This window comes from Muscardinus avellanarius (genome assembly GCF_963383645.1).
Source record: "Muscardinus avellanarius genome assembly, chromosome: 15".
In the NCBI taxonomy this organism is placed as follows: domain Eukaryota; kingdom Metazoa; phylum Chordata; class Mammalia; order Rodentia; family Gliridae; genus Muscardinus; species Muscardinus avellanarius.
Window position 1 is genome coordinate 40275247 of NC_137801.1, and position 72089 is coordinate 40347335.

A 72089-nucleotide genomic window follows, 5' to 3' on the forward strand; every position below is an offset into this window, starting at 1 on the left:
CAACTGGGAATGATTTCCAAGTCAAATAATTCTCACTAGGCAAGAAGAATGGTGTCCTGGGCCATTAGGAGTTTGAGGTCTGTGTCTACTTTACAGTGGGGTCATTTAACAATGCCACAGGGGACAATACTCAAAGATGATGAGCAGCCCCTTCACATTTTCCATTCAGATGCCCTTTCCAAATGGTTGATTTTCACAGGGCCCAAAGCACCTGTGCCAAAGGGCAGTTCTTATCCTCCAGGCACATATATGAAGGATAAGCAGATAAATAGTTTTCCAGCTCCTGCCTCTTTAATGAGAAGGGGTAAGAAAAGGCCTGGCTCTGGCTGGCAGAATCAAGAGCTTGCCTGCTGGCCTTGCACACCATCTTCTGGACAAAGGTGGTACTACTGCCAAGGAGAGGAGGTCTGTAGGGTCCAGGTTTCTAGAGCAAACCAGGAAAGCAACCAGCAGAGGGCCAAAAACAAACAAACAAACAAACAAAATTTTTTTTTGAATGCCAAGAAACCAATAATGAGTTTTGTTTTCTACAGCAAAGATGCACTTGATAATGTACTACTTTGTATGGTTTTTAAAAATAATCTCCAGTGTACCTTGCCTCACTGATCACTTAAAGCATGCAATGAGCACCTATCATGTGTCAGATGCCATACTAAGTGCAAGGGTAGACATGAATCAGACAGTCTCTGTCTAAGAAAGTGGAGTTCGGAAGGTGAGAAGAATATGTACCCACAGCAACATTTGAAGTGATCCATTCAAGAGATCAATCACATGCTTACAGGCCCAGAAGAGGAAGTCTGCTTAGGGCACAAAAGGAAAGTGGCCCAAGAAAACAGAGATGGCCACGCGGAAGGTGGTAGGAGCAAAAAGTGAGGCCAGGCAAGGTTTGATTAAGTCTCGTTGAAAGGAAAATTTCCACAACTTCTTTCAGACCCACAGAGTCAGCTGCACTGTTAAAATTCTGGTCCCCAAGAGCCTTGGAGGGTCTATACAGCAGGGAGAGAGAGGTGAGTGTTATGGGATATTTCTCAAGACTACTCATGGGGTCTGTAGGTACTGGTGAAGTCAACATGTGTAGTACAGTGCCAAGGCCAAGAGGAAGCAAAAACAACCAGGGTTTAACATAAAACAAACCTGGCTTTGGATCTTAACATTGCTAAACAGCTGCGTGACATGGGAAAATCACTTAAACCTCTCTAACCCATGTCCCTTCACAAATATACAGGGTGATCATGCAATTTCCCCAAAGAAAATGAACTGAGGCCATGCCTATAGACCCCTGGCTCAAGGCTTGACACACACACGGGTGTCCTCATAGATGCTTGGCGTGGTGCCAAGGTCTTAGTATGGATGTCCACCCTTTTTTTTATTATTTTGAAACATGGTCTTGCTAAGTTTCCAAGGAGCTTACTAAGTTGCTGGGACTAGCCAGAGTTAAAAACAGATTTTAAGGAAGCCACAAAAAAAATTCATGAAACCAAAAGTAGCTTGGAAAAACAATTTACTTCTGCACATAAGGGTGCATGCACATTGGGTGGACCACTCTGCCTTTATCTCAAGACCACTACACCTTTCTCCACTGGTTGGAATATGGCTTTCACAATCTAATCTGATTGGCTGGTTTCCCTGGGCATACATTTTTGCATTTGTTTTTATTGCTTTTATTGGATATTTTTATTTTACTTTTTATTTTTATGTGGATTCATATTGAAAATGGCATACATTCACACAGTGCTTGGTGCCCTCCCCCCTATTTCCCCTTTCCCCCCTCCCAACAATGAGTGTCCAGGTTGACCGTGCTACATTCATACTTTTACACTTATTCAAATGTAGCTCCTCCATTAGTCAATCTCAGCCTTCTTCCTTTCCTACCCTTCCTTTCTAGCTTTGCTGAGGTTTCCCTTCCATTATCTGGATTCCCTCTCGTATTGCCAATACTTCCTGATTTGGGCATATTAGAGAAAACTATGTCCCTTCTCTTTCTTTGCTTGGCTGACCTCACTTAACATAATGTTCTCCAGGTTTTTCCATCTTCTTGCAAATGACATGATTTTGTCCTTCTTTATTGCTGAGTAGAATTCCATTGTACATATTTCCCATAATTTTGCAATTCATTCATCTGTTGATGAAGACCTAGGTTGGTTTCATATTTTGACTATTACAAATTATGCTGCTATGAACATGGGTATGTATATGTTACTATAGTTCTCTGATTTCAGCCCCTCAGGAAAGATACCCAGGAGTGGTATAGCCAAATCATGGTGGATCCATTTCCAGTTTTCTAAGGAATCTCCACTCTGATCTCCATAGAAGCTGAACTAGTTTGCACTCCCACCAACACTGTAAAAGAGTTCCTCTTTCCCCACATCCTCAGCAGCATTTATTGTTATTTGACTTCTTTATGCTTGCCACTCTGATTGGGGTTAGATGGAATCTCAGCATAGTTTAGATTTGCATCTCCCTGATGGCTAATGATGTTGAACATTTCATGTATCTATTGGCCATTTGTATCTCTTCTTTTGTGAAGTGTCTATTCAATGCAGTTGCCCATTTCTTGATTGGGTTATTTATTTTTGCTACTGTAGAGTCTTTTGAGCTCTTTGTATATTCTGAATATTAGCCCTCTATCAGAGTGGTGGCTTGCAAAGATCTCCCATTCTGTAGGCTTTCTCTTTAGGTTTTTGATGACTTCATTTGATGAGCAGAAACTTTTTAGTTTGATGCCATCTCACTTGTTAATTCTTGCTTTCATTTCCTGCACTTTGGAGTTCTTGTTGAGAAAGTTACTGCCTGTGCCTATACATGTTGGAGTGTTGAGCCTATGCCCTCCTCTAATAACTTTACAGTCTTTGGTTGAATTTCCAAGTCTTTGATCCATCTCAAGTTGATTCCTGTGCATGATGAGAGGTAAGGATTTAGTTCCATCTTTCTACAAATGGATAACCAACACTCAGCACTATTTGTTCAAAAGGCTGTCTTTTCTCCAGCATATGAGTTTGGCCCCTATGTCAAAAATCAATTAACTATAGGTTTATGGGTTTATGTATCTTCTATTCTGTTCTACTGGTCTGTATGCCTGTTGTTGTGCCAATACGATGCTGTTTTTACTACTATTGCTCTGTAGTATAATTTGAAGTCAGGGATTGTGATACCGCTCGCATGGTTCTTATTGGGAGGATTGCTTTGGTTTTTCTGGATGTTTTCTTTCTCCATATAAAATTCATGACTGATTTTTCTAGGTCTATAAAGAATGTTGTTGGTGTTTGGAAATCACTTTTGGCAGAATGGCCATTTTGATGATATTTATTCTGCCTATTGATAAGCAAGGGAGATCTTTCCATCTTCCAAGGTCTTCTTCAATTTCTTTCTTTAATGTCTTATAGTTTTCATTGTAGAGGTCTTTTACATCTTTGGTTAGGTTTATTCTTAGGTATTTTATTGGTTTTGAGGTTATAGTGAATGGAATTGTTTTCTTTATTTCTTTCACTGTGGATTCATTATTGATATATAGAAAAGTAACTTGATTTTGCATCCTGCAACTTTGCTGAATTGGTTAATGAACTCCAGTAGTCTTTTGGTTGAATTCTTTGGGTCTTCTAGATAAAGGATCATGTCATCTGTAAACAAGGATAGTTTTAATTTCTCTCTTCTTATTTGAGTTCCTTTGATATCCTTCTCTTGTCTTTCCCCTGTGGCAAGAGTCTTGAGGATTATATAGAAAAGGAGTGGTGATAGTGGGCATCTTTGTCTTGTTCCTAATTTTAGAAGAAATTCTTGCAGTTTTTTCCTATTCAATATGATGTTGGCCTTGGGTTTATTGTATATTGCCTTAATTATGTTGAAATATGTTCTTTCTATTCCAATTTTTTGCAGTGGTTTCTTTGTTTTTGTTTTTGTGTGTGTGTGTGTGTGTGTGTGTGGTACTGGGGTTCCTGGAAGCCCTTCTACCTCCAGGCTACACTCCCAGACCTATTTTTACATTTTTATTTGGAAACAGGGTCTCCTAAGCCAGCGCACGCGGCTGGCTTCAAACCTTCGCGATCCTCCTGTCTCTGCCTCCCAAGCGCGGGGATTACAAGCGTGCGCCACCACGCCCGGCATTTTGCAGTGTTTTTAACATGAGTAGGTGTTGGATTTTGTCAAAAGCTTTTTCAGTATCTATTGATATGATCATGTGGTTTTCGTTCTCAGTTCTGTTTACGTAAATAACATTATTGATTTGCATATGTTGAACCAGCCTTGCTTTTGGGGGATGAAACCAACTTGGTATGGTTTACGATTCTCTTGATATGGTTTTGAATGCATATAGTATTTTTTTTTTTTAGAATTTTTGCATCTATGTTCATGAAGGATATTGGTCTGTAATTTTCTTTTCTTGAGGTATCTTTATTTGGTTTTAGTATTAATGTGATACTGGCCATGTAGAAGGAATTTGGGAGAAATCATCTCTTTCAATTTCCCAGAACAAGTTATGAAGTGTTGAGATTAGTTCTTCACTGAAGTTTTTGTAGAATTCAGCTGGAAACCCATCAGAGCCTGGCTGTTCTCTGATGGTAGAATTTCTATTGCTGTTTCTGTTTCTTTGCTTGATATTGGTTGGTTTAGGCTTGCTATGTCCTCTTGGTTCAATTTAGGTAGGTTATATGTGCTTAGAAACCTATCAAATTCTTCCATGTTTTCCAGTCTATTAGAGTATAAATTTTCAAAATCGTTTCTGGTAATCCTTTGAATTTCCCCATTGTCTGTGGTTATGTCTCCTTTTTCATTTCTGATTTTAAAGATTTGAGTTGATTCTTTCTTTTGTTTAGCTTGGCCAGGGGTTTGTCAATCTTATTAATCTTTTCAAAGAACCAGCTTTTTGTTTGGTTGATTCTTTGAGTTGTTTTTTATTCTCTATTTTATTTATTTCTTCTCTGATTTTAATTATTTCCTGCCTTCTGCTGGCTCTGGGATTAGACTGTTGCATTTTTTCTAGGTCCTTAAGATGTGTCATTAGGTTCTTCTCTGTTCTTATGTGGGCACTCAATGCTATAAACTTGCCTCTTAACACTGCCTTCAAAGTGTCCCATAGATTTTGGTAAGTTGTGTCTCTATTTTTATTTAATTCTAGAAATTTCTTTATTTCTCCCTTTATTTCTGATCTTACCCACTCATCATTCAATAGTGTATTATTCAATCTCCATGTATTTAGATAGTTTTTTTTGTTCTTCCTGTTGAGTTCCACTTTCATTCCATTGTGGTCTGAAAAGATGCAGGGTATTACATCTTTTGAATATGCTGGTGCTTGCTTTTTGGCCCAGGAATGTGATCTATTTTGGAGAAGGTTCCATGGGCTGTTGAGAAGAATATGTATTCTGCTGTTCCTGGTTGAAATATTCTGTATATGTTTATTAGGTCCATTTGGTTTATACCTTTCTGTAGTTCTGAAGAGTCTTTACTCATCTTTTGCCTTGAAGATAGATCTAGTGCCATAGAGGTGTGTTTATTGTATTTGGATCTATTTGAGATCTGATGTCCTAAAGGGTAAATTTTTAAAATGTGGGTACCCCCACATTTGGGGCATAGACATTTATTATCATTATATATTCTTGGTGAATTGTACCTTTTAATAAAAAGAAGTGCCCTACTTTGTCTCTTCTGATGTGTTTTAGCTTAAAGTCTGTTTTGTTGGATATCAGCATTGCTACCTCTGCCTGATTTTGGTCTCCATTAGCATGATATATCTTTTTCCATCCTTTCACTTTCAGTCTATGAATGTCTTTGACTGTAAGGTGAATTTCTTGTAAGCAGCATATATTTGGATTATGTTTTTTAATCCACATTGCCAGTCTATGTCTTTTAATTGGTGAGTCCTTTGATGTTCAGAGTTATTGAAATATAATATTTGTTTCCTGTCATTTGTGTTCTACCTTCTGTTTGGTATAATGTTATTTCTTCTTTAGTTAGTTGCCCTGCTGATCAATTCATCTCTTCTCTGGTTTTGAAATTTGCTTCTTTTTTCTTCTTTATGGTTTATTTAAGTATTTTCTCTAGTGTTAGCTTTGTATTCATGAATTTTTTTGAGATTCTGCTTATCTTGAAATATTTTTGTTTCTCCATCAATTTTAAATAATAACCTTGCTGGATATAGCAGTTTTGGTTGAAAGTTGTTTTCTTTCAGGGTCTGGATTACATCATACCAGTCTCTCCTGGCATTCATGACTTGGGTTCTAAAGTCTGGGTGATTTTTATTGTTTTGCCCCTATATGTCACCTATTCTTTTGTTCTCACTGCTTTAAGATTCTTTTCTTGGCTTCTGTGTTGGTCATTTTGATTATTACATGGCATGGGGAGGTCCTTCTTTGATCTTGCCTTAACGGTGTTCTGTATGTCTCCTGAATGTGTATGTCTAAGTCTCTTTCCATGTTTGGAAAATTCTCTGAAATTATTTATCTGAAGAGATTATAAATATCCTTGGTCTGTACCTCTATCCCTTCTTCAATGCCTTTTATCCATGATTTATGACATTTTATGTTGTCCCACAGTTGTTGGATGTTTAGGTTTTGTTGCTGTAATGATTTTTGTATGCTGTTGACTGTGCTTTTTGTTTTTTAATGAACTGTCTTCTAACAGTGATATTCTATTTTCCATTTCATCTAATCTTCCAGAATTTCTTTCTATTGCTGTCTTCATTTGTTGACTCTTTAACTTCCAGACCTCTTTCTGATTCTTTCTTAATGTCTCCCTTTCCTCTTTCATTTTTTGTACACTTGTTGTCAGGTGTTTTATCATACTGAAGATCAGGACTTGGAATTCTCCTCTTTGGATTTCTTGTAGGTCAGTATTCATGATTTTCCTTAGTTCCCCACTGTTCCTGGTTCTCATATTTTCAGGGTTTTCAGGCTTGTTTTTCTGATGTCTTAGCATCTTCTCTTTTGTATGTGATTTTGTGGGTATTCTGTCTGATCCAATCTTAGTAGTAGAAATTTAGAGGTGTCAGTAGGTAAGCAGTGCTATTTTCAGTGATGAAGGTTGGGTAAGGGGGGAGGAGCTGGGGTAATGGATATAGGAGTCAGGTAAAGTAGGGGATAGGATTAGGTTGAGTAAGAATTTAAGTATAATAAGGTAGTATCTGGTTGAGAATGAGAGAAGGTTAGATACTAGGACTCTTCTAGTTAGTAGAATATTTAAGTATTGAGCTATGAAATAGCTTGAATATAAAACAAGGAGATACAGTAAGGAAAAAAGTTTTGAGAGAAGAGAGTACATAGGCTAGCCTGAGGAATTTTGTAAAAGGAATTGGGGGAAGGAGCAAATAAACACAAATAAAGTAACAAAAGAAGTTACAAAATAACAATTATAAATCACCATTTTGAATCCCCTGGGCAGATTTTACAAAAGGAGAAACATGAAACCAGAACATCTGGGAGTGGAACATACAACACCTGTGCAAAAGTTACAAAGTGAACAAAACGGAAGCCTGCCAGTTTCTATGTGATCTCATAACTTCTGCAGAAAAGATGGTATTTCTCTCTTACATCTTAAACTTGAGATCCTCCTGTATCAGACTCCCAAGTACTGGGATTGCAGGCATGTGCCACCATGGCTGGCTCTCCATAAAAATTTTAGTGTTTAACTCTTCCCAGGGTATCCCCACACTGCTTAGGCATCTTCCAAACAGAAGTTTCCTGGTACTGCCTGTGACACAGTGATGTTAAAGCATCACTGTTTATCTGAAATTCACATTTAGCTGATTTTCCTATTTTTACCTACTTGATCTAGCAACCCTACTTCCAATTCCATGCTGAGGCTATGACCTAGTATTATTAAAAGAGCTAGTGGACGTGAATGGGACTGCTGCAGGGGGGCCTTGAAGCTGTAGGGAGTACATGCCAAAGCCAGGGCTTCCCCACAGTTTCTGTAAGTCAAAACTTTGTTTTGATCCACCTTTTAATAATGACCCCAGCATGCAGAAAAAGCTACTTCCTCATGAACTCTGTGGGAGCCCAGTTTCATGGGAGGGAGATATGGAGTACACTAGGAAAAATGTATCTAGAGTCAAAGAACTTGGGGAGATCTGCATTAAACAAAAGCCCCATTTCTTCACTACTAAACTTCTCTGACCCTTCAAGATGCTGATGTGAACTGTGAATTTCTACATAAGAATATAGTATAGGGTACTTCCCAAACTTACCCAGCCAGGGAAATTTGATCTTCATGGAACATCCCTTGGGACTGGTTTCCTGAGAAATACTCTCTGAGGAGCACATCTGAAAACAAAGCATGTCAAAACTCCTATAAACTGTAGGCAAGGCCCAGTGCTATAAATGTGAGCCATTTTTTATTCTGCTGGTAACCAAGGTAGCCTTGTAGCCAATGGGCAGACAATGTAGCTACAACTGGTGTTTGGGTTTCTGAGTTCTACGTGAAGTGCTTGGATGGACAGCACTTCCAAGCACTGCATCTCGTGGCCCCATGAAGGGTTCTGGGATGCCTTCCTCTAACTCCCAGTCATCATCTCTCCCAATGTCCAACTTCTGAATCTAAAATTCCATCATTTGGGAGAGGCTTTAATACTAGTTCAAATACAGATATGCCTGGGGAGGGTGGCACCTGGAGCCCTTCTCAGTGGTCGCCAGGACTGAGTGTGGTTCATAGATAGGACCCTTCTCAAGGCACAACTCCAGTGCCAGTTTCATTTTCCTGAGCAAGGACATGGTTGAGGATCAGAGCAGGGTTTGGGTAGGACAAGCTTAGGCAAAAACACTTGCTGGGGCTGCAGAGAAAAACCTATAAATTAGGTGCTTTCAGTATTTTCCAAGTTCAGGCATTACATGGAATCTTATAAAAAAAATTTACCAGGCTTGGGGTGACAGCCCCTCACATGAATCTAGAGCCACTTCATCCTTTTCCCCAGATTCAGCTCACCTCTGGGGCTCCAATGCATCCAGGGGCTTCTAAGACACCTAGGATCACCTAGAACTTAAGGTCACATCCCTGGGCCAGGCCTGCTCTAATCTACTAGTAACAGCACTGCTCACTATTTCAGTTCTAAGACCTTAAAACTTTTATCTCCTCCCCTTATTTCTTAAGCCTAACACTTGACTCCCTGCCTCCTGCTCCATTTTTTCCTTATCATGCCACTTCAAGTCCCCCAGCTCTTAGCCCTGCTCCAAATTCCAGGACAAGCCCAGGTATATACTGTCGTATGCTGTCTCATGCTCCTATAGGCTGGCAGAGGCCATGCTCTGTCCGCTGCTGGGATGGCTGCTGCCTTCCTCCTGCTGATGTCTCTAATTTCTGATGCCCCCATGATTCTGTCCGCCATCAGTTTCACTGCACTGTTCCCAGATGTTCCTGTTTATGACACATTCCTTTCCTCCCCAGAACACAGATCTCCACGAAGCCAGTGCCTCAGATTTGAATTTCCATGAGGCAGTCTCTGGAAGTGGAAACTCTCCCAGGGAACTGAGGGGTCAGCTTTTCTGGGATTACCTGATAATTCTGCAAATGGCCAGGACGAGGGATCCCTGGAAAAACTGAGCTGGAAGCCTTCCAACGAGGACAAACAGGAACCACAAGAGGGCGGCGTTGGCCAACACTTGCTTTCTCCTGTTCACCCTCCTGTTGAAGCCAAGCACCAGAAGAATGAGTGCAGGTGGAAAATTGGAGTTTTGTTTTTTTTTTTTTTTTTTTTTTTCCTTAATAGGAATATGTTTGTGCTAACTTATATGAAACAAAAAAGTATCAGATGAAACACTCAAAGAGGCTTTTTGAGAAAGACTCTAGTGTATAATAGGGGGGACCCCTCATCATCTCACTCTGCTGAGCTGGTTGGAGCACCTGAAGGCAAAAAAGAAGATTCTAAAAGGTCAGATAAGTGCTAAAGTCAGATGCACAACTACACTCTAGCCCATGAGTCATGAAGCCTCTGGTTCTTCTCAAGGTGTCCAGACACAAAAGAGGAAAAGGTGCAGCTCTCGTACTCTCTACTCCACCTGCCTATGTCACACTCACCAGCCAAGAGGGAGCCAGCAGCCCAGCCAGCACCACTGGCTAAACTGCCCCTCCAACCACTCTAATTTTGTCTCTCTACCTGGATGTGGGTGAGTTGATAGTAAGTGAATTCCCACCAAGATAGTTATAAATCCAAGCCTTATAAATTTAATTTCATTTTAAAATCTTGAGCAGCAAGCTCAGCCCTTGGCCAGACTGTAGTACAGTGGAAGACAGAAAACAAGCAGGGTCACTTTAGTGGAAAGCACCCAGAGAAATGGGAAGCTGTTTCACAGGTGGTAGAGACTGGAAGCTAAAGGAAACTCTTGCTGGTGGAGATGAGGGGGCAGATTTTCTAGGCTGCAGAAGCAGCCAGTGAAGAGGCAGGGAGGCAGACCAGCACGGTGTGCTTTTAGGGAGCACTAGGAAGCACTCCTTCTCTCTAATGCTATTGTATACTCCACAAAGGTAAGAACTGCATATAATGAGCCTTGGTATTTTTCTGCACAGGGTCATGAACCTGAAAGAAGCTTAGAAAATATTGGTTTGCACTTGTAGAAAAATTGAACTAAATCCTTACCTCTCGCCCCACATGGGAATCAACTCAAGATGGATCAAAGACTTGGAAATTAGCATAGGTTCAACACTCCAACATATAGGCACAGGTAGAAACTTCCTCAGCAAGACCCCCAAACCTCAGGAAATTAAAACAAGAATTAATAAGTGGGATGGCATCATACTAAAAAGTTTTTGCTTATCAAAGAAAATCATCAGGAGTCTAAAGAGAAAGCCTACAGAATGGGAGAACTTTACCAACTATCCTCCAACAGAAGTCTAATATCTAGAATATACAAAGAATTTAAAATTTTTCTACTAGAAAAGACAAATAACTCAATTAAGAAATGGGCAACTGAATTGAATAGACATTTTACAAAAGAGGAGATACAAATTTTTGGCCAATAGATACATGAAAAAATGTTCACCATCATTAGTCATCAGGGAGACACAAATCAAAACTACACTGAGATTCCATCCAAACCCAATCAGAATGGCAATTAGAATGGCAATCAGAAAGAAGTCAAATAACAGTAAATGTTGGTGAGGCTGTGGGGAAATGGGCACTCTTCTACATTGTTGGTGAGATTGCAACCACTATCGAGATCAATGTGGAGAGAAAACTGGGAATAAATCCACCATATGATTCAGGCATACCACTACTGGGTATTTTTCCAAAGAGGTTGAAACCAAAGAACTACAGTAATATATGCATACCCATGATTATGCAGCACAATTCACAATAGCCAAACTATTAAATCAATCCAGGTGTCCATCAACAGACTAATGAATTATAAACTTATGGAAAATACACACAATGAAATTCTACTCAACAATAAAGAAAAATAAAATTACATCATTTGCAAGAAAAATGGAAGGACCTGGAGAACATTATATTAAGTGAGATTAGCCAATCACAGAGAATGAAGGGTCATATGTTTTCTTTAATATGTGCAGGATAGGGAGTAATTGGAATACAAGAGAGACTCCAGATGATGAGAAGAAACCTCAGGAGAGCCAGGGAGGAGATGTAAGGGTAAGGATGGAGGAAGACTTGGGTTCATTAATAGAAATACTACCATAGACTATGTGTGTACATGTGAATATATACCAATGTCAGTCTGGTTACTCTGTATTAGGAGGGAGGGAATTCGGGAGAGGGGCCAACATGATTTACATTATGTTGTGAGACTATAATGCACAAATAAAAGCACAAAACACATAATGTACTTAAACATATTGAAGGCAACCACTAAGCCAAGCAAGGGAAGGAGGGACAGGGAGGGAGTGGGGTGGGAATTGGGTAGTGGTTAAACCAGTGATGTGTACATGTATGTACACACAAGTTTTTTACCCCAATATGATGTATGAATATAATGCACCAATAAAAATTTAAAAAAAAGAAAATATTGTTTTGAGGTGACTTCTCAAAAGTCAGGACAATGACATGATGTATTAGACGGAAACTGACTTGCTAATATGCGCATGTAGTGCTACTATTCATTTAATATTGCTTGGCTGCAAATGCACCCTTCACTACCCTGCTTGTGATTCTGAAGTGGAACCCTGTAAATATTTCTCTTGCCTGCTGACATGTTTTGTCAGTAGAGGGAAATGGAGGGGACACCATAAGACTAAGGGCTACTCTTCTTGGTTCTGGGTATAGTATTTTTTCTTACTCTTGAAATGCTAGGATTCTTGCCCACATACAGAGTACCTAGTGGCCCTTTACTAATTCCTCACCTCCAGAGAGTTTCAGTAGCGCCTCGTGGGCAGCTCCTCAACAAGTTTCTCAGCGAGGTTCTCAAGTTCAATACCCCCAGGCAACTTTCTAGTGAGTTCTGTTAATCCCCCCACTCCGGCAGGCCTGCCAGCCCTGAGCTGCTTGACCTGGACCTCTGTAAATCTTTACACTTACCACATCCTCCCCACTAAGGTCTGAATTTCAGTATCAGAGAGTGTATCTCACAACCTTATTCTTCTCTAATTTTCAGAGTCTCTTCACTCCATTTCAGTCAGCATTTTCACTGCTGTAACCAAAAATACCTGATGACTACAACTCAAAGGAAGATTTACTTGCTCATAGTTCTGGACTTTTCAGAGGTTTTAGTCCACGTTAGGCTGGGTCATATCTGAGGAGCTCAGGGCTTGGCAGCAGGAAGCAGAGAGAACAGGAGTGAAGGGTTGCTGCTCTCACAACATGGTGGCCAGAAGCTAAAAGCAAGGGGAGGGACATGTGTATTCCTGAAGGCCACACTCCCAACAGCCACACCCTACCTACCACCCAATAAATCTTTTAATCCATCAATGGATTTATCGCTTGATCAGATTAGGACCCTCATGTTTCAATTATATTACCTCTGAATATCAATACATGAACTCTTCCAGGGGGCATTCTATATTTAAACCACGATACCCCTTAGGTAGCCAACCTCTTGTTATTGATAGTTATGTATATTCTACCTTTCCTGTTAGAATTGTGTGTTTCTATCTTTTGTGTGGACTCCAAAGAATACAACACTCTTATACATGTATTTCTGTAAACTCTCTGGAAGGACACCCAGAAGGCAGCTCCTTGCTCCTTCCTCTGTCTGATTTTTCCTAACACATCCTTGGATCAACTTGTGTTACCTTCTTCTCTTGAATAACCCCTTATCAGCAGACTTCAGTCAGGAAAAGAGCAATACTAAGTATTTCAAAAAGAAAGAGATTTACTACAAGGACTTTAATGCTTAAATTCTGGCTTTAGTCCTTGAATGCTGGTTTCTCTCCAGCTGTGTAACTGTGGAGAGGTAATTTAGCCTCTCTATAAGTCAATTTCTATTACAACAGAGGTAATGATAATACCTAACTTAGAGATTGCTCTGAGAATTAAGTAGAATAGTCAATGAAAATTCACAATGCCTGGTAGATGTTTTGTGTCCAATAACTGTAAGCTATCATTGTTGTTACTATTATAATATTCTAAACACTCTAGCACACCTGAGTAGAAAGTCTCAAAGACACATGGAGTTTATAGCTGCAGGTACCAGGAAAGGAAGAGGAAATTTCAGCAGTGATACATTTATCTCCATTTGAATACAGACTACTTTGGGTGGGAGAAGGAAAAAAGGGATGGGGCAGATGATGTACAGGTTTGATATGACAAGGCAGTTCAAAGACTGCCTGACTTCAACTTGAATAGGTTGTATATCCAAAACTTCCTTCACTTGTGTCCTCCAGACACTTCTCAGAATTTTAACTGGAAGCATAATATATGAACACAGATTTGACTTTTTTCAATCAGAAGTAAAAACTAGTAAAGAATTAAGAATAAGTCCCCTCCCACCCCAAGTCCCAAATCCCTCAGTCTTCATCTTAGAGATAGTCATCATGAACCATTTCTTGAATGTCTTTCCAGATATGTTATAGATATATGTGGGTATATTTTCATATGTTGATACATATGGGAGCATTATTTTTACTTTTAAATAATAATAATATATCTTCAAGAAAAGATACTTGCACTGTTGCTGCTACTTATTCTTTTCCTTTTCTTTAGTCTCATTCTTTTCAACACCCACTTAGTATTCTTAACAAAGCTACAGTACCAATTATTTATCCAGCTTTCTTTTGTCCCTTCTGGTAGAATTTAAGTTGCTTTCTCTCTCTTGCTATTATAAGTAATGCTGTAATAAACCTCTATGCACATATCACCTTTTTAATGAGTCAGAAAATCATCTCACCTCTTAAAAGCTGGAGCCCCCAAGACCATCTTTATGGTGCATATTAAAAGATAGGGGCAGGAGATAGGAAGCCTCCATTCCAGTTCTGGCTCCACTGATTGACATCCTTTGCACCCAGACATGATTCTCCTCATGTCTCTGTGTGACTCAAGTTCCCTACTTATTAGGAAGCAGTTCTTGTGCCTGCTTTAAATTACCTTACAAGGGCATTCTGAGAATCAAATGAGATCATGTACATGAAGCCCTTATGAGTGCTGTGCTAATACATGAGTCTTTCATCTGGTTATTTGCCAAACCTGTAATTGAAGTCAAGTCTTCAACATGGTGTTGACTATATCCCATTACCCCCTCTAAGGGAAACTAATCTGCCCGCAACTCCTGCAGATGGATGACCTGAGGCTACTATGCTGTACACTGTACCATATAACCCACCTTCTCATCCTCCCACCTTTCACCAGAGGGAACTGGGCTAACACCTTCTCTAGGGTGCCCAGCAACTAGAACAACTCTGGACTTAACAGATAAGCCCATTGATTCCAATTCTTGCTTTTGAAAACATTGGCTAGGGAATCATGAGTGATTCAGGACAAATCCAGCCTAAAGGTACACAGAAAGGTAATAGTATCAGAACACAAAGGACCCTGAGCTAGAAGCCAAAGTTACAAATGAGCTGAAATTGTGAGAAAGCAGAAATCCTGCACACACTGAAGATATGCAATGGGGAAAAAACATGAGGAAGTTCTTAGTGAGGGGTGAGGACAGACACAGAAGCAGAAATCCTAAAATCAATCGAGTCATAGTACTCACAAAGCTCCTGAAGAGGTGTGCAGCCCCGGCTGCCAGTGTCTGGAGCTGCCCTGGACCTAGCACAGTCCCTCTGAGGCCAAGTCATCCCAAATTCCTGCTGCCAGGCTCCCATATGGCCCTGTCCATTCCTTGTTCCCACATGTGGCTTTACTACAAGTCCTCTTCTCTGAGCTAGTGGAGGAGACAAAGGCTATTTTCAGGCTACTATGAGTCTCAAACCAACCCAAGTCTCAGGACACCTATCTCCCCACCTTCTCAGGGAACTGGGATGAATGCATCTTGGTAGAGGGAAAATGAGAATCACAGACTGTTTTTCCTAAAGAATTAATACTGCTTCATGGAGGTCAGACTCCAAGGAAAAGGGCAGGGTAGAGAAAGGCAGAGAGCAGGAATGGAGAAGTGAATGAACAATGATTATCAACTAAAACTTTGCCCACACTGATCCTTTCCTCCCACTCAACTCCCACCCACCCTTCATGTCATCTTTTCCACCAAACCTAATCACATCATCACTGACCTCTTGACTCCTTTGGTACACTGCCTTAATGGCCCCTGAGGTATCTGAACCCCTGCCTTCTCTCCTATATCTTTGCAGTTCCCCCAACTAAAGGGGCAGAGTACATTTCCCCATCCTTTGGTTTTTGCAAATAGTTTAAGACGGAAATGATGGTGTACCAGTTCCATTGCCATAGAGAGAGCACACCCAGGCTAGCCCACTGGTCCCAAGAAGAGACACGTGGAAGAAGGCTGCCTCAGGCAAGCCTCCATCTGAGTCCTATCTAGATCAGCCAACCTGTAGATACCTATGCTGAGTCAATGTTTACTTTTGTATGTCATTGAGATGTTAAGATTATTTGCTATCCAGCTGATATAACTGCCCTTAGTGTTTACTGTACGTTTCAGTACTTTCTTGTTTTTTTATAATTTATTTGATCATATATAATTGTTTCTTTGATAGGTGTCTCCTAATTAAGACCACCAGATTTAGTAAGTGAAAAAACAGCATGTCCAGTTAAATTTGAATTTCAGATAATCAATGAATAATAATGTATTGAAAGTATCCTGTGCAATTTTTAGAACACACTTATACTAAAACTTATTTACCTAAAGTTCACATTTAACTGGGACCCTATGTGTAGTTATCTGGTGATCTGACTTCCAGTGCATGAGGCAGAATAAGTGTCTTACACAATAACTGTGAGATAATTCACACAGTCACCACTATAAGGAGAGAAAGAGGAAAGCCATGGTTCGGGTAAAGTTTTTCAAAATAGAAGAAAAGTAAATCGAGTTTTCTCATCTTTTCATGACAAGCCCACTTCTCATAAAAATAATAGCCAGGTGTGGTAGGGCACACCTGTAATCCCAGTACTTGGGAGGCTGACACAGGAGAATTTCAGACTAAAGGACAGACTCAGTAATTTAGCAAAAACCTCAGCAACTTAGTGAGACCCTGTTTCAAATTAAAAATAAATTAAGGGGCTGAGGGTGTTTCTCAGAGGTAGAATGTCCCTGGGTTTAATCCCAAGTATCAAATAACAACAACAACAACAACAACAACAATAATAATAATAATAACAACAACAACAACAACAGTTATTATTTGCTTAGTCCTTTTCCAGGGAGAGAGCTCTACCTGGAAAGCCACACCATCATATTTTCACATCAGCGCTGCCATTCATATTGGATTAGAAGCCACCTTAATGACCTCATTTTTTGTGTGTGTGGTACTGGGGTTCCTGGAAGCCCTTCTACCTCCAGGCTACACTCCCAGACCTATTTTATATTTTTGAAACAGGGTCTCTTACACCAGCATGGCTGGCTTCGAACCTGCGTGATCCTCCTGTCTCTGCCTCCCAAGCACGGGAATTACAAGTGTGCACCACCACGCCCGGCTAATGACCTCATTTTAACATAATTTCCATAAAGATCTATCTCTAAAGGACATGGCTAAGTCATTATTCTTTTCCCAAATAGGGCACTGAACATCAGACAGATAAAGTTATTTTCCCTTGGTCACACAATGAGATAGACGCAAAGCCAGAATTCATGTGCAGTGCTTTCTCTTTCCATAAAGCAACCTCACTTCCAACTACCAAAAAAATGTTTTGTTGTGGTTTTCACAAAGCTGAAGGTGACAAAGCACATTTCCCAGCCTCCAGTCTTTCTGCCACTCCCCCTCAATTTGATCTACCCGTAGGGACGTATGAAGAACACAGGTTGTATCAGTTTCCTGGTGTTGCTATAATAAAGTGAGCGGACTGAGCTCCTCAAACAATAGACACTTATATTCTCACAGTTCTGGAGGCTTGACATCAAGATCAAAGTGTCAGCAGAGCTGCTTCCTATGAAGGGTTGTGAGAAAAGGATCTTCTTCAGGCCAGAAAAGGTTAATTTTATGTGTCATCTTGACTGGGCCATGGGATGCCCACTTATCTGGTTAAACATTATTTCTGGGTATATCTTTGGGGGTGTTTTGAGAAGAGATTCACATTTGAATTAGAGGACTGGTAGTAAAGTTTAGAAAGCTGTCTCTGCCTGACTACAAGATCTGATTCTTGGCTCTTCTGCCCTGGGACTGGGACTTCTACATGGGCACTCCAGGTTTTAGGCCCTGGGACTAGAATTCATACCACCAGTTTTCACAGATCTCTAGCTTACAGACAGGAGCTTGTGGAACTTCTCAGCCCCCATAATTCTTGTAATAAATTTCATCTTGTATATGTCCTACTGATTCTGTTTCTCTGGAGAACCCTAACACAACTCTCTTCTTGACTCCACACCATCTTTCCTCCATATATGTCAGTGACATTTCTTTTTCTTATAAGGACTTCATTCATATTAAATTAAAAGCCACCCTGGTGGCCTCATTTTAATGTAATAACTTCTATAAAGATTCCACTTGCAAATAAAGTCACATTATAAGGGACTGGGGGCGGGGAGTTAAAATTTCAACATAGGAATGGAGGGAGAATTCAGCCCATAATAGAGTTTGTGGAGCTAACCATAACTCATCCCAATATAATCTGCATTTTTTAAAAGATCCAAAGAGAATGAATTTCATATGGTAGGATTCTGGATTTCAAGTGCTAGAATTCTAGTTTTCAAAGCACTCCATAGGAGTGAGAGAGACTCATTCTGCAGTTCTTAATAATGGTATCTTAATGGTGTTGCATCTTTTAGCAAAGGAGCCTTAGCAACTGGTAGAATGTGGTTAATTATGAGGACAGGGGATTGTGATGGTGGCCAGCTGTGGAATCTGGTGAGGGCAAATGTTATTGCCTCAAAAGATGTCCTCTGGCCTCAGCTGGAAGCCCTGTGGCTTTCCAGATGGCCACAGAGGACATGGAGGCAATGGAAGCCCGGGGAGCAGGAGAAAGTTGCCCTACCTTTTCCAAGTTGGTGCCTGGTGACTCCACACCTGAAGGGAAGTCAAGGGCTTTGTTGGTAAGAAGGATGCCCCATCTCACTGTCTCAGCCATCTTGTCTGAGTAAGAAAGAGCGCTCTAGGGACATGTGGTAAGAGTCAAGTGCTATGAGGTTCACAGAGCTACCAAAATGAGAAGTGATCCCCATTCCCTTTGTGTGACCCTGCAAGAATGTTAAGTCACTTGAAGATGGCTTTGGTCTCATCTCTCTACCTCACATGTGAGGTGCTTTCCTCCCTCCATGAATAGCACTCCCCTCTCTCTCTCTCTTTTTTTTTTTTTTTTTTTTTTTTTTTTTGGTCCTGGAGATTGAACCCAGGTGGCATTCTACCTCTGAACTATGCATCCAGTCCTATTTTATTTTTTATTTTGAAATAAGATCTCACTGGGTTGCTGAGGGTCTTACTAAGTTGCTGAGGCTGGACTCAAACCTGCAATCCTCTTGTCTCAGCTTCCCAAGTACTGAGATGACAGGCATGTGCTACCACACCTGGCTCCCACATCCCTCTTGTTGGTCCTTCTATTTTTGGTTCTCAAAACACCAATCCTAGGTTTATTCCTCCCTCTTAAAGGTCCTGGGGTGCCTTTAAGTTGGGTGGAGTGGGGGTAGTGAGGAAGTTTACTTCTCTGGTGACTTGAAAATCACTAGGAAGACAGACATCTGCCAGGACTCTAATGCCTGGACTTGCCATCTTCACCAGTCCTTTGTTTGTTTTTTCCTTCAAAGCCCTCCTCCTTCTAACTCTGCCTAAAAGCACTCCTAATTAGAACTCAGCCTGGATCTTTATAACCTAGGACACTCTTTCCCGTTCCCCAGTCCTTGGGCTTGAAGCTGGGGGCAGGGGCTGGGAGTGGAAGCAGCCCTATACTCACTCTCCACTGCCCACCTCCATTCCCCCTTTCTCTGCCCTAGGAGGCAGAGGCCCCAAAGCCAGATTCCTCCTACAACTACCTGGAAGAAATGGAAACTGGTGACGACAGAGGCTGCCCAGGACCCCCTAAGCTGCTGTCCCCGAAGGCTGGACCTGCCACAAAGGGCCAGGCAGGCGATGGCCCTTGCCCTGAACCTGCAGAGCCTCCCCTCACTCCAGGGACTGAGCACAATGCAATGGAGCTGGAAAAGGTGCGCATGGAGTTCGAGCTTACCCGGCTCAAGTACCTGCATGAGGAGAATGAGCGGCAGCGGCAGCATGAAGAGGTGATGGAGCAGCTACAGCAGCAGGCGGCACCGCGCCCGGTAGGTGGCAGGCTTGGCACTGGGCCAGGGGTCCACAGAGGCTGTCCTGAGGGCCAGAGCAGGGGCAGTAGGGAGCCCATCTCACCTGCTTGGAGGCTGGCTGGTGCCCAGCCCTGCAGACCCTGAATCTGAAGGCAGTGGGAGCATCCCTGCACACCTCCAGCCCGGGCTGCCTTGGGTCACTTCCTAAGATGGGCTGAGACCTCTCCACAACTTGGGACCACTCTTAGCTTCCATGTTAGTCTAAGGAGAACTGAGTCTAGGAGGAACCTCAGAACTCTGTCATCTACCGAGCAGCCCTTTTGAGAACTCTAGGGAAAAGTCTTCAACATCCCCCTATGACTGGACTTCCACCACACTTTGCCTTGTATCTCACAACATGTGATTCCCATATTCTTTCTGCAGTCTGACCCCCATACGTCTATAAAGATATTACCTCCCCAATCAGGCTACACTTGTTGGTGAATCACACTGCCTCCTAGGCAACTGAAAAAGCCATCTTTTCACAAGATATGTATGCTCAACCCTTATCTGTCCTGAATCTGAATAAGAATGCCTTCTTGAGATGAAACAGTTCATGAAGTGCTCAGCACAGCATCCAGGCCATCAGAGCACTCAATAATGAAAGATGTTAATGTTTAGAGCAGTGCTTCCTGGCCTTTAAAGTTAATTCTGCACTAAACTTCTGGCTCTAGTATGTATATACTGCTGAGCCTTGGGCAACTTCTGATCCTCTTTGAACCTTGGCTTGCTCATCCCTAAGATAGAACCTATCTCCTAGGACTGTTGTGAGCATTAAGGAGAGAATGCATATGAGCTGCTTTGTAAGGAGCCCAGCACATTAGGTGAGCACTCAATAATCATTAGCCATTACCATTTTTATGTACTCATGCAACTCACTTCTTGACCCAATGCAGCAACTTGCATTCATTACTTTTTTATTTTATTGGGATGTATTAGCCATGCTTCCCAGCTCTGAGTCATCCTCAGTTCTTAGAAACTTGCTTCCTGTCTTTCTCCAAGTCATTGCTATAATTGTATGACCTAAAGTAAACACCACTAAAAGATCTCACTCCAGATTAGCAACATTTCACTAATCAACACCCTGGAGTTAATTTATCCAACTAATATTTCATCAGTTTGCCCAAAAAAATGTTACTGAGACATCCTGTCAAGTGGTTTCCTAAAATTAAGATATGATATTACCTATAGCATGTCTACAATTGACTGCTCCATTAAAAAAAAAAAAAGAAAATAGGCCTGGTTTTACATGATTTGTTCACAATGAACATACGCTGGCTTCTTAACTGTTATCTTTTGGCTCACAAAATAGCTGCATAATTATATATTAAATAATGTCACTAGGCCAAATCAAGTTTATTGAACTGGAACCTCGATTCTCCATCTTTTTCTCTCTCTTTCTGAACTTCTAAAAAATTTTTGCCTGTCTCTAGGATTCTGGCATATTAACTGATATTTTTTCATTCTTGCAATTTCCATTCCCAAATTTGTAGGTTTGCTCAGTATCTTGGGATGAAATTTGTCACAAAGTTGAGCCTGAAATTACTTAAGGCAGGCATAGTACTATACTATGCCTTTGGTCTGTGTCTTCTTCTAATCATATTTGTCCTCCCCCCAATTTTTTTGTTTATTTTTTATATGTATAGTGCTGGGGATTGACTCCAGAGACTCTCTACTGAGCTGCTTCTCCAACCCTTTTTATTTTGAGACAAAGTCTCACTAAATTGTACAGGCTTGCCTCAAACCTGGAATACTCCTGTCTCAGCCTCCCAAGTACTGAAAATTATAAGTGTGTGCCACTGAACACAGATATTTCCCTCTTTTTAATTTGAAAAATCTTTCTCCTTACTGGATGAGATTGAAACCCTTGGTATATAGTCCTATCTACCCTCTGTTTTCTGTTCTAAAGATAGACCATTAAAAATGTTTTGAAAAGTCTAAAGGGTTTCAGAAATACATGTTTTATTATCAGAATCATAATTGTCCCCATCTCCAGCATTTCAAACTGAAAATTCCTGTAGACTGTTAGAAGGCAGCAGAGGAGACCAAGGGTCTGGATTCATGGTCTACCTAGCGTTGAGTTTCTTTCTCTGATTCCAACCTTCCTTGCTATTCATTAGAGACATCATCACTGCAGCCATTTCCTACCCATCTTAGTCTTATTTAGTTGCCCTCACGTGTTATGTAGCTATTTCAACAATGGCATGTCCGTATACCTTCAGCTTTCAACAGTAGTTTACAAAAATGTTTTACTTGAGCTGGGCGTGGTGGCACATGCTTGTAATCCCAATACTTGGGAGGCTGAAACAGGAGGATTGCGGTTTGCGGCCAGCCTCAACTACTTAGTTAGGCCTCCATAACTTAGTGAGACTCTGTTTCAAAATATTCAAGTGTGTTTCTTGCTAGTTTAGGGCATCTCACTCCCTACCATCTGGCTGCTTTAAAAAAAAAATAGTTTACAGTAAAACCATGGCTAATGCCTTCCTAACTACAGATCAAAATAGGTATATCAGAATTCACTTAAATATTGATATGTTCTACAGTTAAAATGAGATCTATCACATCCCAATTATATAGATTCCAGGTCATTCAAGCTACCTCCCCCAAGCCCAGTTTTCTGTGGGTTTGGGGAGACCTGCTCACTATCTTTCAGCACCTACCTCCAGGAGAGACCAAACCCTGACTGAAGAACCATGGATATTATGACTCATACAATATGTTCTAGGAACTAGGGATTCAACAGAAACAATCATGTGTACCCAAAGGACATGAATCTCATCATGCCACTGTCCAGAAATCTAAGTTTAGTATCAAGTGTCCAGAGAACACTTGCAAAACTCAGAGTCCAGATTTGGGGCTTTGGAGTCAGATAAAAATGGTTCACATGTAATTCCAGTGGCAGTGTGGAATGTGAAGAGAAAGGGTGGTGCTGGCCTGGTGCCCCAGGCAGGAAGCACAATATAGAAATTAACATGCTAGGGACCTCCCTAAGTATTGTTTCATTTATCTTCCCCCTCTTCCTCCTTGTGATTGTGGGAAGAAAGCACTACTATCCTTTCCTTAAGTGAGGCTGATAACCTGCCTGAAGGCACACTCAGGAAGGGAAAGAGTGGGGTTGAATCCAGATCTGCCCAGTGCCACCTCCACTGTATTCTTTCCCCCACAGTTCTCAGGCGGCCTCCAGGACCTCCTGCTTCCTCAGAACCAGTTTGCCATGTTCCTGTACTGCTTCATCTTTATACACATAATCTACGTCACCAAGGAGATGGTCTTCTTTCTCTTCTCCAAGCACTATTTGTTCTGCATCGCCGCCATTTTGTTGTGTTTGATTAAAACTTTATGGTCCTACTTCCAAGTGCCTTTTCTCTCTCCATTACTGAGAACCCTCTCGTGCTAGAGTGCTGTTCTTATAAGGCTCCGCCATCAGCCACAGACAAGTGACATGAAGAAACACACATTCAGACCCTTGTATCAAGCCTGCATTCTCTGTGGACGACGATGTTTTATTCCAACAAGAGGAAGTCAGGAGGTATATGTAGGGAGTAAGGGTTTAGAAAGCCTTCACATAATCATAGGATCACACCATGACTAAGCTAATTGGATCTGACCACATTTGTGCACATTCATAATTTCCTAAGTGTGGAGAGCCTGTAGAAGGCTTAGGACCCCCGAAAAATAGCCAAACCTCAATCTCCAGAGTCACAAATGTTACCTTACATGGTAAAAGAGACTTTGGGGTGTGATTAAAGAAGGGCCTTGAGATGAAGAGATGATGTGGGTGGGGCCCCTGATGATACAGGTGGGCTCCTGATGATGCGGGTGGGCTCTTGATGATGCAGGTGGGCTCCTAATGATGCGGGTACACTCCTGATGATGCAGGTGGGCCCCTGATGATGCGGGTGTGCTCCTGATAATGCAGGTGGGCCCCTGATGATGTGGGCGCACTCCTGATGATGCAGTTGGGCCCCTGATGATGCAGGTGTGCTCCTGATAATGCAGGTGGGCCCCTGATGATGTGGGTGCACTCCTGATTATGTGGATGGGCTCCTGATGATGCAGGTGGGTTCCTTGATGTGGGTGCACTCCTGATAATGCAGGTGGGCTCCTGATGATATGCAGGTGAGCTTCTGATGATATGAGTGGGAAGAAGGTAATAACAAGTGTCCTTAAAAAGTGAGGCAGGAAGCCGGGCGTGGTGGTGTACACTTGTAATCCCCGCGCTTGGGAGGCAGAGACAGGAGGATCGCGCAGGTTCGAAGCCAGCCACACGCGCTGGCTTAGGAGACCCTGTTTCCAAATAAAAAGATGTAAAAATAGGTCTGGGAGTGTAGCCCGGAGGTAGAAGGGCTTCCAGGAACCCCAGTATCACCAAAAAAAAAAAGGGAGGCAGGAAGCCGGGCATGGTGGCACACGCTTGTAATCCCTGCGCTTGGGAGGCGGAGACAGGAGGATCACACAGGTTCGAAGCCAGTCCCACTAGCTTAAGAGACCCTGTTTCCAAATTAAAAAGTCTAAAAATAGGTCTGGGGTGTAGCCTGAAGGTAGAAGGATTTCCAGGAACCCCAGTGCCACCAAAAAAAAAAAAAAAAAAAGTGAGGCAGGAAGGTGACAAAGGGGAAGTGACCTTGAAAGCAGAAGTTAGAGTGGCCTGAGGTCACAATCAAGGGATGTGTGCAGCGTCTAGAAGCTAGAAAAGGTAAATATATGGATTCTTTCCTCCAGAATGAACCAGCCCTACTAGCCCATTTAAGACTTCTGACCTCCAGAGAATAAATTTCTATTGCTCCAAGCCACCAGGTTTGTGGTAATTTGTTCCAGCACCAGTTAGAAACTCATACAGGTTCCCAATTCTCTCCAGCTTTGCAAAGGTGTCAGAATATCATGAATAGGCCATTAGCAAGGATATTATGAGTGGCCATCTAGCACTGTACCTGAGCAGAATAGCACACAGCCAGCCATGCAAGCTCAGAGCTATTCTCTAGACAACATATGATTTTTAAAAAGGAGTGATGCTGCTGGGCATGGTGGCACATGCTTGTAATTTCAATACTTGGGAGGCTGAGACAGGAAGATCACATGTTCAAGGACAGCCTCAGCAAGTAGTAAGACTCTCACCAACTAGTGAGACCCTGTTTCAAAATAAAAAATAAAATAGGGTTGGGGTATAGGTCAGAAGTAGAATGCCCCTGGGTTCAATCCCCAGTACCACACACAGAAAAAAAGAGTGATGCTGAGGCAGCATGGTGGTGCACACCTATAATCTCAGTTCTTGGAAGGCTGAGACAGGAGGAGCACAGGTTTGAGACCAGCCCCAGAAACTTAGTGAGACCCTCAGCAACTTAGCAAAACCCTGCTTCAAAATAAAAAACAGAAAAAGCTCAAAGGTAGAAGGCCCCTGAGTTCAATCCCCAGTACCAAAAAAGGAGCAATATTGACATTTAGGGAGCTCAGACTGGGCTTCTCAGAAGCTGGGGGAAGGAGCATCCCTAGCTCTAAGCAGCAATGCATTCCCTTGATAAGGCCGGACACAAAAGAGGGATACAATCCTAGGGGCACAACAAAGGAGGAATTAAGCACCTGATTGGGCCCTGAGAAAGACCCACAAAAATACAGAAAAGCCGACCCAGAAACAAATTGGCCGATTTCCAAACACACAGATGCAAAGCAAATACATAGTTGTTCACAATGAAGATATGCTCACAACCCCTAAGTAAACGCACAGCAACAACAGAAAAGAGTGAGCACTAGAGGCCTCTGAGCTGCCCAGTGTATCTACAACCAACAGAGCAGTTCAACCCTGGCAGCTCCACCCCTTTCTGCGCACTCTCCCCTGTTGACTGTCAGCCGCTCTGGTCCCACCAGCCCAGCAGCAGAGATGGCTGGCTAAGGCCTAGGACTTTACATGGTCACACTGCTGCATCCTGACCGAGGCTGGGCACAGCTGCACATTCAGGGAAGTCTAACTATATTTATTCCACCCCCTTCCCAGGCACAGGGTTCTACCTTAAGAGGAAGTAAAGAATAAGTTTCTGTCTAGTTGAACTGAGTGATGCTCGGTGAGACCATCTGCAGAAAAGAAGGCTCCTTTGAGGCTTCGCTGTTGGTACACATTCACACCAGTTAAGTCCACTTTTCATTTTCCACCCAGTTCCATGCATCCACCCCCATTTATAGCTGTGTGTGACAGGTACTTAACTCAGAAGTGGTAAAACTGTGGTTTCTTATCAAACTTTCAATGATAGCACTTTTTGTTATGGATCACTTCTCACAATCACCTTAATAGATCCTCATTTCTGGCATGGGAATGAGGTAAGAGAAAAAGAAAGAAATCAAGTCAGCAAAAAGCATAGGGCCTTATAGCTTGGTTATAGTAGACAGAAGTGATAGCTAATATAAAAAAAGAGTGCTATAAGGCCATTTAAGCAGTCTCCATGTCGCTGGGTAAAACTGAACTTAAGTACTTTCATTTTCTTTAAAAGTTTTCCGAGAAAGATTTAGTGAATCCCCAGAGTAGTTGAGTTAGCATGGCATCTCACACCCTCCCCCGGGCCCTCCTATTATGTCTGAAGACTAAAGACAGTAGTCTAAGATCTTCCCTCTAGGAAAATGAAAACAACTCTTGGCCACTCCTCAAACTTAGTCTAGGTCTTCTACTTGATATGCAAAGCAGAAAACCAGAAAGAGAGAAGTCCACAAAAGATGGGTAAAAGGCTCATCCAGTTGCCTACCAACCAGGCACAATTCAACATGCAAGTATCTCTGGCATGCCCCTACTGGCCAGGCACTCACTCTGTGCTTATGGAGGCCATCTCTGCCAAAATCCTGAGAGAGAGAGAGAAACATATATTATCACCATTTCACAGATGAAGATACTGAGGTTCAGAGAGTCTGACTCCAAAGCACATATTCTTTCCAAGTTCCCAAGCACCTGCCTTGGAGGAACTCACAACCTTGCTGGGGAGGTAAGCTTAACACATGAAGATGTGAAAGAGCTGTATGCACACAGACATTGGTTATTAAGGAGGTCAAAGTAGGATTTTCTTGGAGGCCAAGCTTCCTATAGGAGCAGCCCATAAGAGCAGGTAAACCTAGAATAAAGAAACGAGGACAGATGACTCAGGATGGGAGTGTGTAGTCTCCATTCAGAAGAAAAGTGTCATCCTTGCTCCAGTGAACAAGGTAAGGAATATAAGCCTGGAAGGTTGGTTTGGAACTGGTTTTACAGAGTTTTAAATATTGCTCTGAGAGCCGGGCATGGTGGCGCACGCTTGTAAACCCCGCATTTGGGAGACTGAGACAGGAGGATCGCGTAGGTTCGAAGCCAGCCTCAGCTGGCTTAAGAGACCCTGTTTCCAAATAAAATATAAAATAGGTCTGAGAGTGTAGCCCAGAGGTAGAAGGCCCTTGGGTTCCATTCCCAGTACCACCAAAAAATAATAATAAAATAAATATTGTTCTGAGGAATATGAACTTAAACCCTATGAAATATGGAATCACTGAAGAGAGTGGACTAGTGACCAAAAGGGAGAGATTCCTCAATAATTTCTGGGGATTTTTTTTTATGGTGGTGGTACTGGGGGTGGAACCTAGAAGCTTTTCTACTTCCAGGCTATACTCCTGGACCTATTTTATACTTTATTTGAAAACAGAGTCTCACTAAGTTGCTGAAAACCTCATTAAATAGCTGAGCTGAACCTATGTGATCCTCCTGTCTCAGTCTGCTAAGCACTGGGATTACAAGTGTGCGCCACCATGCCCATCTTGAGGATGTTTCTGCCTTGACTTTTCTGTCCTGTTTTTAGTCTAGAAACATTATTTTTGAGGTCTTAAGTTTGAGGATTGCATTCAGCTGTAAACAAAACTCAGTCACAGTGGATTAACCAACTAGAAGCTTATCTTTCTAACATACCAAGAAGCTCCAGGTGTTCAGTGAGTTTGCCAGCTGGTGAAACTGTTTTTGGAAGTGACAGAGGACTCAGGCTGCTCCTTGCTCCATTGGGAGCACAGGGCTTCTTTCCCCTTCCTATGGTGGCCAGCCTTGTTATTACAAGATGGCTACCATATAGCTCCAGATACCAAACTATACTTCTAGGTCAGAACTGAGTGGAGGAAAAAGGCATAGAGAGAAAAAGAGGGCAAGTCTTGCCTGGTCCCCAGATGGAATCTCATAGGCTATAGGTTGCAACCCCAAAACTCAGAGACTGCTGGCATCCAAGCAGAGCAGGGGGAGCAGCCTGGGTTCCAAAGGCCACTTTCCTGCCATGTCTGCTGCTGATTCCAGTTTAGCAGATGATGCAAGCAAGTTGATTAAGCTTCCTAGGTATCCTTCATTTGGGTGACCTGTAAATTATCTAGACTCTCAGTGCATAAATAAATACATAAATAAGGGCCAAAGCCTAGTGTTTGATTTAATGGGCATGAGATGGTGTGCAGAGGTGACTTTCTGGCCTTAAAAATGCCCTATTCAGTTCTCATGTGCAGGGTTGAGAAAGCACAGACCTTGCTGCTCAGCATGGGGTCCATGGACCAGCAGATTCAGCTGGGCCTGGAAAGCCTGTCAGGAATGCAGCATCCCCAAACCTCCCACTGAAGCAGATGCATTTTGACAATATTTCTGGCAGTTTCTAGGCATGTTCCAGCCCAGGAAGCATGCTCCAGGAGAGGAGACTCAATCCTGCCAACCCTGGGGACACGGGGGACAAGAGGGGAGGAAAAGGAGAGGGAGGGAAAATAACTGAGTGTGGCACTGTGGAGGTGCTGCAAGGGTCTCCATCAACATCTGCACAGGCAGGCATGGGGGTGGGGTGGCCGAAGCCTGCTGTGTGACGTCAGGAAGCTGAAGCTGGAAGCCCTGGTCCCTCTGCGCTCCTTCACCAGTCCTTGCTCAGGCCTTTTGAGGAACCAGAGGGTTTCGAATGGCACCCCAGGAATCCCCCTGAAGTTCTGAAATCTCCCCCAGGCCTGTGTTTGCCTCTCTTTCCTTTTTTGATCTGGCTCCCATGTGGGGCTTTTGGGAGATCTTGCTAATATACATTCATTCATTATTTAAAGGCCGACACTGTGTCTTCAGGAAGGTTAAGCATGATTAAAAGATGGGATTTTTCCACAGGCACAGTAGAAAACCTAGGATTCCTACATTTTTAAGCTGTTTTGGCTAAGCCTTGTTGCATAATTTAAAGTCTATGACTTATGTAGATTTAATTAGCCAAAGGAACAGCAGCTGTAGGTTCATTAGTCGGTATTTATTAAGCACTCTCAGAGGCTTTGTGGGCTCTAGAGCCAAGTGGAGGACGGGCTTTGGACACGCAGGCTCACACTGAAGTAGAGGGGACTACAGATGAAGTCAGGAGGAAGGCATTTTTGTTCCTCAAAGAGAGAAAGGGTGACATCAAAAAGCTTAGACAGGAGGATCAGTTAGAGACCAGCCTCAGCAACTTAGCCAAACTTGTTTAAAAATAAAAAATAAGAAAGGACTGGGGATGAAGCTTGGAGATAGAATGCTCTGGGTTCAATCCCCAGTACAAAACAAAAACTTGGATTCACTGGGCAAATCCCCACAAAACACCCTCAGTGGGAGATGTCAGCCCATCACAGAGTCATAAGTGACAATCAGTGTGATAATGAGGCCAAGGCTCAGAGGAAAGACAGCTACACAGAGGAGAGGTAGTGGCAGAAAAGGAGCAAGAAAGAAAAGTGGCTGGCCACTGGATTTCAAGAACTGGAAGAGGTGGGGAGGACAGAATGCAAAATTTGTGGGGCTTTGGTACAAAAAGGACCACATAAGGCCTTGTTAAAAAACTAAGAATGAGGCTAATACAGGCAGATTACAGGTTTGAGACCAGTGCACAGTAATTTAGCAAGATCCTGTTTCAAAATTAAGAACAGAAAGGGCTGGGGTGGAGCTCAGAGATAGAAATCTTGGTTCAATCTACACACCTATTAAAAATTATTAGAAAGTCCCAGGGTGTACTAGTATTTGGGAGGCTAAGACAAGAGGATTGAAGGTTCAAGGCCAGCCTCAGCAACTTTGTGAGACCCCATTTCAAAATATATAAAAAGGGCTGGTATAGAGCTTGGATGTAGAATGCCCCTGGATTTAAATCCCTGGGACAAAAAAAAAAAAAAAATTACCAGACCATGACAGCAGCACTGTGCCTAAGTGCCCAAGCAGAGGACCCTCCCTGCCCAGGGGCACACCCATGCTGCCTACCCTAGAAGAGGTAAAGGATTCCCTGGGGTCAGGGCTCTCCAATCCCACCCTGAGGGAGACTGTCCCTGGCTCCCACTCCATCAATAGAGGGGAGGGAGCAGGTTCTGAGCATTTGAGGGGGGCGGGGACTAGTGGTGTGGGCCTAGGGGTGGAGGATGTCAAGTCTGGCGGTCTGGGGTATGGACAAAGACACCAGCCACCCTTTACCTTTTGTACACCTTCCAGCTCTGGAAGCCAGAGTCTGGCTGGGCAGGCAGCACCCCTCAGCAAGCAGGTCGCACTAAGGGCTCCCAGTGGCTCATCACAGGACTAACTGAAGCCTGGAATTCTCCCTCTCGGTGGCATCTCCCTCCCTCCTGGCTTCCTCCCCTTCCCCCATTCAGCTGATCACTTTTCTCTGGGCTAGAAAATCCAAAAATAGAAAAAAAAAATCTGCACTCTTTACCCCTTAAGCCTCTAGTATCAAATGACACAGTCACTCTGACTCAAACTTTTCACCAAAGGGGCCTTTGTAAGATCCTGGGCAAAAAGCAAGCCTTGGAAGGCAGCCACCAAGAAGCTCAAAGAAAGTGCTGAGCCAGGGGACCCCGTGTGACGAGGTGGCTGGGCGTGGGGTCTCAGGAGGCCCCCTCAGCCTACTCCAAGCACCGCACTGACGTCCAGCCCTGGAGATGCCCAGGGCAGCGCAGAGCTTGGCTGTGAGGACCAAGCCCCTACTGAGGGCCAGCAAGTCCACAGGGATACTGCCTGTGCAGAAGTACATCAAAGGATAAAGGAAAGAATGAGAAAGCAGTGGCCATCGGAGAACAGCCCTGTGAACTCAAGTATTTTTTGTGCAGGCATCTTGAAAAGGGAGAAGAGCACTCACCTCTACCAAACACCTGCAGTGTGTTGTGCCACCTGTTTCATCCACAGTCACCCAGGAAGCAGCACAGTGCCCAGCCCTGGTGTATTGGTCTGCTCCAGGTGCAATAATAAACACTATAGACTGGGTGGCTTAAATGACAGACATTGATTTCCATGCAGTTCCGGAGGCTGGAAGCCCAGGATCAAGGTACCCACAGACATGGTTTCTCCTGAGGTCTCCCTCCTTGGCTTGCAGATATCTGCCTTCTCCTGTGTTTTTGTCATGGCTCTCTTCAGTGTGCACACACCCCGTGTCTCTGGGTGCGTCCAAATTTTTTCTTCTAAGAGAACACCAAACAGCCTGTTTGAGACCCCATTTTAATCACTTCTTTAAAGGTCCTACCTCCAAATAACATCACATTCTGAAGTAGTGGAGATTAGAGATTTAGCATATAAATTTGGGCAGGGGACATAATTCAGCCCAGAACACCCACATTGCAGATTAGAAAGCAGCCTTATAGAGTCCGGAATTGCCCGAGTTTACCAAGGCAGAAGGAGAAAGAGACAAAGTGCGGATGGAATCTGCTGTCCTGTTTATTTGGGTTGTGGGTGAAGAGTCAAAGCTGTTTGGATCACATGTGAAGAGAATTGTTGGTGTACCTACCTCAGGTGGTGTGTGGTTCCCACAAGGCGTCTGTACGTATATACCTAAGGGTAGCAGCTTCAAAGTTGTTCTGCTTGTAAACAGATTCTCTCATTTCCCCTCAACAAAGGCTGGAGAGGAACATGTCTTTGACAGGGAACAAAAGGTAAGTCCTCACTCAGGGGCACATGGGTTCTACACACTGCCACCATCTGAGTGGAAGGAGAGCCGTGCCTAAAGGCCTGTATGGCGTCCTCTGATCCACACCCACATCCCCTGCAAGGCCCTCCAGTCTGGACAGTGAGTCTGCAACTGTTGGCCCGAGGTTCTGTCTTTTCTCTGTCTTTTCTTTTTCCAGGATGCTATGGCCCATTTATAGAAGCAGGCATATGACACAAGAAGGAGAAGGTGGTTGGAGTAAGAGAGAAATCTCAACACTCGATCTTACTGACTCTCCCTTCTGGCAATTTCTAATCCTCACACAATGCTCTTGCTATAAGCTGTCCTGAATTGGTTCCTAGAAAATGATGGGATTTGGCTGGAAGATTCTGGAAGCACTGTAGGTGGCAGCAAGTTCATCCATCCTCAGGCTAACTTCAGAGGAAGTTCAGAAGACTGTCACTAAGCAAACCACATACACTACAGAACAATCCTGATATCAAGACTCAACAGTTAGGGCAAGGGTCATTTGTTGCCAGGAGGGCCCATATGGGTCAGGTTATTAAAGGTAGCTGACTAGGTATAGCTGGCAGGAAATGAAGAGCCAGTAAAACAGGTACCCCTCCTTACCCCGCCACTCGCCTTCACCATGTGGAGATGCAGGCCCCATGTCCGAGGCAAGGGAGGTCAGAAATCCAGACTTTCATGTGCTGCCTCCTGGCTTTTCAGTGTTGGTTCAATTTTCTTTAGCCACTCTATGGACCTAAGAAAAGTCAGTGGGGCTACCAGCTCACAATTCCTAACCTTGAGATGTTATTCCATTTATAATAGAGTCTCTGTTTTGCTCAGAAATATGCCCAGGGGTTTCTTTAAACAGAAAACACTTCTAGTACAAAGTAGGTTCACTAACAGTGTTAAAACATAGAAGCAATCAGAAGGAATGTTTCTTCCCTTCCCAAATTGCCTCACCTTGAGGTGTTCTAAGAGACAAGCTTCTTAATGCATTTTAAATCAGGTTAGAGTGGCAAAAATCTAATTTTCATGCAACTTCTTGAAGGGAGATGAGAATTTATCTAAAGCCTAGATCAAGATTAAGGAAGGCTCAAAGCAGAGGCACAGACACAGGGAAACAAGATAGGACAGAGTGTTCGGGGTAGAGAACAAAAGGAGGGAAGCTGGGTACCTGATATTTGCAATATGGGAAAGGCAACTGCTCTGTGAAGTTGATCAAAGACCGGTGAAGTCTGGAGACCAGAAGGAGCCAGAGATGGGAAGAGGAGGAAAGAGCATCATCAGTTGCCATGGTAACAAAGGACCAAGAAAGGAAAAGAAAGAAAAAAAAAGGGAGAATCTTAGGGAAGAGCTGTATTTTGTTGCTACCTACAGTAAGTTCTATCTTCTCTCTTTAGGTACCCTCTTCCAGGATTTTGTATCCCCTCTGGTACCTCCCTCACCTGACTCTGCTCATTCATAACATGAAGTAATTACTATGAATTAAGAACATTGGTTCTTAAACACAGATGGGATGAATGATATCTACTTAGTGAGCCAAAAGGTTTCCTGGATTCGAAACATTTTCTGTACTGTCCTGCCATAAAGACTATGGTTTCACCATTAAGGCAGTATTTATGGACCAAGTCTTCATTCATGTTCAATTATAAATTCTCATTAGGAACTAGTATCTTGGCCATCAATTTTTACACTCTCATAAGGAGCTTATTATCACACGTAGAGGACATCTCAGCTTCAGCCTGGAAACATCCATGCTAGAGCTCAGGCACATGTGAATATGTGGGAGAAATTGTTGAAGCAGACCTCTGCTGGGCCAGTTCTTAGTATGGTCCCAGTGATATCTGCTGTAGTGTCCAACATTTGTTTCTGCTTGATTTTCTTTGGGGAAGCTCCCTCTTCTTCAATTTTAGTCCATGAGATTCAGGTGAGCTGACTTCTAGTCAAGGGATGAGTCCAGGAATCAGACCAGGCCAATCAGACTATTCCATCTTCTGGCCAAAATGATTTGTTCTAGTGTAAACATATGACCTAAGCCTGTCTGAGGAGTCTCAAACCTAAAATTTCTGCTGGGATTCTTAAGAAAGATGAATTCACTGGGCATGGTGGTGCACGCTTGTAATCCCCACACTTGGGAGGCAGAAACAGGAGGATCGCGCAGGTTCGATGCCAGCCACGCTGGCTTTAAGAGACCCTGTTTCCAAATAAAAATATAAAATAGGTCTGGGAGTGTAGCCGTAAGGTAGAAGGGCTTCCAGGAACCCCAGTACCACCAAAAAAAAAAAAAAAGAGAGAGAGAGAGAGACCCTGATTCCAATTAAAAAATATAAAATGGGTCTGGGAGTGTAGCCCGGAGGTAGAAGGGTTTCCAGGAACCCTGGTACCATCTGAAAACATAAAAAGAAAGAAAGAAAGAAAGAAAGAAAGAAAGAAAGAAAGAAAGAAAGAAAGAAAGAAAAGAAAGATGAATTCTCTTTCATTAGATACTATGCTGGTAGAATATATGTCCAGAGCTACTGGTGGCCATCCTGTTCTACTTGAGTAAAGCCTACTTGAGAGTAAAGCCAATATAGAGAAAAACGAAGCCAAGAAATGGAAAGAGAGACAGGGAGAGAGGGGAGGAGTGCAAGAAAGAGAGTCCTTGATGGCATAATTTGAGCCACTGGATCCACCTGAAATAAGAGACGACCCTCAACTTTTTGGCTTCCACTTTTCTGAACTTTGAATTGGGTTTCTGTTGTCTGCAACCAAGAGCTCTGAGTCATGCCAGGGATTTACCATTATATGAATTAACGCCTTGGCTCTGTGACAGCTCAGTGAGTAGAAATCATGTCATTTATTCCCAGCCTGTTCGGTGGAGAAAAGTGTGGAGCTGGATCTAAACAAGGGAGTTAGAGAGAGAGAGAGAGAGAGAGAGAGAGAGAGAGAGAGAGAGAGAGAGAAATGGGGAGAAGCAGAACTACTAGGGACAATGGGAGAACACATACTGTCTGCAGGGAAGGGAGCTGCTGCTTTGTTTCCTGAGAGAAAACAGCCCTGCTGCAGCTCCATGAGGAGTGGGGCACTCAGAATGATGATGGAAACAGAAATGTGACAGTGCCTGGCTAGAGGGGAACTCCACCACCAGTGCATGTCTGTGTACTGCCAACACACAGTGCGCTGCAACCACAAGAGGTCCAGAAAAGGTCTGGAGCACCATCTGGTACTTACTCACCTCCAATCTAGAAGACAAAAGCTGGACAATCATGCTTAGCAAACGAACCAAAATCAGACAAAGGGGCACTACAAAGGAGAGGATTCAAGACCAGATTTGTGATCCAAGAGATTGAAATAAGGATTATCCTGGTCCAGAACCATCATTGCCTTGTAAGGTATCAATAAATTGATGTTGCATTTAATAGTGTTAAGGTTTTTCTTAACTTGGGAGGGGGCACTTAACTTGGGAGGGGCACTTATCCAGAAGTGACACATTTCATTAAATAGTGGATAAGTATCCCATTTCAGCTGTTAAAACATCAAGTGCTAGCTGGGTGTGGTGGCCCACGCTTGTAATCCCTACACTTGGGAGGCAGAGACAGGAGGAAGGCGCAAGTTCGAAGCCAGACTTGCTGCTTAAGAGACCCTGTTTCCAAATAAAAAATAAAAAAATATATAAAAGGTCTGGGAGTGTAGCCCCGGGGGTTCCATCCCCAGCACCACCAAAACAAAACAAAATAAAACAAACAAACAAAAAAAACCCACACATACATCAAGTGCTAGATGAATTTGGAGCACTAGAGAGGTGAAAGAATTCAGGGACTATGTTGGGCTCCTATGTCCCCTACAGTTGCTTTCCAAGACTGGTTTACTAAGATGGTGAGCACTCAAGAATTTGGATACTGGAAAAACAAAAGAAGCCTCTAGCAATAGAATTCCCTATCTCTGGTCTTTCTAGTAGAGGGTTATCAGGGGCATGTCCATCCCAAATCCAGTTTGATGAATCAGATGGTATTTCAGGGATTGTTCTAGGAAAGAACCAAAGTTAGGAAAGTTTGGGAGCTGTTAAGACACTGCACTGAAGGGAGAGGTATAGCAGCCATGTTAAGGGGTAAGGATAAATACAGACAGGACCCACAAAAGTAAAAAAAATCTACCCATTGGTGAGGATTCTTCAAAGTTCCTGTGGGGGTAAAAGTGTTGTTGTTTCAGGAATCCTCAAAAGCAAACAAGAATTGAAATTTCCTGTGTACTAAGGTGTGAAAGAACATGTCTTTGAGGCCAAAGACAAAAAAAACAGTGAATGTCACCAGGGATTTTTGAACCACAGGATATAGGGGCACAACCATCTCATTGATGTAGGCCTTTGGTCGTCATGAAGGATGAAGTTATAAGGGATGTTGCAAGGAATCAGCAGCTGCTGGTTTAAAAGACTCCTAATGATGGGAGCAAGCCCTGCTCAGACTTGTGGCTGAAAAGTGTATTGTTTCTGTTGAGGGAAACAGGTTGGGTCCTTGAAATGAATGACCACCAGCTGGGCAATAAGGACTTGACCTATCTTATCGTCAGTGCCCCAGATGGCTGTGTTGATTTCTATGAATTGCAGGCAACATGCTATCTTTGGATTAAAAAGTATTTTTGTTCCAAGTTGGGAAACAAGATTCCTCCCCAAACAATGGACTAGGGCACTCAGGCATAACTGAAAATGAATGCAAATAGAAGATGTCCCCCAGAATAACTAAGTATAAATAATTGGACCAGAGATGACCTGATATTCCAATAACAGTAGTTGGCCTTTTAGTCCTAGGGCTGTTGGTAGTTCCAGTGACTAGTAAAAAGTTGATAACCCTACCTTCACTCCCAGGGTTTTCCACGGCTCCTCTCTGGTGACATCAGTAAGTATAGGAGTCTTGGGAGCCGCCAGGACCCATCAATTGGCATGTCCTTGCTGGTTGATTTGTGTGGAAGGCACTGACTCCTGGCTTCTAGGGCCCCAAGGGTAGTATCTCTTTCAGAGGTCTCCACTACAGATGGGATAGAGTCTGGGAGACAGACCCCTTCCCTTTGGGCACTCCTTTTCTCCAGTGTCCCAGCTGGCTGCACTGGTGGCAGTTACTGGTTCTTTGCGTCCCTGAGGATGGGCCTCTCAGTGCTGGGATTAAAGCATTGATTTGTTTCAACTTGGTTCCCTCCTAAGGGTCCCTTCCTGGTCTTGGTTATAAAACACCAAATATCTAGTTTTAAGAGGTCATCTAAGGTGTTGGTCCCTGGTCCAAGACCACTTTTTTGAAGTTTTCACCTGATGTTGGGGCCGCCTGCATTATGAACTTATCCTTTAAGAGGATCTGCCCTTCAGTGGCATCTGGGTCCACTGGGCTGAACTCTGCCATGGCTTCCCTCAGGCATTCTAGAAATGTCATGGGATTCTCCTGCGGTCCTCGGTCAATGATGGGAAGTTTGGTGCAGTTTAAAGGTTTAGGCTTACCTGCTTGAAGTCTTTCTACCACACAGGCACAGAAGTATGCCTGTGATCCTTTACCATCCCCAGAATTATAGTACCACTTAGGGTCCTAAGAACAATGGCCTGATGGCCCGATGGCCTATGGGGTGTCTAGAAGAATAAGTTACATAAATGTTGTCTTCATAAATATGGTATTGTCTAAGACAGTCCATTTTTCTGTAGAAGACAAGGTCTACTCTAAGATTAACATGACATCCCTCCAAGTTAAATTTTAAAAACTGATCTAATTTTAAGAATCCATCTATGTATTTACCGGGGTCATCTGAGAAGTTCCGGAAGCCTGTTTTATTTTCCTGATGTCCTTGAGGGAAAGGGGACCAAACTCTGAAGCTGATTCCTGTAGAGTCAAAAATGTAGAGGGAACAGAGGCCTGAGGGGAGGAGAACTTAACACATGCAGAAAATGTGCCCAGGGTGCTTGAGAGACAGTAAACAAGTCGAGGTGAAGAGGAGGAAGACTGGAGGTGATGAACCAGGGTCCTGGAATGGTGTGGGTCTACCTGCCCAAGGAAGTGCACAGCCTGTTCTGACTTTCTTACAAAGGATGTGATTCTCAGAAAGTACAAAGAGCACCTCACTAAACATTTACAAAGGATACTGAGATGTTCAATATTGGGTTTAACTCCCTCCTGGGGCCAGATTTCTCCATCCTCTAGCTTGCACGCAGGCCCAGCTGTTGTACAGAGGAAGGTGAGGCATCTCTCTAAGGTTGGAGGGCAGATGTTTCTCAGTTGTGACGGATGCATCCCAGGCGACTAAAAGCCCTAAGATGTCCCTGCCCTTGGCACCCAAACCAAGCAGGAGGATGGTAACAGGGGACCTCTAAATGGCAGGACTTAGCTGGCACCTTTATGCTCAAAATATTGCCTCTCACATTCTACCTTGGAATCTCTTCATTTGACAATGAAAGCAAAAAATGATGGAAGATATCTGATATTGCCCTGTCCAGTGGTAATCAGTGTTTATTAATAAAAAGTAAGCCTGCTTCAAACCACATATACATTTATCTGCTAAGATAGATAAGGCTTTGGGAGAAGTATTGGATTTGAAAGATACATCTTCATATTAATGTTGATAGGGGAGGGAGGGCCTCCTGGCATATACATAATACATCCAAATTTGGAGAACTGACAACAATGAAAAACCCTGGAGAAAAAGCCTGGTCTATGAAAAGAGAAGGAGGGAGGCCTTGTGTACCCTCATAGGAAACAAAAAGGTAGACATACAGTAATAAACCCATTTGGGACTTCTTATCTCTGCTTTGCCTCTACTTTCAGGAGGTTAGTTTATATATCCTAGCAACTCCTCTGATTGGTCTTTAGATACAGGCCCTGATTGGTCAATTTCTTTTTTTTTTTCTTTCTTTTTTTTTTTTTTGGTGGTACCGGGGTTCCTGGAAGCCCTTCTTCCTCCGGGCTACACTCCCAGACCTATTTTATATTTTTGAAACAGGGTCTCTTACACCAGCATGGCTGGCTTCGAACCTGCGCGATCCTCCTGTCTCCGCCTCCCAAGCGCGGGGATTACAAGCGTGCGCCACCACGCCCGGCCTGATTGGTCAATTTCAATCTTCTTTGGAATTCCTGATCAGTCTTGAAGTTCAGAAGAAGATGCCAGTCCCAGCCCTTACTCTATCGTGTCCCTAAGGCTCTGTCCTCCAGAGCCAAAGGAAAGAAGACACAAACGCCGAGTCTGATGATGATGCTTCCTCTTTAATGCTTCCCACTCAATACGCACAGCAGGCAAATATATATCAGTCTCATAACCCCTCCCTCATCACTCCACCAACCCCAAGCTTCCCGCAACTAGGGCATGCGCATTTCTAACCCTCTCATAGGCGGGCTGGTGGTAGCACAAGGCGCTGCGTCACTGATCATCCATAGGGCGCCTGATAGGGCTCACTGCGCAGGCTCAGGGCACCGCCAGCCTCGTGAGCCTTGTGACTTGGCTGCAAGCCTAGGTGCCATCTTGAGTCCACGCTGGCAACAAGCCTGGGTGCCATCTCGGTCCAGCCGAGTAGGCCCCGACATCTCCCCTTTTTGTTTTATTAAAAATAAGGCTCGGGATCGTGCCTGTCTTAGGTTGTCATTCTTACCCGTCTTTGGGAGAACAATAGCATGATTGCTTCCCTGTCTTAGGTTGATATGATCCCGGGGACGATCTTACCCGTCTTTGACTACCGATCCAGCATATCGAGCCAAACCTGAGGAGATGAGCCAACATCAAGGGCTGTCATAGCTTGTACCAATATGCGCTGTTGTTGCAGTGCGCGTTGTCGAGTTCGCCTGATATATCCAACCAGGAAACAGCATGCTACCACCAGCAAAAATGCCCAGAATGCCATGCCACCCCAATCTTTTAAGAAACCCAATGTTCCATGTATCAAGTCCATCCATTGTTGTACTGTGGCGACTTCTACGCGGGTAGAATTAATTGCAACGATAGATGCTCGAAGCTCAATCATGGCGTGTTCAAATTCATGGCTCCAAGTTCCTAGAAGCATCTTGCTTAATTGACGAGACAAATTGCCTGCATGGGAGAAATTTTGATACTGCACATACGTTATACATAATCCAGATAATTTATGAATACATGGTACCATGGCCATTTGCCCCAGAATGTCAACCTGTTCTTGTAACAGGTCTACTCTTTGATTTACCATTAATATGCCAGCTTTAAGTTGCCTATTTATTTGAGCTTGCTGAGCCATGGCAGTAGCCACATGTGAGGATAGAGCATTCATAGTGGCTGCGGTATTTATAGATGTCGTCAAAGCGGCAGCAGCTGTAACTGCCGCGACCACAGAGGCCACAATTACAGCAATAAGAGCAGAAATTCCAAAGTCTCTCTTTTCTTGTTTCAACAAAACTGGAAGGGAATTTACATTCACTCATATTGGCCAAGGAACTGCTATAGGCAGTCGCATTGCTACTGCCCAAGGGTGCATAGAAGCATTCCAGCAGAAAGTTAGAAAACAGGTATCAATAAAACAACCTAGACTATCATTAACCAAAGAACTATTAGAAACAAGCCAAAAAAATGGAGTAGTTACACAAACAGGAGTGGGCCCAAATGGGAATTGTGGTCCCATTGAATAATTTACCTTGACACTAGCCTCAAAAGTATCGGAAAAATTTTGAGAATAGCTGCAATTTTTTACAGTTCCCCCTGAAATCATAGAAAAATGGTGGCAATGGTGGACACAGGTAAAGGAAGAGGGAAAGCAGAAATAATTCCCCAAAGATCTTTTTCACCCATTCCAATGTGAAACATTACCAACAGAGTTAGCAATATCCATTTGTTGCTTGGCATCTTCCATTGGCTCCTGTACATGGCGCACCAATCTTTCAGGAACCCAAATCAGCGAGTTTTGTCCTGTGGGAAAACACACACCGACCCTCGACCCCACGTTAGCACTGGATCCGGACCATTCCATGCTCCTGTAAGAATATCTTTCCACATTGCTTGCCCTGCATAGCGTTCATGAGGCCTATAATGTCTTTCCGCTGCCGTTCGTCCATTGGCATCCAACGTTAAAAAATTTAGAATAAATAATATAAGATTTAGTTTATCTTTTGGTGTGCTCCATTGAGCCCCTATTCCCCCTTTTTGTTTTAGTAAAGCAGACTTAATAGTGGCATGGGCTCATTCTACTATGCCTTGGCCCTGTGGATTATATGGTAATCCATGATTTAAGTGTATAGCCATTTGGGCACAAAAATGAGAAAATCTCAGAAACATAAGCAAGTCCATTATCAGTTTTAATTTGGTGAGGGATGCCCCAGGCAGCAAAAGCCTGCAAACAATGGGAAATTACATGTTGGGCCTTTTCTCCAGTATGAGCAGAGGCAAAGATAACTCCAGAACATGTATCCATGGAAACATGTACATATTTAAGAGAGCCAAATTCAAGAACATGCGTGACATCCATTTGCCATAGGTGAAGAGGTCGCAGACCTCGAGGATTTACTCCTGTAGTAGGCTGTGGCAATAATGTCAAACAATTTTTGCATTGCAATACAATGCGTCGAGCTTGTTCTTTAGTGATTTTAAATTTTAGTCTCAGCGTTTGGGAATTTACATGAAATTTATTGTGAAATTCTTGAGCCTGTAACACTTTGTCCTCATTTGAAAAAATAAGTACAGTTCGAGTATGAAAATCTGCAATAGCATTGCCTTCAGCAAGCGGTCCAGGGAGTCCTGAATGAGCTCGTATGTGAGTTGCATAGAAGGAACATTTTCGGTTCCAAATATATTGTTGTAACTTAGCCAATAATAAAAGAATAGTAAATTGTCCCTTAATATGTCCTACACATTCAAGGCTATTAAGTGCCTGTACTACATATAAGCTATCTGAAATTAAATTGAATGGAGTGGAATCATAGAGCATAAATACTTGAATCACTGTCAAAATCTCTACTGCCTGTGCTGATGAATGGGGAAAAAGAAAAGTTTGTGGATCTGAGCCCTCTTTGAATATCACTCCCATACCTCCTTTGGATCCATCTGTAAAAATATTTGGTGTTCCAGCAATCGGTGCAGATCGAGTGATTTTAGGAAAAATAATAGGATGAGCCAAAACAAACCTGAGCCATGGATGTTGTGGATAATGATTATCAAATTGTCCTGTGGCCATTACATGGACAATGGCCCAGTCAGAATTGGTGGCAGCTAGAGTGGCAAGCTGTTCTTTAGTATATGGAGTGATGATAAGATCAGGCTGCATCCCAAATGCAGTCAGAGTTGCCTTTAGTGCCTTAATAATTATTTGTGCAACACAGGCTGGATACCATGGCAACACTTTTTTGGGAGAATGAGGGAGGTGTACCCACATTATGGGACCCTCTTGCCACAACGCTCCAGTGGGTGTGAGATCTGTGGTAAGAATACATAAGAGCAGTTTTTTCTGATAATCTATACGATCCACTTGTGCTTCAGATCATCTTTCCTCTACAAGTTGAATACATGTTCGCGCCTCAGGTGTTAAAGATCACAAAGAAAGTAAATCTGAATCCCCTTTTAGCAAATCAAACAAAGGTTTTAGGTCAGCATTACTAAGTCTGCAATATGGTCAAATCCAATTTATATCCCCTAAAAGTTTTTGAAAATCATTTAAAGTTTGTAAATTGTCCACCCTCAAGCTAACCTTAAGAGGACGAATAATAGTATCTTCTAATTTGGTGCCAAGGTATTGTTTAACATTTCCCTGTTGTATTTTTTCTGGAGCTATAATTAAGTTCCATTGTTTAAGACATAGTATAGTTTTTATAAGCATTTCATCCAAAATTTCTGGGGTTTTAGCACATAATAAAATATCATCCATATAATGACAAATCATGGAAGAGGCAAATTCTCTCCTAATAGATTGTAGAGCTTTATCTACATATATTTGGCACAACATGGGACTATTAGCCATACCCTGTGGTAGCACTGTCCATTCATATCTTTGATCCACCTGCTGATGGTTAATGGATGGTATTGTAAAAGCAAATCGAGGGGTATCTGCAGGATGCAGTGAGATAGAGAAGAAACAGTCTTTGATGTCCAACACAACAGTGGGCCAATTGGCAGGGAGGGCTGATATGACTGGTAGCCCCAATTGCACTGGTCCCATGATCTCCATACTATTATTTACTGCTCGGAGATCATGTAACAATCTCCATTTACCTGATTTCTTTTTTATAACAAAAATAGGGGTATTCAATGGAGATGTGGAGGACTGTAAATGTCCTGCCGATAATTGCTCCTGTACCAGCTCGTGGGCTGCTGTAACTTTTTCTTTAGGAAGGAGCCACTGAGAGACCCACACTGGCACATCTGTTTTCCATTTAATCTTTAATTGTTCAGTGGCCCCATAGAAAAACCCAGTCCTCTTTTATCTTTAAGATTGTTTCTTCCCATCATGGGAACAGGGGACTTTCCACCTTGTTCAAATCAGCCAAGCCCACCTGTCCCTGAATAGCCTGCATCATGCATAAGTTGTTTACTTTGAGGGCTATATACAGATTCAGTAGTCAATTTTACTCCCATTTTTTGTAACACATCCTGACCCCACAAGGATACAGGAAGCTCCAGAACAAAAGGTTGGAATGTCCCTGAATGACCTTCTTGATCTGTCCAATTAAGGTGAACAGCACTGCAGCTTGGACTATTTGCATATCCTAACCCCTTAAGTAATTGATCTGTCTGTTGTAATCCCCAATCTTTTGCCCATTCAGATAATCTAATGATACTACGGTCTGCACCTGAGTCCAAGAGACCCCAAAAAGAGACTCCCTGTATAGTGAGTTGACACATGGGACGTGACCCCATATCCATAGTGAGCCATGCTCCAGGAGGACCTGTAGAACCAAAGCCCTTATCTTTTCTTGCCTGTCTTTGACTAGGAAAAAGAGAATGTTTACTAGGCAACAGAATTATCTGAGCAATGCGGTCCCCATCATTTATAACAGAAATCCCACGAGGGGAAGAAACTAATATTTTCACATTGCCTGTATAGTCCTGGTCAATAACTCCTGGATGCACCACTAGACCCGATAAGGTAGTGGAACTTCGGCCTAGAAGCAGTCCTACAGTATTAGAAGGAAGGGGTCCATGAAAATCTGAATCTACTTTTTGAACTCCCATTTCAGGGGTTAATATGAGTCGGGCAGTGGCACAGACATCCAATCCTGCACTCCCTGGGGGTGCTCTCCGTATGGTGGGAGAGGCTGCTGAAATCGAAGCACCTGCCTCATCTGTGGTCCTGCATTCCCTGTCTCCTGTTGAATTGCCCCATACATTTGAGGGCCCTGAGGCACAGAGCCCCTCTGCCCGTTTTTTGGCCTAGCACTTGATTGCAGTGGGGGAAGAGGCTTTCCATCTACATCCCATCGAGATCTGCACTCTACAGCCCAATGATTACCTTTTCTACACCGAGGACACAGATTGGGAATCCTCTGGGCTGGTCTAGAAGATGCTCCAGAATTAGTCTGTATACAATCTCTTTTAAAGTGTCCTGGTTGACCACATCGGAAACAATTCCCTGAACTGCCTCTCTGCTTTTGATTGTAAGGCTTGCCCTGCAACCCAGCAACAATGGCAGCAGCTATGGCTTGTCCTTGTATGACAGAGTCAGTTATGTCTCTGCATACCTTGAGCCATATTTCTAGGCCCTTATTTTTATAGGGACATATTGCATCCCGACAAGGCTTATTGGCTTGCTCATAAGCTAGCTGTTTAATCAATGGCATGGCAGCATCCACATCAGGGAAAACCCGAGAAGCTGTTTCCACAAGCCGTGATAAAAAATCAGCAAAAGGCTCATTGGGTCCTTGAGTAACTTTTGACAAACTGGCTCCTAAATTACCTGTCCCTGATAACATCTTCCATGCCCTTAATGCTGCTTGATTAATTTGCCCATACACCTGCTGTGGGTACCCATTTTGATTATTAGCAAATGGTCCCTGTCCCATTAACATATCCAAATTCCAAGCAGGTTGCCCTGTCTGAGCATTAACACGAGCTTGATTGGAGCAATATTCTATATAGGCTGACTTCCAATTAAGATAGGCTCCACCAGACAGTACAGCCCTGCACAAATTCATCCAATCATTTGGAGTCATGGAGTATCTTTCAAAGGATTCTACCAGTGACAAGGTAAATGAGGCCTGCACTCCATATGTAGACACAGCTTCTTTTAATCTTTGAGCAATCTTCCAATCTAATGGCTCATGATACCTTTGCTGATTCTGGTCAAGAAACACAGGAAATGCTCCTGGTGTAGGCAAAATCTCTGCCCACGGACTAACCTCAGGTCTCTTCCGCCTATCAGACTTTCCTTTCTCAGTAAGATATGGCGGCGGACTAGGAGAGGGAGGGGGAGGAGCGGAAGGTTCAGGATGTTTCTTTTTTCTGTTATAAGACATTTGGAATCTGCACCAAGATTCTAACAAAGCTTCTTCCTCCTTATCTCTTTCTGGTGGAACAGGCCATATCTCTTGTTCCTCCTCAGAGGAGTCAGAGGAGTCGCTTTCAGAGGACCCCTCATCCCTGTGAGAGTCTGCCTGTTGACCTTGCCCTGAAATCTCTTCTTTTGCTTCCTCTAAAACATTAGAACCTTCAGCCAGAACTTGATGATACCTCCCTGTTTTGTCTGTCAGGCATGATTTAATTAAGCTCCAGATAGCCAATGTCCCAGGTGGGAGAGCCCCTTCGGCATCGGCCTTAAGAAGATCCTGACCAAGACATTTCCACTGAGGAGTGTTAACATATCCTTCCTCTAAAAACCACGGAGCTACAGTTTTAACTGTGCTAAGAAAATTTTCTAAAGTGGCTGCTTTCACTTTCACTCCCCCCTTAGAATGTTACGAAGAGCCTCTTTGACCTTCATGGTAGCAACCTTAGACCCCATGATAAGTTTTACTTCGTCGCAAATTCCTGCAAACCTATCGTTGCAAATTCCTGAGAACCTATCGTCGCAAATTCCTGTGAACCTATTGTCGCAAATTCCTGCGAACCTACACAGTGCTGTCCCTCACTTATCCACGAGCCTTATCTTATTTTATCGCTTACCTGTGAATTTTTTGCTACGTTGTTTTTTTTTTTCTTCTCTCTCTCTCCCGGGTTTTGGCGCCACTTATCGCGTCCCTAAGGCTCCGTCCTGCAGAGCCACAGGAAAGAAGACACAAACGCCGAGTCTGATGATGATGCTTTCTCTTTAATGCTTCACACTCAATGCGCACAGCAGGCAAATATATATCAGTCTCATAACCCCTCCCTCATCACTCCACCAACCCCAAGCTTCTCGCAGCTAGGGCATGCACATTTCTAACCCTCTCATAGGCGGGCTGGTGGTAGCACGAGGCGCTGCGTCACTGATCATCCGTAGGGCGCCTGATAGGGCTCACTGTGCAGGCTCAGGGCACCGCCAGCCTCGTGAGCCTCGTGACTTGGCTGCAAGCCTAGGCGCCATCTTGAGTCCACGCTGGCAACAAGCCTGGGTGCCATCTCGGTCCAGCCGAGTGGGCCCCGACATTACTCCAACTTATCACCCTTTATTCTTTATCAAAATGACCACATATTGTATGATTTCATGTATATAAAATGTCCAGAGCAGGCAAATCTACAGTCAGAAAGTGCAGTAAGTGGTTGTCTAGAACCGGGGCAACAGGGAGATTATGTGTGGGAGAGACAGCTAAAGGGTATAGCTTTGGGGTAATTAAATGTGAATATTAATATACCTTCAGATATAGCATTTGGAAACATTTTAATGTGTTCTATCAGTAACTTTTAATTCTGTTTACATTGTCTTTGGATGTACAATATTTTTCTATTTTTTATGAAGTTTGCTTGTTTATTCTTTTGTTGCCTGTACCTTTGGAATCATATCCAAGAAATTACTGCCAATTTCAATGTTGTGAAGTTTTATGACCCTGGTTTTCTTCTAAAAGTTTGTAGTCTTAAGATTTACATTTAGGTCTTTTATCTATTTTGTGTTAATATATGTTTATGGTGTTGGGAAAGGGCCCAATTTTAATCTTTTTCATGTAGTTATTATTTTTCAACAATATTTAGTGAAAAGATTATTATCTCTTCACCAAATGTTCGTGGAAACCTTGTCAAAAATAACTTGACCATATATAGTAGAAAAAAAATATCGAAGTTAATCAGGAAACCAAGCATGGGAAGGAGGGAGGGGGAGGGAAGGGTTAGGGATTAGGTAGGGGCTGATTGGGTGATGTATGCGTGTATATCTCCACAAGTTTTTTATCCCAATAAGATGTAAGACTACAATGCACCAATAAAAATTTATTTAACAAAAAAAATAAAATAAAAATAATTAAAAAAATAAATAAAACTGGGATGATAGCTGTACAACTCCATGAAAATATTAAAAGTCATTGAAGTATATACTTTAAATGGGTGAACTGTATGGTATATTAATTACTTCTTAATAAATCTGTTACAACAAAAAGTGGGACTTTTTATGTTCCTGCCCAGTGTGTGTGTGGTGGTGTGGGGAGAGGATCAGCCTCCACGAGGTCCAGGCACATCGTGTAGCTGCCACTCTAGGAGAAGAGCTGCCCTCAGACCTGGCCAAGAGCCCTTCCTCTGGGCCAGCATTTAAAGAGACTTTGGCTTTTTCCACCTCACCCGTCCCATGGGTGCAAAGGCATTTGAGGGACTCAGTGGAGTGCGTCTATCATACTCATACCTCCTTCTTCCTAGACCATGCTCTGAGTATACAGAACTCTGGAACTGCTTCCCCAAAGGCCCAGGATGCCACTCAGGGATGGCAAGAAGAAGGAAACTAGCAAAGGAAGGAGTCCAGACTCTGTCAGCGTCCAACAGGACTCTAGCTTACATGGCTCCAGATGATTTCTCTCTGTTCCCCTCTACTCTGGTGGCTGACATGAATTACACCCTACCCCCCAGAGCCCCCACGCTGAATAATGAGAAGTGAGAGCCTTCAAGAGCTCAGACTGGTTGAAACAAACAGATAAGTCTCCTAGAGAATTCTGGGTCTGTAGAGACAGGAATCAGCCAGGGGACTGGACTCAGAACTCTACACATCTGCCTCTTTAAAGAAAGGCCCTACAGAGATGAGGCCACCCTGAGGGGGTCTCTTCTGCCCAGAGAACCCTCCCTCATACAAACAGGCCTTCAGAATCTACAGGGCCCCTCGGCCCACCATATTCCCCTCTGTTCACTGTGCAGCGATGGTATGGTCCTAGTGAAGGGACGGGCGCCCTAATAATACCTGAAGGGTTTCCAAAGGGTGTTGCAAGCTGGGTCATTTTAAGATACTTACATAACAAATCCTCAACTTTCACAAGGTTTCTCTTTTATAGTGACCTGCCTAAGCCGGGGAGTATGAACAAGGATGCTGTTGGTTCTCCCTCCTTCCTCCTGATCTTCATGATCCCTTTCATGCCCCCTATCTCCTTAAAACAAAGGCATGCCTCTTCCCTATCCCAAATCTTAGCCTGCTCTTGCAACTTGGAAAAATGCCTGATACACTGAAGGTATAATATAAGCCTTGGTATCACAAGCATGATTCTCATAACTGTGTGAGTCACGTGGTTTCTCTGCTGTCATACAAAGTAAAGAATAATCCATTCCAGTCATAGATTATGTATGTATGTATGTATGTATGTATGTATGTATATTTTTACTTATTTATTTATATATTACTTATATATTTATTGGTACTGGGGACTGAACCCAGGGGCATTCTACCTCCAAGCTACATCTCCAATCCTATTTTTTATTATTTTGAAACAGGGTCTCACTAAATTGCAGAGCAACTCACTAAGTAGTGGAGGCTGGCCGAGAACCTGTGATCCTCCTGTCTCAGCCTCACAAGTACTAAGACTACAAACGTGTGCCACCACGCCCGGATAGGTGGTAGATTTTTTAATGATCTACCCATCTAGTTTTGGGCATATAACTCAAAAGTTTATACAATTGAGCGGCACTGATAGTACAAAAGTCCTTGTATTCCTTTGTACTTTATGTGAAATGGGTTTCTGAGCTCAGCCCTTGAATCGTTATGTTAAAACACATTCCCACGCAATAATTCAGTTAATGATAAAACCTGAACTCTTCTAGCCATATTCATCCATGGATGTATGAACTAACTGGGGTGAGGAAAAAGCCTCATTTCTTTAAGAAATGCACTTACTTGGTAGGTGCAGTGGTGCACACCTGTAATCCCAACTACTCGGGAGGCTGGGGCCCTAGGACCACGTGGAGGACAGGAAGTCTCAGGCCAGCCTGAGCAACTTAGTAATACCTTGTCTCAAAAATAATAATAAAAAAGGCTGATATGTAGTTCAGTGGTAGAGTACCCTTGTATTCAATCCTCAGTACTGGAAAGAGAGAGACAGAGACGGAGACAGAGCCAGAGCGACAGAGAAAAATAAGCACTTTATCTTTATGCTCCCTTATTATCTATTAAACTTTGTATTAGCACTTGCTTTAATTGTGTAATAGTTGCTATATAAAACTAGTCGAAATGTTCTTTAACATTTAGAGTCTATGATCACAGGAAATTTTAGAAATAAGTTCATTTTATATACATTTGTTGGAGAGAAGTATGATAGTCTGATACATAAAAGCCTGAGTCATAAAAGTATATTAGGTTGAAATTCTACAGGGGAAGTAGAATGAAAACAAAAGTTCAAAGAGGAAAAAGGGACAAAAATTTCCAACTTTTTGTATTTCAAAAGGGATGGTGGTTAGTATCCAATCACTATAGTATTATATTTAGACACATTTTCAGAGTACTGGAACAGATTTATTTATTTATTTGTTTATTTATTTATTTATTTGAAATAACAGGGATTGAACCAGGGGGTATTCTACCCCTGAGCTACATCCCAACCTTATTTTTTATTCTTTATTTTGAAACAGGGTCTCACTAAGTAGCTGAGGCTGGCAGCGAATTTGCTATCCTCCTGTCTCAGCCTCCCAAGTACTGGGATTACAAGTGTGTGCGCTACGACACCCAGCTCAGTTTTATTTTTAAATGTCAATGTTTGCAATATACTAGAAACTAGACTCTATGTAGCTATTTAAACTTACAATAAAATTGTAAATGTTTGTACCTAAAAATGTGCAAGGAGTATATTAGAATCTCAAAATTTTTGTTAGGAGTCTGTAAGGAAAGCATTTAGAGCCCCAGAACATGGAGCCTGGCCTTTGTCTGCAAGAACAGAGTTGTAGGAAAGGTTCAAAGCCCAGGGCTTTGGCCACCCCTGGGTCTCTGGAGGGAAGGCCCCTGAAAAGGCTGGACGCCAACTCTCACTGGCTGCCCTGGTGGGAGGGGCCAAGGAGCCTTTGTCCTGCCAAAATGCAGGCTGGTCTTTATGATGTCTTACGTGCTTCTCTAAAACCCCTCTCTCTGCGCTACACATTCTCTCAGTCCTGACGGTCCTTTTGCGTGTTTTCTGTCCTGCCTTTTCTTGCGGGGAGCTCCTGAGCCGACAGGACGCCAGCCCCCCTGCCCCGGCTGCTTGCCCCAGCCCCTGGGCAGCCTGGCGCCGGCAGCTTCCTGCGGCTCACTTTGGACCCTTCTCCATCCCCAGCCGGATCCTAAGTTTTCTCCTGTGTGTCTGTCTCCAAGTGTGTTTCCTCGGCAGTAAGCTGTAGACAATCAGAAGGCGACGAAATGAAGTGTGCCAAGCGCCCGGCAGGGAGCTTGGCGGGCCGCCAAAACAGGGCCCGCAGCTGCATTTAGCAAATAATTCCTAATGGTGTGGTTAAACCTCGCTTCCCAGCGCTTGGAAGTCCGGGCTTCCTAGCGTTTCCCTCCTCCGCCCAGAGAACCAAGAGCTCCCAAGACCCCAGGTCTTCTTCAAGCAACTTGCCAACTTAGGAGAAGAAAGACCCTCTGGCCTCTCCTTCAGCCGCTGCCAGGTCCTGCTCTGGGAGCCCCAGCCGGGAGCTATGAGGTCATCTCAGGCCACGTGACCGCGGCTGCATCTGTCAACCGTGATAGAATTACTGAGACTGGGCACTGAGGACACTCAGCCCTGTCCTTGTCCTCCTCCTCCCCCATTTCCCGTGAGCTGCCCCCCTTCACACCAAGGGAACGTCTCAAAAGTCTAGCAATAGGAAATGTGTGATTCCCAACGCTGCCACTTAAGAAAGGAGGTGAGAGGGAGGAGGAAAAGTCCAAGATTTGCAATTCCTGCTGCTGCAGTTTGAAAACCTCCTGTAAGCCCTGTTCCTTAAAACCTTTTCTGCCAAAAGAATTTGACATATGTATAAATAGTCTTTTATAATTGCCACACCCTTTAACCTATTAATAGCAATTCTAGGATGCTTGCTTATGGAAATAGCCCAAACTGGGACAGAAGTTTATGTACACAAAATTCACAGCCTTATTGAAATTAAAAAATATATATAAATAATGAGATTGAACAGAGTGTAGAAGAACAACATAGCTGGGCATGGCGACACACCCTGCCACCTGTGGGAGGCTAAGAGAGGATCACAGGTTCAAGGCCAGCCTCAGCAACTTAATGAGACACTCAGCAACTTAGTAAAACCCTGTTTCAAAATAAAAAGTAAAGTAGGGCTGGGAGTATAGCTCAGAGGTAGAACACCCCTGGATTCAATCCCCAGTAACACACATGCACGCACACGCACACACACATGCATGCACACAGAACAACATTTAGAAAGGCAAAGTGGTGAAAATAAAAAACATTTTGATGACATGAAATATACATGAAAAAATGACAACAGCTGGTGGTGTTGAGCACTCACTACACCAGTTGTTCTGCTAGATACTAACTGGATTGGTTCTTATACCCTTATGGGGTAGATAATATTACTATCCTTTATAAAAATGTGACCTAGAAGGGAATTACCTAAGGTTGACTAGTTTAATAAAATGTAAAAATCCACACAGCAAAGTAGCAAAGGCAATATTTGACCTGAGTTAAAGTCTAGAACCCAAGCCCATCACCCTCCTCCCTCCACAGTAATAACTAGTAAGAAATCATATACAGCATATACACCATCAGACCAGTGATGTGTATGTATGTGTATGCACACAGATGCCTCTACACACACTATCAGAAGAGAAAAAGAATGGAGATGCAAATTCCCACATTTTTGCTACAGTAGCTCTTGGTGGCACAATTACTAGTGATTTAAATTTTCTATCTTGCCAGGTATTGTGGCACATGTTTATAATCCCAGTACTTGGGAGGCTGAGACAAGAGGATCATAGGTTTTCAGACAGCCTCAGCTACTTATGCCCTCCACAACTTAGTGAGACCCTGTTTCTAAATGAAGAATAAAAAATGGGGCCAGGGGGTGGGCATGGTGGTTCATACTTTTAATCCCAGCATTTGGGAGGCTGAAATAGAAGGATTGTGGTTCACAGCCAGCCTCAGCTACTTAGTAAGGCCCTTAGCAACTCAGTGAGACCCTGTTTCAAAATAAAAAATAAAAATGCCGGGCGTGGTGATGCACGCTTGTAATCCCAGCATCGGGAGGCTGAGACGGGAAGATCTCAGACAGCCTCAGGTACTTTAGTGAGGCCCTTCGCTACTTAGTGAAACCCTGTTTCAAAAGAAAGAATAAAAAATAGGGCAAAGGGTATAGCTCAGAGGATGAATGCTCCTGGTTCCATCCCCAGACCCACAAGAAAAAAAAAGAATAAAAAAATAGGGCTGAAGGTATAGCTTGGAGGTAGAATGCCCCTGGGTTCCATTTCCATTACTTCAAAAGGGGGGGGGCGGCTAAGGGTGTAGCTCCGAGGTAGAATGCTCTTGGGTTCAATACCCCATACCACAAATTTTTAAATTAAATTTTCTATGTATTAATTTAACAATTACACAAAATGTTATGATGCAGACTAATTCCACTACAAATCTGTGGCTTAATTACAGCATTACTCATTGTAATAGAAACTTAAAAGTAGCTCAAATGTTAATAACTATTAGTTTAGTTAAATTATAAAATATATATTTGTTGCAATAGTTTGCAGGCATTGAAAATGCAGATCACAAGAACCAGGTCATACAATTATGTAAAAAATCAAGATGCAAAATGCTAGACAGAAGCCGGGCATGGTGGCACATGCTTATAATCCCAGCACTTGGGAAGCTGAGATAGGAGGATCATGCAGGTTCAAAGCCAGCCTCCGCTACTTAGGCTCTCAGCAACTTAGTGAGACCTTGTTTCCAAATAAAATATAAAATAGGTTTGGGGGTATAACCCTGAGGTAGAAGACCCCTGGGTTCCATACCCAGTATCACACACACACACACACACACACACACACACACACACACACACATTATACCTTAGCAGAATAGTAAAACTTAAAACTTTAAAGGTTAAAAAAGCAAAAAGTTTAAAAAGTTGTGAAACTTTTTTCAACTTCTGTAATATTTTCTATTTCTTATATACTTCTGTAGTAAAAATAATTTTAAGGCTCAGTATCAAAATTAGAATGAAATACACAGGACTCTTTTGCTTTTTTTTTTTTTTTGAGAGAGAGAGAGAGCTTTCAGTTTTATTTGATTTCATTGTTAAAATTCCACAGTAAAGAGGCACTTCTCCCACGATTTGCCTATGTGAAAGTTCAGGTACAGAGAAGGTGAATGGTTAGTTGGAATGAACCAGCAGATGAGCAGCAGTGCTTTCCTGCCCAAGGTCTCTGACCCATACAGGCACTGATTTTTTTTTGTAAGGGGCTGTGTGGTGCTACCTGGAAAACACAAACTTACTATTCATCCAGACTCTGAGATTCAAGTGTGGACCTCTCCCAAAGGCAAGCTTGGAACCCGCAAGTTGTCCTATTCATGCTCTTTGCCTTCACAGTGGAAACACCTAACGCCTGAAGCATTCTCCTGCCACCCTTCCTGAAGCGCCCTGCTACACACATGGTCACTCTTGTCCTCCAAAGCAGGTTCCTGCGAACTTGCACACATCTTAGGAGAGAGGCCAGTAGACCCGCAGACTTCATCCTCCCCATACCCTTTAGAGTACAGCCCTTGCTGCTGCCTGCTGCCCCGATAGGAGGAATAGAGGGATACCCTATAGGCTAGGTTGCCAGAGGAGAATGTCAAACCAGGAAGGTTCCAGGGATGAAAGAGATCAGAAGATATCAAAGGTCAGTGACAGCTGGTACAATCAACAAAGGGGGTCAGGGGCTGGGATGCCCCAGGAATTTGAACCAAGGATGCTACAAGTGTGGTATGGCACATAAGGGTTAAGAGGAGGAGCTAAGCAGAGGTTTATCAATCAAGCTGGCTGGGCAGTGTCTTCAATAAGGAGGGAAGGAGGTGGGATTTGGGGGAAGGTAGGATTTGCTGACATAAGGATTTCTGCAAATGGTGTATGTAAGTGTTTTCTTCTGCCCCAGTGGTGGAGCCTAAATGCTAGCATTTTTTTTCTACTGATGACAGAGGTAAATTTAGTGGTGTTCATTGTAAGGAAATGGGGTGGCATTGGCCCCAAATGCTATACAGGGGGTTTCCCAGAAAAACAAAAGTGTTGCTTATGAAGGTCCTTTGCATTGGTCTGAGCCAGCTGCTCCCTGGGCACAGGTTCCCATTTCTGTAGAGCTAGTAAGCTGTCTTTTTTGAGAAGAAGGGAAGGGCAGGTGCTATATTGGGCTCCTAAAAAATAAAAATGAGGCCAGGCGTGGTGGCACACACTTATAATCCCCGCACTTGGGAGGCTGAGACAGGAGGATCGCACAGGTTCGAAGTCAGCCTCAGCTACTTAGTGAGGCTCTCAGCAACTTAGTGAGACTCTGTTTCCAAATAAAATAGAAAATAGGTCTGGGAGAGCCGGGCATGGTGGCGCACGCTTGTAATCCCCGTGCTTGGAAGGTGGAGACAGGAGGATTGCGCAGGTTCGAAGCCAGCCTCACTGGCTTAAAAGACCCTGTTTCCAAATAAAAATATATTTAAAAAAATAGGTCTGGGAGTGTATCCTGGAGGTAAAAGGGTTTCCAGGAACCCCAGTACCACCAAAAAAAAAAAAAAAAATAGGTCTGGGAGTATAGCCTGGAGTAAAAGCCTCTGGGTTCCACCCTCAGTACCACACACACAAAAAGAAAGAAGAAGAAGAAGGAGAAGGAGAAGGAGAAGGAGAAGGAGAAGAAGAAGAAGAAGAAGAAGAAGAAGAAGAAGAAGAAGAAGAAGAAGAAGAAGAAGAAGAAGAAGAAGGGAGGGAAAAAAGAAAAAAGAAAAAGAAGGAAAATGAGCAAACAGTAAAATGAGGTCATGTCCTTTCTATACTTGCAAACTCTCAGTGTCTTCTCATTGCACTTAGAACAGATGGAAATGCCTTAAATGCCACCTGCAATACCCAGCGAGATCTGGTCCTGCCGTCTCTCTCCTGCACTCACTCAGTGACCCCCCCCCACTGCCCTCCTTTTCTTCTTACACCAGCCTGACCTTATTTGCCTCAATTCTTGTAGCTCATGTGTGGTTCTGGCACTGCTGTCATCTGAGTGTTTGTGTTAACCAAAATCTCATGTTGAAATCTAATCACCAATGTGGTGGTGTTACTCAGCTTTTTGTTGCTATAACAATACATAGAGGAGAGAATAACTTTGGGCCATGGTTCCAAAGGTTCCCAGCCACGCTTAGCTGGCTCCAAGGCAGAAGCATCATGGTGGCAGGGAATAGCAAAAGAAAGCTGCTCAGCTCTTTGTGGCAGCCACAAAGCAGAGTGGTAGCAGGCAAGGACAAGATGTACTCCCCAAGACACACCCCCAAGGACCCATTCCTTCAACTAGGCCCCACCTCCAACAGCCTCCACTCAGCTGCTAATAAATGAATATTCTGATGAGGTCAGAGCCCTGAGGATCTACTCACTTTCCTAAAGCCCCCTCCAAACGTTGCACTCGAGACCAGGCCTTCAACACTGAGACTTTGCAGAACATTTCTGATCCAAACCATAACAGTGATAGTACAGAATTAAGAAATGGGCCTTTGGGCGTTGATTCACAGTCAGAAGGACCCCGCTGCCATAAATGGGATTAGTGCCCTCGTAAAAGACACCCAAAAGGAGCTCATTGTTCTCTTACACTGGGTGGATACATAGAAGGCACCACCCATGCAGAACAGGCCCTTGCCATCCACCAAATCTGCTGGCACCCCAATCTTGGACTTCAAAGCCTCCTGACAATGAGCAGTACATTTATGTTGTTTATAAAGTACATTCTAGGGCATGTTTAAAAGCCTGGAGAGAGAGACAAGTGTGCTAGGATTGCAATCCCACCTCCTGAGAGTGCCTTTCTCATTTCTGGTCACATCCTCCCACTGCTGCATTGTGGCTGCCTTCTTTTCATCCTGTAGACATGGAAAGAGTGAGTGAGTTAGGGAGACCCCACCTGAGCAGGGGTCATGGAAGGCCTCTTTGGCCATAACTTTTTACTTTTTTTTTTTTTTAGCACTTAGATTAACCTAAAATCACTCATTGTCTGCTCATTGGTGACCCTTCATGAGCCTAACACACACCCCCATTTGTGCCCTTGCCATCCACATTAGAACAGGCCTTCATTGTACTGTTCACTGCAGGGTCTCCAGTGCCTGGAAAAGCACCTGGTGCTCTGTAAGAACTCAATAAATATTTGCAGAATGAATGAATGAATGAGAGGATGGCTGATTTGAATTTAACCAAGATTCAGGGCTCAACTTCCAAAAGGACATATACAAAAACTGTCAGTCTTGTTCTCCTTTCACCCATGAAACCCTAACCCATCTTTCCTTTTCTTCCCTCTCCCTAATTTCCTTCTTTCTTATCTATACCTGCTCTGAGCCAGCCTTGGGCTAGGTATTGTATACCTTGTCTAACTTTCCACACATTTGTTCCAGAGCATCCTGACCTTGCAGAGGGGACCAATCTTTCCCTGCCCTCCTTGAGTCATATCCCTTGTACAAACACCTACAGCTATCCCTTCTCTCTGGGCCCTGAGGTCAGAATATTCTGGGAAAGAGAAATGGCTTCTCAAGAACCCAGCTGTGGTTGACCTTTGCTGTCATATTGCCTTGTTGTCAACCAAAGCTCTTGAGTTTCTAAATGGTAAGTTTCTCATAAAATGAATGATGACAACTGAAGTCTTGCCAGGCTTTTTGTTTGCAGTCCTATGAGCCTTACTAGCTAATTACGACCCTGAACTGCTTCCTTGCTTCCTCTAGGCTTTGGATTCAAATAAACATGTGGCTCCCAAGGTCTTGCTCAAGTTCTAAACCTTCTGTAATCACCAAGACATGAATAGGCTTGAGAGCAGTGAGGATGAGTCCAACATCACCTCTTAGAGGTCATCTCCTAGTGATGGAAGAATGTGCTCAATCCATCCCTCCACGGAGGTGTCCAAGAGGTGAGCAGCTGGGCCAAGGGTCTGCCTCAGCTCTATCTCAGGGTTCAGGTCCCCTTTTGCTGTGTCTTCAGAGAAGAGTAACTTGTGTCCCGAGAAAAGGAGTGCTGTCTATAGAGCAAGCCTGCTGGGTGAGCTGTGAGCTTGCTATGAGGGTTTTTCATACCTTAGAATGGAATGTGGGAGGTGGCCATGGTGGGGAAAGACTGAGATCTTTTCCCTGTGCTGTTAATAACAGGTGTGACTGCAGAGAGGGGATCATGAATTGGAAAAAGGTTAGGTGTACTCTGGAGGGGATAGACATAAAGAGGAGGCAAATAGCAATGTCCCCAGGGAGCCCAAAAAGGGGCACTGTTGCTTCACAGAGGTAGGGGGATCATAAATGGGCCCACTCCTTTTTCTCCAGGCTCAGAAAGGAACCCCTGTATTTTCTGTGTTGCTAGTCTGTTCTCTTGCCTTCTCTGAGGGCTACCACATGTTCAAAACATCTGCTCACTCTGGCTCTCCAGGCAGCTCAGGATCAGAGCCAGATCTCTCTCCCTGTCTCCACCAAGAACCCCAGCTGATGACTCAACTCTAAAGGTGCCTGGGCAGGTGGGGCTCAAACTGCTGCTGTGGTTGGGTTCCTTCAGCTCTACTACAGTGGGGAAGGTGTTTTCAGCAAAAAGCATCACCACAAGCAAAGTGGTTCTTAGGCAGCCAACAGCTTCCCTTGCACCTCGGGAGGAGGTGCTAATGAGGAGCTGAGAAGCGGAAGGGAAGGGCTGTGCCTGGCTGTGTTGTCGCAGTTTGCTCCTTTTGGCTGGGGGACTGAGGAGCTGACACAAGAACATGCCTTCTTGAGGGTGGAATGTTAATACCAACACAAAAGGCACTGGGGTTTGCACCAACCCACTGAAGGTGCAAGGAGCAAGCTTTTCTAAAGCAAAGACCCCAACAAGGTACTGCAGTCCCCACTTCACAGGATGGCAACAGCAGCTTACCTCAGCTAGCAGGTCTAGTACTGGGGCCACAGACATGAAGACTGAGATGTGCCTCTTTACAGAGGACACAGACCAGCCCCAGTCCCTCCAGAGCCCCCACCAGTGTACCCACATCCAAAGCAAAGCCCCTCCTATTTGCTTCCCAGGGAAAAAAGGGGTGTAGTAACCCCCCCCCCAGGTATGCTCAAGGGGTCACCAAGCCCAGCTTGAGTAAAACAGCGGGCATATCCTTCCTTAAGTTTGGGCTTCTCTCATCCAAAGCTGTTCCAAGAAGCAGTAGAGAAGGATTCTTCTGGAAAGAAACATGGATCCCAAGGTATGATGTAATTTCCTTTCCTCTGACCCTCATCTCATATCCTTGCCCCTTTCTATGGGCCAAAAGATGAGAGAGACTCTGGAACCCTCCATCAGAAACCAGGACCAGGCTGGGAAAGGATGTTGCAACCATCAAGGCTTCTCCAAAACCTGCTGTGTGCCCACCCAGACCAGGCACAAAGCAACAAGGTGGCAGGTACACAAAAATGGTCCTTTAGTAACCCCCAGCTCCCCATCAGAATTAAGACTAAAGGATGGAGCGCGGCCCAGGAAACCCACCCATCTTCCCTGCCCCATAATGGCCCCTGCTTCCTCACTCCTCACAGTCCACCTGCGTGTTGACCTGCACACAGGTCCTCTAATACGCTCTGCTTTTCTACACCCCAGGAACTTTGAATCTGATTCTCCACCTTGCCTGGAGTTCTTTCCCCAATTCAATTGCCCACACCCAGGCAGCCTCTGAGACCCTCCCCTCCAGTCACTGTATTCCCACACTGTCTCTTATCAGCACTAGACTGACACTCGCCACACTATATCATCACCACAATCATCTGTTTCTATGTCTGTGAACCATTAAAAGATGGAATTAGATCATAATCTTTGCAGCTCAACACCCAGCACAGTGCCTTGCTCATCACTGTCATTTAAAAAATGGTCATTAAATGATTGAATTTGAAACTCAAAAGGGCCCACACACAAGACACTCTTTTGAGAGTCCATTCAGCTGACAAAGCCCCCTCTTTTCCTCTGGAAACAGCCCCAGACACCAACTGGACCAGAGGTAGACATCTCAACAAAGCTACACCAAATGAATGCCCTTTCAAGAAAGTGAAATCGACTCCAAAATAAAACAAGTTTGTTTCCGAAACTATCATGGAAACTTTGGGACCATGGGACATGCATATTCTACCATTTAAACTGAACATTAAAGAGCTGGGCATGGCGGCACACACTTGTAATCTCAGCATTTGGGAGGCTGAGACAGGAGGATCGTGGTTTAAGGGATAGCTTCAGCTGCTCAGCGAGGCCCTTTGCAACTCAATGAGACCCTGTTTCAAAATAAAGAATAAAAAATGGAGTTGGAGGTATAGCTTGGAGTTATAATGTCCCTGGATTCCATCCCCAGTACCACTAAATAAATAAACAGATAAATAAATAAATTAATTAATTAATAATAAAAATGGACGTTAGAGAAGGTCACTTTTGGAAGAAATAAAATGAAGCAGCCTTACCGTGGATTTCAGGAGGTTTTCCGAATCCCATCTTCGAACCTCTGCTGAGGCCATGAGAGATTCCTGTCTCCAGGTTCAGTGAGATGCCTTGGTTTACTAACACCCTCTTTCCTACTTTGTATTTGAATTTCACGGGGTTTCTGCTCCTTACACTATCCTAACCACACAGGCCTCAATCTTTGCCCTTAAAAGGGTTGCTTGGTCTTTCTTCAAATTTTTAATAAATGAGGCATACTCGGGCATAGATTAGACTTTGAATCATTCAGGCAGAACCAGGGTCCAATGCAAGATAAAAATGTGAGATTCTTTGTTCAAAAAGCAGCAAAAAGTGCCAATTAAGGCACTAACATACAAAATGCAAAGCTCTTTCTTTTGCGGTCTCTCTGCTTTCTTTGCTGTGTATTTGCTATTTAATGCTTTCCTAAGTAAAGATAAAATAAAATTGTAAATTAGTATGAAGAATTTGACCATTCATTTTATACTGTGCATTGCCCATGAGCAAAATCACTGAAATTAAACAATCTATGTTTCTTGGCTTTTCCCAAAATGACCTCAAGCTTACTGGAAGTGATGAACCCAAGGCCCCCCAGGTGCTGAGCTATCCCAGGGAGCACTCTGACAGGTACAGGGGGATTTTGTAGTCAGGGGCTGGCCCCCATGAGATCCTGAGGGTCCTGCCTTACCAGTTGGGCCCTGTATATTTAGTAAATTCCACGTTCCTGTTTCCACCAGCCACCTGACCTATGCACTGTCTGGACCTAAGGAAGGAATGACCACCATTATGCCTGGCCTTCAAAGTCCACGGAACATGCACATTCTACTCTGATCTCTGCATGCAGGGAAGGGAGAGAGGGTAACAATGCTCTCTGGATGAGGCAGTGGAAGGCTAGGCCTCATATGGGCTGGGAAGTGGCCAAGAACCCATCTCGGGGAGGAGTCAGTGGCATGTGTAAGCTGAAGCTCCAAACCCCTTGTGTATGCTCCAATGTCCCAATGTTCCAACGTTAGGGCTTCACTGACAAAACAGGATGCCACAGATAAAATTAGGACTTTCAAGACAATGGTTATAGAATATAAAATCGCATGTGCTGGGCCCTTCTGAGCATGGAGCTCTGTGTGACTGTATTGGACATATGCCTGTGAAGTTGACCCTGTATGTGTGAGAAAACCCTCCAAACCTCATTACATAACAAAAGTTACATAAGTGCAGGTACTGAAGTTGAAACAAAGAAGGAAAACATAGTTTACAAGCACATCAAAGAAACTTAAAGAACACAGACCTACAGGTCAAGGATGTAATTCACCTAAAGCAAAACAACAAGCAGATGTCTTCACTTTTCTAATCCCAGACGGCAGAGTAGCCCAGAAGCAGCTATATATATGGATGAAATGGAATTTGATTTGTGAGTATTAATTAGAGCTTTACTCCAAAGTTAACAATGTAGAATACCTTTATTCAAAACTAAAGCTTTCCTTCATGAATGATGATAGGATAACCTCAGAGTGCTCAAAGAGGAAACTTACTAATTTCCTTCACCCACATAACTTGCTTTAAGACTTAGCAATTCAACTACACCTTTGCTTTCCAGAGCCTCATATAAAGAACTTTCTGTTGGCATTAGCTCCAAATAATGCTGTTCGAATTTCTGGCATCTTTTCCTGGGCTGAGAGATCCAGTCGACTTTCCAGGGTACTGGAAACCTTTATTCTCTTATTGCTGCTGTAGACCTCCACACCTCCAGCTGCATTTACACCCAGGTGCTCCTTTTGATCAATCTGGACCTCCACAAGTTTTTGGGAGGCCATGATGTACTGGGGGATGGCTTTCTGCACAGCAGCCTCTACCAGGAGAAAATCCTGTGGCCTACAGCGCACAACCATCACAGGCTCCAGCAATCGCAGCAGAGCCTGGAGCACTAGTTTATCCAGCAACCCCTGGTATGCCTTGGGATCTGCCACAATCCTACTGAGTCTCAGCTTGGCATCATCCAGTAGTTCAGAGATGAGATTATCTCGGGCTCTCAGGACTTTCAGCCTTGCTTGATTCCTTATGGTGGACATCTGAATTTTCTTCTGCTGCTCTATCTGCTTTTCCTTCTTCTCATAATACTCCATGATCTTCAGTCTCTGGGTTTGCACCAGGCGTCCTTTCTCAATGTTGAACTCCTCCTCAGCCTTGGCATCTATCTCCTCTGCCTTTTCATTGGCTTCCTGCTCGATGAAAGCCATCATGTGTTTAATCTGCTTCCGTACATCAACATCACTCAGGGCCATGACTGCTTCCAGACAGGGAGGAGGAGGCAGAGCTTGTGGACTCTCTTCTTTCTTTGAGCTAGGGCTGAGTTTCAGGAGTTTCTCTGAAGTTCTACTTCCTCCGCTATAGAATACAGAGAGAAGAGAAAGAAAGTCAGAGCCTAAAGGGAAGGGTCATGGAGACTTCTATATACCCCTCATCTTACAGATGAGAAAGTGACATCAGGAGATGGAGAGCAACTTGTCTGAGATTATCGCCTAGAAGAAGAAAGGCCTCACCCGGCGTCTCCAGCATTCTGTCCCTGCTCCTCTTGTCTCTTTTCATCAAGTGGTAATAAGGAGTTATGGTACACCTAGCCCAGAAGTTCTCTAGGTAGTGATGGGCCTAAGACTCAGATAGAAAGCCAGCAGAATGACAATGCCAAATTAATTTATAAATGGAAAGAATAGGTACAATTTGAGATGAAGAGGACTAGAGAGAATCACAACAAACTGGTCAGACAAGATTTACTCCAGGAAGATTACTTGGAGGCAAAAGGATTTCAAGAGCCTTCAAATAAAACAAGGAAATAGAGTACTAATAGGCAGATAATGGCACCTTGGATAGAGCTGAGAGGTGGGAGGGGCTGAAAGTAGACCTCACCAGGAATGGATTCCCAACCTCTGCATACATTTGAATCACCTAGGAGACCTTTAAGAAATACAGCTTTCCAGGTCCTGCCCCACACCTGCTGATGTCAGAATCCTTTCCAAGATCATCTGATAATCCTATCTGAAAAAGATTCCCTCAGGGTAGGGGTGTGGCTCCGTGATAAAATCTGGGTTTGTGTAAGGTCCTGAGTTTGTGCCCCAGCACAAACCCCTGAAGACAACAAAACAAGAACCTTCCCTAGAATGTTAAATGATTTCAGGAAAATGATATATGAACAAAATGAAAATATCTAAAATAGAAAATACAAAAAAGAACCAAACAAGCTGGGCATGGTGTAATTACACCTGTAACCCTAGTACTTGGGAGGCTGAGATAGGAGCATCACAGATTTTAAGCCAGCCTCAGCAACTTAGAAACACCCTCAGCAACTTAACAAGACTCTGCTTCAAAATAAAAAGGAGTTGGGCATGGTGGCACATGCTTGTACTCCCAGTACTTGGGAGGCTAAGACAGGAGGATTGTGGGTCCATGGCCAGCCTCAGCTACTTAGTGAGGCCTTCTCCAATTTAGTGAGACCCTGTTTCCAAATAAAGAATAAACAATAGGGCTGGGGGTATATCTTGGAGGTAGAATCCCCCTGGGTTCAATCCCCAGTACCTAAAAAAAAAGAGAGGAAGAATAAAGAAACAAATTTTGGCACTGAATACAATCATTTGGAGGCTGAATAATACAATAAATGAATTTCAAATTTTTCTAGAGGACTATAATAGCAAAATTTGATCATGCAGAAGAAAGAGTCAGCCATTTGAAATCATCCAGTCAATGGAGATAAAAAGAGAAAAGGAATTAAATGGGTATGAAAAACAAAAGCCCAAGGGACTAATGAGAAACCATTAAGTAAGCCAATATATATATTATGGGACTTTCAGAAGAACAATGGAGTGAGAAAAGAAAGAAAATTTTTGAAGGAATAGTATCCCAAAACTTTTCAAATCTGAAAAACAAAACAGATCTGTAGATTCAAGAAGTCCAACAGATTCCAACTAAGATAAATCTAAAATAATCCACTCAAAGATATATTATAATCAAATTATCAAAAGTCAAAAAGATGAGTTGGACATGGTGGTGCACACTTGTAATCCCAGCGCTTGGGAGGCTGAGACAGGAGGATCACACAGGTTCAAAACCAGCCTCAGCTACTTAGTGAGACTTTCCTCAGCAACTTAATGAGACCCTGTTTCCAAATAAAATATAAAATAGGTCTGAGAGTATAGCCCGAAGGTAGAAAAGCCCCTGGGGGTTCCATCCCCAGTAATACACACACACATACAGAGAGAGAGAGAGAGAGAGAGAGAGAGAGAGAGAGAGAGAGAGAGAGAGAGAGAGAGAGAATTTTGAAAGTAACAAGAGAAAAGTGTCTCCTCACACATTAGGGAGATCTGTAAGACTGCAGGTGGATTCTCAGCAGAAACCTTGTAGGCCAGGAAAGAATGGGATGATATATTCAGAGTTCTGAAAGATAAAAAAAAACAACTTTCAGCCAAGAAATGCTATATCCAGAAAAACTGTGCTTCAAAACATATAAAGGAGACTATAGTTATAAATTCTTAGGATGCTGAAGCAGAAGGATTACTTGAGCCAAGGTTGTTCAAGATAAGCCTGGGCAACATAGCAAGACCACATCTTGAGAGAGAGAGAGAGAGAGAGAGAGAGAGAGAGAGAGAGAGAGAGAGAGAGAGAGAGAGAGAGAGAGAGAATACTTATTTACTGGAACTGCTTTACAAAAATGCTAAAGAGAATTTGTTTTTGTTTTGGTTTTTGGTTTTTTTGGTGGTACTGGGGTTCCTGGAAGCCCTTCTACCACTGGGCTACACTCCTAGACCTATTTTTACATTTTTATTTGGAAAGAGGGTCTCCTAAGCCAGCGCGCGGCTGGCTTTGAACCTGCGCGATCCTCCTGTCTCTGCCTCCCAAGCGCGGGGATTACAAGCGTGCACCACCACGCCCGGCCTAAAGAGAGTTTTTAAATTTGAAATAAAAGGACACTAGACCACAACATGAAAGTATAAAGCTCACTGGTAAAATTAAATATGGCAAAAACAGACTATTATAATAATATAAATCACTTTTAATTCTGGTATAGAAGTTAAAAGACAAAAATATAAAAACAGTAACTATAAAATAGGTTAGTGAATACATAAGAGAGATAGTTTGTTACATCAATAAATAAAGGGAATGGGAATAAGAGAGTAGTTTCCTACATGATTGTTGTTAAGCTGCTACCAATTTAAAATAGATCATTATAATTATAAGATGTTTTAGTAATCCTAAAACTACTTATAGAACATACACAAAATGACCCCAAATGGCCAAAACAACCTAGAGAAATAACAAAGTTAGAGAGAGGTCTCACACTTTCTGACTTTGAAACATACTACAAAGTTGAAGTAATCAAAAGTACTGGGCAAGCTGGGTGTGGTGGTGCACGCTTGTAATCCCAGCATTCAGGAGCCTGAAACTATAAAATACATAGGAGAAGGAAGGAAGAAAAGAAGGAAGGAGGGAAGGAAGGAAGGAAGGAAGGAAGGAAGGAAGGAAGGAAGGAGGAAAAAAGGCAAGAATGTGTAGAAATGGGATCTTCAGTGCACTGTTGGTGAAAAAATACACTGTTACAATCACTGTAGAAAACAGTATGGAGGTTTCTCAAAAAATTAAAAATTACCATGTGATCCAGCAATCCCATTTCTGGGCTTATATTCAAAAGAATTGAAAATAGGGTCTCAAAGACATATTTTCACATCCATGTTATTTGCTTTCACAATAGCCAAGAGTTGGAAATAAATGTTCATGAAGAGTGAATGAATAAAGGAAAAAGTTATATATATACATATTATATATACATACATATATACATCTATATTCCTATATACACAGGAATAATATTCAGTCTTAAAAGGAGAGAAATCCTATCATATGTAATAACATGGATCAACTTCGAAGATATTACCCTAGGTGAAATAATCCGGTCACAAATACTGTGTGTTTTACTAACATAAGGTATTTGAAGTAATCGAATTCAAGGAAGCAGAAAATAGCACAGTGGTTACCAGGGCTAGTAGCATGGGGGAAATAGAGTCATTGTTGAACATAGAGTTTTAGACATACAAGATGAAAATGTTCTAAAGCTCTCTTGCATAATAATGTGCATCTAACTAACAAAATATAGATATTTGTTAAGAAGATAGTTCTCCTATTAAGAGATTTTTCTTTAACCACACTCAAAAACCAAATGCTGTTCCAGATGTACCACTAACTGAGCTTTGTGGAAAATCAGTCCAATATTTGTGGCAAAGACAAAGCCCTTGGATTCAGCATTATACACTCTTAGTGGAAATAAAAAAGAACATTATTTAGTCCATCTACTCCCATTATGTTAGGGTGTACTTTAAAAATACATTTTTATAAATAGAACAAAACACTCTCTGTTCCTAAATAAGACAAGTCAATTAAATGATTAAAAACAAACAAACCTCAGCTCCCTTAGTAACCCTGCTGATCACCAGCTCTGGGAGTGCAAGATGCAGGAATTCTCAGGTTATGTGTGCAGGAAAAAATATCCCAGACAAACCCTTACCAGTCCCATGCCAAGGGCTGCCTTTGCTCTGGCGCCAGGAGTCTGCACACAGAATGTGGAATTTGGAACGCACACTGGAACCTCGCGCTGCATGCCCTTCTTTGTTCAGATGACCCTCATAGTCTGAGCAGGCATCCTGAATCTACAAAGCCAGGCGGTAACTGGGACTGCTGGCCAAGTCTGCCAGCGAGGGGCCAAGAGGGATTTCGTTGGCAGCCAGGCCAGGACCTGGGCTCATCCTTACACACTCAGAATCTCAATTAAGTTGGCATACAACAGACTCTGCTCTGTGATGGGCTTGCCATGTGTGTGGACCTGGGAAGCCAGCATATTAATTTGCTAATAAAAAATACAGTCATCAGTCAGGCGTGGTGGCGCACGCTTGTAATCCCCATGCTTGGGAGGTGGAGACAGGAGGATCGCGCAGGTTCGAAGCCAGCCGCACTGGCTTAAGAGACCCTGTTTCCAAATAAAAAAGTATAAAAATAGGTCTGGGAGTGTAGCCCAGAGGTAGAAGGGTTTCCAGAAACCCCAGTACCACCAAAAAAAAAAACCAAAAACCAAAAAACAAAAACCAGTTGTCATGTTAGCAGTTTGTGTCCTTTCTCTGAATGTGAGTCACATGGAAAGCCAAATCTGAAGGTTTTTAATGATAACTGAGCTTAAATGCAGGTGGCCTTGTAATGCAATGTGTCTGGCAGATACAACTTCCAGGCTGTCTGGGATAGGGATTATGAGCCACGTGGGCTTAAGCAAAGCAACAAAACAAATCAAGAGATACACATGTCTTGCATAAGGTGCTGGCCACTCCACTCTGCTGAAAGGGTTACCTGGGAGTGACAGCCCTCCTGCTTTTGTTTGGGGCTGAGGACAGTAGGTACACCCCCCCCCCCCAGGCCAGACCTACCTCCCACTACCTATTCAGTACCAGGGTCTTTTTGTTGCCCACAAGCACATCAGCCTGGCCCCATTGACAGCCTTTGCTCATACTGTTCTCCCAGGTAAAAGGCCCTGCTCTGCTTCCCTACACTTAATAAATCCCACCCTTATTTTTAGGTCCAGTTTGAGCCTCACCACTTCTTGGGCCTCTGGTTCCTCCACCCCCAGAATTAGACATCATGGCCCATTTCCAAAACTGGGCCCTGTGTACTCTGTAATTTTGACTATTTTTGCTCCCTCCCAGAGATGCCTGGAGAACAGAGGCTGGTGCAGATAGGTGCTCCCCAAACATGGATGATTAGATGAAGGGCTTTTTCTTTCTTTTTCTTTCCTCTCTTTTCTTTCTTTCATTCTTTCTTTCTTTCTTGTACTGGGGACTAGACCCAAGGGCATTCTATATCCAAGTTATACCACCACCCCTTTTTATTTTTTATTTTAAAACAAGGTCTTGCTAAATTGTTGATCTAAGTTGCTGAGGCTGGCTTAAATCTGTGATCCTCCTGATTCATTTTCTTAAGCAGCCGGATTACAGGCATATGCCACAATGCCAGGCTTTTTTCCCTTCTCTTTCTTTCTTTCCTTCTTTCCCTTTCCTTCCTTTCTTTCTCTTTCTTTCTTTCATCTTTCTCTTTATTTTTGCCTTTTTATTCTGAAATATGATACACATTCAGAAAAGTGCACAGAATGTCAATGTACAGCTTAATGAATTATTATAAAAGCAAACATCCTATAACCTGATATCATCCAGGTCCAAGAACTGGAATGCTGCCAGCATACCAGAAGCCCCTCTCTACAGCACAGGAGGAGACATTTCAACACTGGTGATTTTGCATTCATGGGCATAGGAGGCTCCTTAGAGAAGTTGTGAGCTTGGAGATCTCTTTTCTTTGGGTCCTAACCTAAGTGAGACTGTGTGCACCCTGAGAGTTTGAATCTCTGGCACCTTGGGAGGCCAAGGAATTAAATTAAAATTAAATCAAGGAATTAAATCAAAGGAATTAAGTTACCTAAAAAAGGTGGAAATTTGGTGGTATTCATTGGGAAGAATTTTTCCTAATTGACAAGGAGGGGCCTGATTTACTCTCCTCCACTTAAGGGGCAGGGAAGAACATGGGCAGAATGGCCGCAGGCTTCAGCCAGGGAGTGGTCCTGTGGGTCAGGGGGGAAGAAGCCAAGATGGGCATTGAGGGTGGATTTTTTCCATGAGCTTAGAGAGTAAAACAGCAGAGCTGCCGGCAAAGGCATGATGGTGCAAAAGCTCAAGAGGCCAGGGTCAGATGCATTTGGCAGCAGCCAGGAAGCCTGCAGAGGCCAATGTCTAGAAGGCTGTTGGGGAAGGTTGGAGATGGTAGACTGAGAGTTAGCACATTAGGCAGGAGGCCCATCAGAAGCTTCTGAGTAGGGCTGTAACTTGGCTGAACCCTAATTTAGGAAGATTATCTTGCTGGTGACAGAGGCAGGAAAATATGGCTCTACACCAGATAGAGACTGTGAGGCCTAAGACAACGGACAAGATGTCCAGGAGGGAGGAAGAGACTGGGCATAAGAACCCTGCCATCAGGGCAGAGCATCTGGGTTCAGGGCAAGGCTATATGAAGGCAGAAACCGCATGCCCTGCACTCTTGGAAGCAAAGTGTGGAGAGAGAAAGCAAGAGCAAGAACCTTTATTTGGTTGGCAGTGAAAGGAGACACCTAGAAAATCAGAAGTGCTAGAAGGCTTTATCTCTGCTTCAGAAATGACAGTAAGGGACATACATAACTTGGGTGCGAGAACTCCACCCCAGAGGGAAAGCAGGCTAGGCGGGGTGATAAGAATGCAGCCAGGCAGGCAGGGGCACATTTTTTCCCTTACATTGAGAATTCACAACTTCTCATAAAACATCTGCAGTCAGATGAATTCAAAGCAGTTGGGTTTCCCCCAGAAGCAATTTGCTTCAAATTTGCATAGCTAAAAGTTTCTAGGGGTAACTTCCCCCAAAAGACAAAGCCCTCAGTTCCATCTCCATCTCAAGGAGCAAACACCAGCCAGGCCCAGGGATTTGCAACCCTCTTTCAGAAGGGGAGAAAATTGTGAGAGTAGAAAGAGGTATACTGTGGCCTGCCCCAAAGGGGCACTCACTGCTCCAGCCCTGCCTATGTTGCTAGAATGCAGACCTCCTAAGAACTTTTAAAATGTATATTATTTAAATGAATTTACCTGGGACCCTCTGGTTTACATCCATTCTACCCAAAAGGTGGCTTGAAGGTCCATAAAGGCTTTTGCAATTATAATTTACACCCTAATCAAGGGTGACACTCAATATAATTAACAACTGATCAACCAAAGTGGTCCTGTCTCGGCAGGGACCAGGTCCTGAAGGGCCCCTGATCAGCCAGGTATTAACTCTTTGGATGCTGAATCAATAGGTCAGAGGAAGCCAAGGAAGGCCTGGAGTGACTGGAAACAAAAGTATTTCAGTGCTTTTACAACCTGTTTGGTCACATTGTGTTAAAGGGCTAAAGGTTAGCTATGGCCCTATGGCATTCACTGAAATTTCCCACTGTAACTTGAAGGTCTCAGGAACACTCAGTGCTGGACACAGATGCATCTCCAGGATGCAGACACTCAAACTCCTGTCACCTACATCCAGAACCTTCTCCCTTCCTGGGTCTGAGATTCCTGGGATCCGTAGAGTGTATAAGAGACCAGAGTGGCTCCAGGAGAGGAGACTGGGCTAAACAGAAGCTGAGGGGAGGTTCAGGTCTGTGTGCTGTTCAGAGATGAAGGTGGTGGGTGAGGTGGCCATGCCCCTCCCAGACTGCCACTATCTCAGGGCAAGTCAGGAGCCCACTCACCCATCAGGAACCCACATCTACCAGACTTTCCCCTTCCCCAGCCCTCACTCAGAGTTCATACCACTTGCTTTTCAGTTCACAAACACAAAGGTTCTCATGCCCCCTGCCATCTCCATGGACAGTAGGGCCAGTTGCTCTCTATCTCCCCCTGGCCTTATTATATTGTAATCATCAGTATGGTTTTATTTAGGCTAATCATCTTGCTGTTTGTTTTCTATTTGTCCAAGCGTCTCTTTACTTATTCTTCTTTTTCTGAAGCATATTGTTGTTGTTGGTGGTGGTGGCTCTTTTTTTAAATTGAGGTTTCACAATAACATAAAATTAACCATTTTAAGGTGAATAAATCATTGCATTTAGTATATCCACTAGCTATATCTAAATTTAAAATATTTTTCTCACCTCACTGCTGATACTCATTAAAAGTAGTTGCTCTCTATTTCCACTCCCACCCAACCACCCCTACCTATTGCAACCAGCAATCAGCATGCTATTCCTGTGAATTTATGTGCTCTGGAGTTGTCACATGAATGGAATCATACAACCTGTGATGTTTTGTGTCTGGCTACTTTCACTTAGCATATATTTTCCAGATTCATTCAAACTATAGAATGTATGTGTACTTTGTTATTTTTTAGAGCTGCATAATATGTAAATGCATGTATGTACCACTATTTGTTTATTTTTTTTATCTATTGGCCATCCTTCTATAAACAGGGCGTGTATGTGTATTTGTTTAAGTACCTATTTTCAATTCTTTTAGTTATATACCAAGCAGTAGAACTGCTGGGACTTCTTCTTCTTCTCCTTCTCCTCCTTCTCCTTTTTCTTTTTCTCAGTACTGGGAACTGAACTCAGGGGCATTCCAACTCCAAGCTACACCCCCATCCTATCCCTATTTCATTCTTTTATTTTGAAACAGTCCTTCACTAATTTGTGGAGGGCCTCACTAAGTAGCTGTGGTTGGCTTCAAACCTGCAATCCTCCTGTCTCAGCCTCCTAAGTACTGGAATACAAGCGTGTACCACCATGCCTGGCTTGCTAGGTTGTATTCTATGGTTATAGTCTATGATTAACTTTTCCAGGAACTTTCAAACTGTTTTCCACAGAGACTGAACTATTTTTTACTTTCATCATTAATGTATAAGGTTCCAATTTAACATCTTTACCAACTCTTGTTATTTTCCTTCTTTCCCATCTTTAATTACCACAATCATAGTGGATATAAAGTAGACCTCACTGTGGTGATTTTTAGTTGCATTTACCTTAAAACTAATAATACTGAATATCTTTTTATGTGCATATGGATTATTCATATAGCTTGTTCTCAGAAACATCTCTTCAAGTTTTTTGCCCATTTAAAAAAAAATGGGTTATGTGTCTTTTTTGTTGTTGAGTCATAAGAGTTCCTGTGTTCTGGATGCCAGACCCATAACAAATATATTACTCACATTTTCTCCCATTTTGTATGTTCTCTTTTCACTAACATAATAATAACCTTTAATGCAGAAAGTTTTTTTTTTTGTGTGTGTGTGTGTGTGTGTGTGTGTGTTTGTGTGTGTGTGTGTGTGTGTGTGTGTGTGTGTCTGGAGATGGAACCCAGGGGCATTCAACCTCTGAGCTACACTCCCTGCTCTATTTTTTATTGTTCATTTTGAAACGGTCTCACTGAGTTGCAAAGGGCCTCACTAAGTAGTTGAGGCTGTCCATGATCCGCAATCCTCTGGTCTCAGCCTCCTGAATATTGGGATTATAAGCATGAGCCACCATGCTCGGATTGAAAAGTTGTTAATTTTTATGAAGGTCAGTTTATTTTTTGTTACCTGTGTTTTTGGTATCTAAAAAATTACTGCCAAATTAAAGATTTTCCTCTTAAGCATTCATGGTTTTAACTTTCATATATGATTGTCTATCCATTTTGAGTTAGTTTTTACATACTTTGTGAGGTAAGGATCCACATTCATTCCTCTACATGTGTTTATTTGTTTCCACACTGTTTGTTGAAGAGACTATTCTCTCTCTGTGGTTTTGGTGCACTCTTGCCTTTTTTCTTTTATTTCTTTGTTTTTAAATTTAATTTTATCTTCATTATTGCCAATAAATTATTCACTTCAAGCATTGTATTTTTCAGCTCTAGAAAGTTCCATTTGGTTCTATTTTATTATCTTCTATTTACCTCCTTACTATGCTCATGTTTTCCTTTAAAACCCTGTTCATATTTCAAATTTATTTTTAAGTTCTAATCTGCTAATTTCATTATCTCTCTCATTTCTGAATTTGTTCCCATTCACTGAGTTT

General features: G+C 43.1%; 2 protein-coding genes across 2 annotated transcripts; one reads left to right on the forward strand and one right to left on the reverse strand.

The window, feature by feature from the left end:
- Window positions 1–18392: 18392 nt before the first annotated feature.
- On the forward strand, window positions 18393–23145 carry TMEM247 (transmembrane protein 247; the record flags this gene model as incomplete). The annotated part of the gene is made up of 3 exons (XM_080711362.1): window positions 18393–18509; window positions 19404–19727; window positions 22915–23145. The coding sequence occupies 3 exons, from the start codon at window positions 18393–18395 to the stop codon at window positions 23143–23145; spliced, it is 672 nt and encodes a 223-aa protein (XP_080567488.1).
- Window positions 23146–61074: 37929 nt separating this feature from the next.
- On the reverse strand, window positions 61075–61755 carry ATP6V1E2 (ATPase H+ transporting V1 subunit E2; the record flags this gene model as incomplete). The annotated part of the gene is made up of 1 exon (XM_080711938.1): window positions 61075–61755. The coding sequence occupies one exon, from the start codon at window positions 61753–61755 to the stop codon at window positions 61075–61077; it is 681 nt and encodes a 226-aa protein (XP_080568064.1).
- Between the last annotated feature and the right edge of the window lie 10334 nt (window positions 61756–72089).